At 35.4% G+C, this 72,089-nt stretch overlaps 1 long non-coding RNA gene and 1 other non-coding gene across 2 annotated transcripts; both read right to left on the bottom strand.

Moving 5' to 3' along the window:
* Positions 1-5,139: 5,139 nt before the first annotated feature.
* Positions 5,140-5,244, bottom strand: LOC144317919 (U6 spliceosomal RNA). The gene has a single exon (XR_013383803.1). It is a non-coding gene; the product is annotated as a U6 spliceosomal RNA (small nuclear RNA).
* A 39,614-nt stretch (positions 5,245-44,858) lies between these two features.
* LOC144317234 (uncharacterized) lies at positions 44,859-68,881 on the bottom strand. The gene is made up of 3 exons (XR_013383182.1): positions 68,791-68,881; positions 67,429-67,470; positions 44,859-45,333 (listed from the first exon to the last, which is right to left on the bottom strand). It is a non-coding gene; the product is annotated as an uncharacterized LOC144317234 (long non-coding RNA).
* Positions 68,882-72,089: the final 3,208 nt, after the last annotated feature.

The raw sequence follows: 72,089 nt of genomic DNA, 5'->3' as shown, positions 1-72,089 counted from the left end.
TACAAATATATAAAATAAGAAATTAATTCATAGTTAACTCGCTCATGAAGATTATTTTTTGTCATCAACTATATGTAATATTAAAATATGCATTTTTAATAAAATATTGGCAAGCATCAGCAGGTAAATATTTCTGAGGTTTCAACAAAGGCATTCTATATAAAAGTCACAATTTTGGGGCACCTGGATAGCTCAGTTGTTTGAGTCCAGTTGGTTGAGTCCACAAGAGTTGTGTCCAACTCTTGATCTCAGCTCAGGTCTTGATCTCAGGGTCATGATTTCAAGTCCTGTGTTGGGTCACACAATGGGTGTGGAGCCTACTTTAAAAAAAGTCAAAATTTCTCCTTCAGAACATGCAAAAGATAGTGATATCTTCGGAATATAAGTCAGCATGAATGCCCCAGAAATCTTTCTTGGTTTGACTGCATCTAGAGACCATTCATCTGCAATCAGGATGTTAGACTTGAAATGTAAGACAGTATAGTGTAGTGAATTGATGATATTCATTGAACATAGTTTTCAGAGTCTAATGGTGTTAGTTCAGATTCTGTCTCTAACAATAATTAGTACAATCTCTTAAAGTTCTTTATGTCCCATTTTCCTCCATTTTTTAGTATGGAGCAATGGACCATAAGGATTAAATATGATAATATATGACACATGGTAAATGCTCAATAGTTGGCTTGGTATAGACAAAGGATAGTTACTATAAACCCTCCTATTGAAAGAGAGACAATGGGAGGTTTATAGGAGTCACTGGTCCTCAGCAAATGTGAAATCCCACAAGGCACATCTTGCTAGTTCCTTCATTAAGACTAAAAGCCAGGTCTTGGTTCTTTGCTCTACCCACTGGGCCCTTAGTTCTGGCCCTTCCTATCCTTCTTTCGTTGTCAGGAAATGTAACCTGTATTTACAGCTGAGTAATTTATCAATTTGCTTCCTGTATGTAAAATGGGGATCCAACTTCCTCTTTTTATTCTGTTTCTATCCATTTCCAATCAAGCTAGCAGTGCTTCTGCTCGTATAATTCTCTTAAAATTTCCTTGGTCCCTTATGAATCATATTAGGGGTTTGCTTAATTAGATAAAAGCACACTCAGAGGCCATCTTCAAGATGTTTTTTACCTTTGGACTAAGTTGAGGCAATGAGAAACAAAACATTGTTTAACTGAGTAGTTGTCTTAGTTACAACCTTATATCTTTCTGAGGTTTCAACAAAATATTTAATAATCACATTTATTTTGTTTTTAAATAATAATTTCCTGGCTTGAGAAAATAAGCATTTATTTTCCCTCATAGCTTCTGAGACTCAAGTAGTCAGGGGCAACTCATCTGGGTGATTTTGGCTAACTCTCTTATGAGGGTGTAGTCAAATGGGGGACAGAGATAGTTACCTGAAGGCATGACTGGTTGGAAAATTTATTTTCAAGGTGTATCACTCACTTTGCTGGCAAATTTTCATTGTTGGCAGTGAGCCTCAGTTCATTCTCATATGTCCCTTCCCACAAGACTACTTGAGTGTCCTTATGATATGACAGATGGCTCTACCCAGGGTAAATGATCCAAAAGAGGGCAAAATAGGAACTGAAATATTTTTTATGACCTAGTTTTGAGAATCATACAAATCCACTTCTACAGTATTCTATTTTTCACACAGGTCATCCATGATTCTCAGTGGTTAACACACCAAGATACAAACACTAAGAGAAATGGACATAGGGGGCCATCCTGGAAGCTAGCTCCCATACTGCCTTCTAGTGATAGAAAATAGATATTAAACAATAAATATCATAAGTAAAGTATATGGTATGGTCAAAGATGTTAAGTACTATGAATGGGATGAAACAAAAAGAAGACCAGGGTTAGGTAAAGGGGAGAGCAGATAGTATAGGCCTCATTGAATAGATGATAGTTCTGTAAAGACTTGAAGAAAGTAATTTTATAATACCAATATTCTAATAATATACTTCCATATTTTATTTATTTCAAAGATTATCATATTTTCAATCAGAATCAATTTAATGTATTAAGAAAATATATTTCTTGTTATGTCTAAGGCTATATACGAAGCTTATGAAAGCTTCTTTTCAAGGATTTGGTGTTCACAGGCCTTGTATAAGAGGATTACAAGTTAGCAGTAAAAGGATTTACAGTAATCCTTAGTGATCTGTTATTTATTTGTGAATTCTTAACCATTTTTAAAAGTCATTGAGCTATTCCTCTCACTTAAAAATCAGCCTCTGATATTTGATGCATATAAAAGAATGCATATAACTAATGAAATATAATAATAGAATGAACACATATGAACCACCAACCAAATTAAAGGCTAGCATATTGTCTCTACGTTTGAAGTTCTTTATTCCTCCTTAATCATATTCTCTATTTTACCATCCCTGAGGTATTTGTTATCATTAACTTGAATTGATTATTTCATTTTTTTTAAAACACTTTTACCATATATGTGAATAGTGATAAAACATTATATATTCAGTTTGCTTATTTTGGGGCTTATAAAAATTATGTTTTGCATATAGCCCCCTGAATTTTTTTTTTTTTAATTTATGATAGGCACACAGAGAGAGAGAGAGAGGCAGAGACACAGGCAGAGGGAGAAGCAGGCTCCATGCACCGGGAGCCTGACGTGGGACTCGATCCCGGGTATCCAGGATCGCGCCCTGGGCCAAAGGCAGGCGCCAAACCGCTGCGCCACCCAGGGATCCCCTGAATTTTTTAAAATAGCATTTTCTGTCTAAAACTTACTTGTATCATTGTATATACTGTCTTTGATTAAAATTTATTTTATGTACCATATTCCATTGTATGGATAGAACACAATTTATTTATACTTTCTCTTGCCAATAAACACATAGTACCAGTCATCCTTGCAATTAAAAATAATGATCCTGAGAAAATTCTTAGACAGCCTTTTCTAAGGTTGAACTTATTGCTTCTCACTCTTTGGTTAAGATTATGTGACTAAGGTAGAAGTGAAGTTGGTCAACATACCATTTACAGTAATATCTACAGAGATATTAAAAATAGATACCTAGGAATAAATGTAACAAAAATTTTATACTTTTTTGTAGACAAATCTAAACCTTTAATGAAACAAATAGAAGTCAAATAGAGATGTATACCATGTTCATCAATTGGTGCAAAATTTCAATTCACCTTAAATTAACCTATAGATTAATTTTAATTTCAATAAAAATCTTACCTTGTTTAAAATAAATTCCATCAGCTGATTATAAAATTAATTTGAATTTACAAAATCCTAAGAACAGTTAAAACACACTTAACAAAGACAAATAAGTTTTGGGAACTTGTCCTATCCAGATATAGTAAAGTTCAAAAACATCTGATTTTCATTTTGTATAATGATCACTTTTTTTCCTTAGGCAGATGTATTCTTCTGGAAAGAACAATATCAAATGCATGTAGACATCTTAGCTTCACTGTGTAACAAATTGCAATGAAAAACTATTAAAATATATGGTTAGCATGTAAATAAATTTTCCCTTAATGAGACTAAATAACTACAAAGTAAAATTATTAAATTAGTTATATGTATGACTTTTAATGATTTTCATCAGTGATATTTGTTTAATTTACAATAATAATTGACTGATGGTATTCTGATAATGTCCCCAAAGACTCTTCAGAATCTTTTCTCTGAGGTGACTGTCAGTGCCACGCTATGTGGTCTGAGAGATCTAAATGCCTTTGATCACCAGTCCTAAAGAATGTGGGAATAAGAACAAAGTCTAAACTTTCTGTAATGTGATGCCAGGCCCAACAGAAGCTCCATCACTTCACTTGAATAAATGCTTTGATCTCTCCCACCATAATAGAATCAGAGTTTGTACTGAAATGTTTCAATTTCTCCTCTGGCCAGGCACAATTTCAGTATGGTTGCTTACTAAAATCAATAATACATACCAGTTTGTAATAAATAAAATTTTCTGTCAGAATACAGCTTTTATATATATATAAATGGACATGAATATGACACATGTTCAAATGGCTTACAAGAAGAACACAAAAACCAATGCTCCAGCTACATGCACTACACATTTTAAGTTTTGAAATTTCTGGTAGTGATATTTGCTTTTTTTCTTCAAAAACATTGCACTTTTTGTGTGATTTAATTACTTTCTCTAAGAAGCCTTAATTAACCCCATAAGGAATTCACCACTGTCTCTTTGTATGATGCTAGTATCCCATAGACACATCTAGCATAGCTTTTGAAGTTCTTTATTCCACCAAACTGTTTACATGACTGTTTTTCCTTACAGATTGTAATCTTTTGAGAACACAGATGGCATCCTACTCATCTGTGTACACCACCTACAGGAAAGTAAAGGGCATTCCACTCAAGGAATGTCAAATCTTTGAACTCATCTCCACTGCCACATCAACCATAACACATTCACTTTCTTTTTTTTTTTTTTTTTTTTTTTAAGATTTTATTTATTTTATTCAGGAGAGACAGAGAGAGAAAGGCAGAGAGGCAGGCTCCATGCAAGGAGCCAGATGTGGGACTCGATCCCAGGACTCCAGGATCACACCCTGGGCTGAAGGCAGGAGCTAACCTGCTGAGCCACCCAGGGATCCCCTATGTTCACTTTCATAATCAATTCTTTCACAGCTTCCTCTAGTTTTACTTAAAGACCTTTCGAGTGTCATTTTCCAGAAAATCATTATGTGACCTTTTGTTCACACCAATTTATGATGTCATTGATCCATGCTACATTTACTTAATTTTTCCCACATGTCGAATACAGTACTTAGTACTAGGTATATAAATATGAAGAAGACACAGCCTGCCCTTAAAGAATTCAAAGACCAGTCAGAATACAAAAACTAATAATTGCAACACAATGCAAGTGCTATAACATAGAAAGGAATGGAGTGATCTACAAACATATTTTGTGACTAGCTCTGGCTATGTAAAACTCAAAGAGCTTAATGAATTAGCAGATTTTGCCAGATAAAGATGAAGGAAGCAAATTTTTGGAAGAATGTGTGCAAAGACACATAGTCAAGAAAGGATCAAGGGATCTAGTGAATCAGGAGTTGCTCTCTATATTTGGAGCACAGGGTATATGTGGAGAGGACACAGATTGGAAAATTAGCCATAAAACTAGAATAGATCTTAGTGGCAATGTTAGCCTTGTGCAGAGGCCATGCTAATCCTCTGTATTATTCCCATTTTAGTACATTGTACTGCTGAATCGAGCACTTAAAGGCAATGTTAAGAAAAGTATACTTTATCTGTGGCAACATTAACATAGAAGAAATTGTTAAACAAGGCAGAAACATGATCAGATTTAGCTTAAGGAACATCATGCTGATGGCAGGATGAGGACAAGTTTGGAGGTGAGGAAAGTTTGTGGTAGAAGAAACAATTAAGAAGCTTTTAAATCTTCTAGGGAAAAGATGAGGTGAACTTTCAAATGGTGGAGGCATTGTGGGGTACAAAGATTAATTTATTTGATGTTAATGAAATAAACTCAACTGAGCAAAGTAGAAAAAAGAATAGGATGGAGGAGCTAAGGGTGATTCCTTGTTTCTTCTATGGTACACTGACATGAGAAGAATCTCTCTAGGTTTAAATGTTTGGGGTGCCTGGAAAAGAGGCAGGCAGACATGTCAAGTAGATAAATGTATCTGGAATTCAAGAGTAGAGTTGAGACTCATTGATTAGAAGTTATCCACTTATATTTGGTAATGAAAACCATGAAAGTAGATCAAATCATCCAAAGTTTATAGAGAAGGTAAAAATGAAGGAGAGAAAAGAGTAGACTTTGAGTCATCCACCAACACATAAACAGTGGTCAGAGGACAGAGGAAAAAAGCCTTTGAAGAATCCCAGACAAACCAATCAAAATGATAATTAAAAGCCATGAGAGAATAGGCAGCTACTGTCAAAAACTGAAAATCTATCAAGTGGGAAAAAAGCTTAATTTGTCAGATAAGAAGGAACTGCCATAAAGCTTGGAAAAGCTATTCAAGACAGAAGTCAGAGACTAGATTTTTTTTTTTTAAGTATTTTTTTTTAATGTTTATTTATGATAGTCACAGAGAGAGAGAGAGAGAGGCAGAGACACAGGCAGAGGGAGAAGCAGGCTCCATGCACCGGGAGCCCGACGTGGGATTCGATCCCGGGTCTCCAGGATCGCGCCCTGGGCCAAAGGCAGTCACCAAACCGCTGCGCCACCCAGGGATCCCGAGACTAGATTACAGAGGTTTGAGGGGCAGACACAGAAGACGTAAACTATGGGGCTAAAAAATCAAGATGTCAGTAGGGCTGTGTTCTTTTTTAGACTACAGGGACTATCCATTTGCTTTCCTTTTCAAGCTTCTAGAGGCTACCTGCATTCTTTAGTTTGTGGCCTCACCCTCCATGTGTAAAGCCAGTATCGTGGCATCTTCAAATCTCTCTCTCAATCTCTCATTCTCTTTCTCTTTTATATGTTAGCTTCCATTGTCATGTATCTTCTTATCTCCTCTCACTCTGACCTTGCATTTCCCTTTTACAAGGATCTTGTGAGTAAATTGGACCAACTCAGATAATTCAGGATAATTTCCTTATTTCAGATCCTATACTTAATCATGTCTGCAAAGTCTCTCTTGCCATTTAAAGTAAAATATTTACAAGGGCCATAGATTAAGATGTTGACATTTGGGGGGGACCATTATTCTATTTACCACACTGAGTAAGTGTAGATCGATTAAACTAGGGAAGGACAATCAACTCCTCTTCTTTTAACAGAAGGGAAGGAGACCAGAGTATATGATGTCATATGCAGGTACAGATGCAAAGTTGGCAACTGGACCTGTGTGTTGGTCATACATTCTTTTTGGAAGTATTGGGAGGGTGAAGTATGCCATTGACAAAAGGAACACATTTTTGGAAAACCCAGTGAAGTCAGTTGCAGAGAAAATAACAAGGAAAGGTGAAGAGACCATAGAGAAACATGCAGGAGCTCCAATGGAGCTAGAAAGCATAAGACCTGTGTGGAGCCTATTGACTTAGCAAAGAGATTAGTCAAGCAACATTTTGAAGGCTGGGAAAAGAATCAAAGAAAATGAATAGCTGGATTCATCAAGTGATGGATGTCTGAAGAGTGGCTATAGTTGGGAAAATAAGAAGGAATGAAAGCAAGAATCCTGGTATCATTGAAACCACTGATTCTAGCATTAGGCTTGGTCAGGTTCACTCTTCCCCAATTTTGAAATTTTGTAAAATCTGTTTAATATACAAGATGTGTGTGTGTATGTGTGCGCGCACTTGTGTATGAGAGAGAGAGTGAGCGCACGAGAGAGAGAGAGAGAGAGAGAGAGAGAGAGAGAGAGAGATATTCCCGAGCCTTGGAAATGCAAAATTCTTGTTTATAGTAAAGACAGATCAATATCCTCATGTATTCAAATTTCAAAATCATGTCAGTAACCAAAGTAACTTGGTGGAGGTTGAAAAATAAAAGTAGATTAGAATGGCTAGTAAATCCATCCTCATTCTTCTAGTACATAATATTAATTTAAATTTTTCTGAAATCTGTTTTTGACAGGCTGATTAATTTTACTGAAAGTTTATTTAACAATATTAAAGTGAATCAGCAAATAGAGTTTTCCCACTGGTAGAGATAAAAAATATAATTTACTACATAATTATCTGGTAATTACTTTGTCATCAGATACCTTTTATAAGAAATTTAACTCTATCTCCCATGTAATCTGTTCCATTTAGTTTAACTTTGGGTCTTATTATTCTCATTTTATCAGTTATAATTCATTAAAATATTATGCCAGTTTCATTAGCAGGTCAAAAACTGTTAGTCAACATTCTAGAAAGCCACAATCATTTCATTATTGAACATTTTACTCCTAAATTTCCCTAACTAGGAGTATACTGACAAGTTTTTCATCAACTATGAAATGTTCTTGTAATAATTTGTTCTTTTTGGGATGCCTGGGTGGTTCAGTGGCTGAGCATCTGCCTTCAGCTTGATCCTGGGATCTGGGATGGAGTCCCACATTGGGCTCCTTGCATGGAGCCTGCTTCTTTCTCTGCCTCTGTCTCTGCCTCTCTCTCTCCGTGTTTCTCATGAATAAATAAACAAAATCCTTAAAAAACAAGTAATAATAACTTGTTTTTTTCCTTAAAGTATTACATTATGTTTTGTTTTTTAAAATATCCTACTACTTTTCAATTATTCTTTTCTTGCCCTCATTTACACAGACAACGAAATAGATCTAATGAATTTTGAATATTTTAAACCACTTAGAAAATCAGGTGCATGTTAAAATCACATAAAGAACTTTGCAAAAAAACAGATAGGGATGAGGTTAGTAAATGTCTTGGAAGAAAAGGAATGCCATACTCAGGGCCCAGGATGAAGATTACTCGTAGAGAGTTGGCAGTGGGGATAGATCAGAGGCAGGGGCTCCAGAAAGGAACACATACCCATAGCCAGTGTGCTAAGTAATATAGTCCTGAGCCAAGATTATGGCCACAAACATGGCAAGACTATTAGAAATGGAAGAGAAACATGTAAAATATGCTTAAAAGAAGCTGACCTAACCATCTCACAGAGTTGTTCTGGAAACAATGCAAAATTTCAGAGGGAAAAATTGAGAAAATTCAGAATTCTTCATATGTCTAAGTCTTCACATTATTCATTATGTAAGAGCCCATTTCTCTCTGAGGGCTCTGTGCTTCACTTGAAAGATTTTGTGAGAAGAGTTCATGCCTGCCACCACAAACTTCTGCAGTCAGTACTCACAGCCTGCTTTTACAATGGGATATTAAAGTAGATTTTTATTAGTTACTGCTTTAAAAAACATTATCTACATATCATCTTTTAAAAATTAAAGCTGTTTAAGAAAACTATTTGTATTATTTAAATATTTACATATATAACATCCAATACTATACTCTGAGCCACTGTCTTTTTTGGAATAAAATTGCATGCCAGTACTCATAAATTTTGCTAAATGAGAAAAGTGGCATTTCTATCTAAATGAATTAATAACTAAAGTTAATAAAATTTTAAAATGTAGCACAATAATATAAGTATTCAAATTTAAATATTACATAAATTTTTACTATTAAAGAATAAATAAATTAAAATATAACACACTTAGTTGTATCTAATGTTCATTTTAGTTTTTCATCAAGTTTTCATGCCATGGAATTAGCCATCTTGTCTCGTTAGGGCCTACATCTGAGAGTAATCTACTATGACTTTAGGAGTTTGAAACTGAATGAGGGATAGTTAGAAAACAAGGCATTAAATTTTTTGAACCCTTAGTCAACAAATAGTCATATTGGCAAACTGCATTGTTAAGGTATAACTGCTGAAATAAGCATATTTCAGAGAGTGTGAGTTTTAGAGCAATCATTGTTGCTACAGTAAACAAGAAAAGTAAACTGTATCACAATAAAATGCTTCTTCCCAGAGAAAAAAATACCTTTTATATGTTGGTATGTAAATATCTGGTAGTTCAATTTCATATTTTTTCCATCAAATCCACTTTAAATGAGCACTCAAATTTAGCTTTTGATTCAGCAAGAAGGTGCCACTGCAACATTAATGTATCCCTGGGATCCCTGGGTGGTGCAGCGGTTTAGCGCCTGCCTTTGCCCCAGGGCGCAATCCTAGAGACCCGGGATCGAATCCCACGTCGGGCTCCCGGTGCATGGAGCCTGCTTCTTCCTCTGCCTATGTCTCTGCCTCTCTCTGTGTGTGTGTGTGTGTGTGTGACTATCATAAATAAATAAAAATTAAAAAAAAAAAACTTTAAAAACCCTATTCCTTGGGGCTATCCATTTCACTAGTCTTTAAAAAAAAAAAAAAAAACGAAATAAAGTAATAATACAAAATAAAGTATTTCCTCACCTGTACATACATTAATCTCTTAAAGTTTGTGGTTTTTTAAAGATTTTATTTATTTATTCATGAGAGACACAGAGAGAGAGAGAGGCAGAGAAAGAGACAGAGAGAGAAGCAGGCTCCATGCAGGGAGCCTGATGTGGGACTCGATCCCTGGGCTGTGGGATCATGCCCTGAGCCAAAGGTAGGTGCTCAACCACTGAGACACCCAGGTGTCCCAATCTTTTAAAGTTTTGATAAATTATCATAATAAGACAGTATAGCTCATTTTAAGTTAACCTAATTTATATTTAAAAATGTAAACTAGAAAAATTCAGAAAGTAATTTTCACATCTCAAATTTCTTATTTTATTGAGGGATCACCATTGGTTTCCTTTGATTACCCTCTCTATTAGTGCATTTAAAATATAATAAACAGAAAATATTAAAAAATAAAATATAATAAACAAAAATAAATAGATATAATAAAAATATGATTAATATTTCCAGAAGCATCTAAAATGAATTTGTATTCTAGTTATTGTGTGTGTCCATTTTATTTTTTTTATTTTTTTTATTTTTAAAAAGATTTTATTTATTTATTCATGAGAGACACAGAGAGAGAGAGGCAGAGACACAGGCAGAGGGAGAAGCAAACTCCATGCAGGGAGCCTGATGTGGGACTCGATCCCGGGACTCCAGGATCATGCCATGGGCCGAAGGCAGGTGCTAAACCACTGAGCCACCCAAGCATCCCTGTGTGTGTCCATTTTAAAATGTGGAAATGAAGACTATGTTTTACTAAAATATTTTTTGCTAATTTTTCCCAATCTATTTTCATTAAGATAATGTTATATTGTCAAGATGATGCCTCTTACTTCAAGATATTTCAAAGTGGATACCATAAATAATATGAGCAATACTGTTGGATTATTACATCTGCTTATACTTTTAATACCATATCATCTCTTTAAAGTTGAGGTAAACCTGTGTAATATAAACCTCACACCTAAAAATTGGTGATTCAATCATAAATGTCTTCATTTTCTTGATTTTCATTTTACTGAGTTTATTACCTAATTCACAAATAGCATTACATTAAATATTTAACATAACTACTTCTATAAAATATTTCAGCCTAAAGTAAAACAAATTTGCAATTCCAACTTCATCCCAGACTGGATATTTGTGAATCTGAATTATTTCTAAAACTTTTCCTTAAATGCTGATTGGTTTCATTGCAGATACCAAGAGAACAGAAGTTAAATTCCTTATATTTCTACTTTCCTCATTCTCTTTCTCTAGGTACAATTCTTTCTCTCTTGAGATAGTCCTAGAAATGATAGAGATGAGATAATAATAGAGTTTTCTTTCTATCTTCATAGGTAGTTATATTCTGACCCCAGAGATATAGGAGAGTTTTCACAGTAATTCTGAATTTTTCCAAAATTCTTTTAAACTCTAAAGAGAATGTCCAATAATAAACTCAACAACTATAGTAGCCAACTTAATTTACCTAATCTTCAATAGTCAACTTGACAAATAAATGGTATTTTCAATATATTTAATTGTATAATTATGATACCTTTTTTTTCCACTTACAAGTCGATGCATTCAGTGAATGTTTGCACTTTCCTTTCCAAGATGTTTACTTATTCCAAAAGGAAAAAAAAAAAAAAAAAGGTCTATTAGTGTATGAATTCCTTTTGAACGTTTTATTGCTTTTCTTGTTACTCTTTATAGTTATAGCTCAAAGTATGAAATTATATACTTATTAACATATTAGGCAAAATTCAACCTAACTGGCACATTGAAAATGATTTAAAATCTGTTGTGTTAAATAACTGAAACTTTTTGAGTACAAATAATAGTTTATTTTCTTGCTAAAAAGAGGAATGAAGCACATTCTCCATTATAAATATAATGGGAAGAATGTGGTTTTAGAGCTATACAGACTTTGGGCAGTGACTTTGGGCAGTTTACTTGATTTTTTTTGAACATCAGGTTTTTCATTTTTAAAATGGGGATAAAATGCCTACCTCATAGCACTTCATAAATAAAAATACACCCAGTGTCTGACACATAGTCATATTCAATAAATTAACACAGAGGAAGATGAGGGAAAGGAGATTATTATGATGAAGCCATTGCTATCTGAAGTCAAACAATCCCATTCCCTCCCTCCAACACTTCTTCATTCACTCCCCTATCAATAAAATGACCTACTTTCCTCAAACGAGGCCCTTCTCTCCATTACTGCAGAGTTTCTCAAAACTAGTGAAGTCTCTCTGGGTTTGTAAACTCTTGACTTAGCCTGATGGGTAGTCAAGAATTTGACAGATTCTAAAAGTCCAACTATTTTTATTTAGAGATATATATCACATTAATAGAGTCAACCTGGCTTCACCTCCTTCTTCTCCACATCTGAGTTTGGCCCAGTATTTGGGATGCAATGACTGAACCATATGAACCACATCTAGTTCCCTAGAAAAGGTCAAGATGGCTATGTACATTATAATGTCTTATTTTCTCTAGCTTCTCCCTAGACTCAGAGAAGTAGAAAGTCTTTGTTTTCAGCAAGGAGTAAATTCACTCTACAAAAGTATTTTGGTTGCTGCACTTTAGATGGATATTAATTACTTTTACATGTTTTGACTACAGATATTTGCCTCAATAAACTCAGGTAGGTACAAAATCAGCTTTACAAAGTCCATTCTTTTCCATGTTGTGGACAACATGCAGGCCTATGTGGAGGCTGAGAAAAATTAAGGCCATTCCACCTCAAGTTTAGCATTAGCACAAGTACAGCCATTTTAGGCCCCTGGGAATAAGAGCTGAACTTTACAGGAAAAACTGCAGAATGTCCAAGGCAGGGAATCCCATATCGGAAAGACAATAAAGCTCAGAATGCCCTGGGCAGAGAATCCCATATCAGATCTTAAGAAACTCCCCCACCCTTTCCCCCACATTGGAATGGAAAAAAATTCCTCCACCCCTTCTGAAAATCCCCTAGACCAGCCCATAAAAAACCTAGCTGTAACCCACTTCGGGGTCCAAGCCCCTGCTCTGCTGTGTGGAGTAAGTATACTTGGACTCAAGCTTGAGCTTGTAAATAAACCCTCGTGTGTTTGCATCGGTGTCGGCTCCTTGGTGGTTTCTCGGATTCACAACCTTGGGCACAAGAGCCTACATTTTTCTCAAAAAACTATGGCCTCAGTCAGATCCATCAGGAAACAGTGAATGAGAAACAGAGGTATATACAAGAAGGTTATTGAGCAAGGCTTTTGAGACTAATACCTTTGAGAAGAATGCAGGAAGCCACAGTGAGCAGAGGGAGAGGTTAAATCATGATGAGCTTGCAGAAAAGGATTCAACTGGATTCAAAGGCAGTTTCAGAGGTAGACTAGCTTTTTGGAGTCAGAGTGAAGGTAGAGGTCTGGCCTATTATTCCACATTACTGGTCACTTCCTTGGGTGAGGCTGCTCCCCATTGCTGAGGGCAATTGCTGGGGAGGCACTCAGCTATGCAAAGTTCATAATAAACACATCTGGCAGTTTGGAGAATGAGTGCTTCATCCTAAGTGGATATATGAGTGGCACACTGCAAAATTCACTACTTACTGCTAACAAACCATCATTTACTTTTAGTGCTTCAGAATAAAATATTTTGGGGGGAATGAAAAAAAAGCATATATATTAAGATGAAACAGTCTTTGTCATAGTGACATTTCAGTAACTTTACCAGGTGAAAATATAACAATCTTTAGAGGGAATTTGTTTCTTTATCCACATGACAAACTGGGGTTTCAGAGGCCAACCTGCACACATAACAACTGATGATCACAAGCCTTGCTATTCTATAGCATTAAGGATTTCAGAGAGAATCCTGACCATCTAACAACAGTAAGAAAGCTGAGAATGGTGGATCTTAGTGAGTTGAAGACTTGGGGAATAACTCAGGCCAAAAGTGACTGAAAAACTGCAGGTACTCTAGATTTCAGAAACCAATAAGCCTTAAGACTATAGTGTAAACTGGGTCATATCTTGGTACTTATATCTGCAATCCTAATTCACCAACAGCTGTTTCTACAGCAGTGTTTACCAGTGGACTCCTCCTGCACATCAGTCGCATAGGATGTTCATGAAAGGAGGTTCTAGGTAAAATATGTCTGGGAAACTTACCATTCCAAAATCCCCCTTAAAGACTGCAGTGTTTGTTAGGATATCAAAGTCTCAAGAAGTCAGTCTGCCTATTTTTTTTTTACCTTGTCATTTTTCACATTCACACAATTATACTATCCTTTTTCACACAACCTTTATTACCATACAAAAGAAATCCTGTCCTGGAGAAATGAAGCTGGGTTATCCTTCTCCTTGTAATATTAAAATGTTTTAAATGCTTCAATTAGTCAACAGGCTGCTTTGCCAGCACAAAATCAAAATATGCTCTTGTGGATATCCTTTACTGAAACTCCTCTGGGAAATTTAGGCAAAAAAGCAATTGCAAATTTAATGTCAACAAAATAGTTCTTCTGTCTGTGAGTCACATGTGTCTATAAACTTTTTCTTACCTATTCAAATAGTCCATTAAAACACACTTCACTTTTTCATATATACAAACACTTGAATTTTCAGAATGTTTAAGTGTCTATCACTGTAGGAAAAGCCAGAAGGAGCCTTCCTGAGTTGAGATGGGATGCAGCCATAATAAACCAACAAACCCTTCCAACATAACATGACATAGGCAGAGAAAATGTGCCATGTGGAAGAAGCAGGGCTTTGTAGTGACATGAAAAAGGGATCCAATTCCGGCTTCATTCCCTTGCTGAGTAACCTTGCCAAACTGCTTCATTCCTTTGACCTCATGTTCTACATATGTAATATAAAGATGATATCATCTATCTTGAAAGTTATGCTGGAGGTTAAATGAAATAACATTTGTATAGGGAAATAAACTCAATGGGACCTTGCTTAACAAATAGTACTGTTTCTTACCTACCCTCTTGTCTTATTCCTTCCAGATGATTCAGAGGAAATGAAGGGTAGATTTTTCCAATAATTATTTTCTTTATAATCTCCCTTTATTTCAAATTTTCCAAATTCATAATCTTATTGATAGTATAGACAAGAATCAGAAAGGACATTGAAAGGGAAAACATCAGGATAGCTTGAATCAGAAACATGATCATGAGAAGCTTAGACACTAGAAAAGACAAATGCCTGAAGATTTCCCTTATCCAAGGTTTGTCCCTTACCTTCTGTCTCTTGAAGGTTTTTGTAAAAGAAGAAAGCCCTTTGACCCTTTATAATTTTTGACATTTTGGGGGATCTCTGGGTGGCTCAGTGGTTTAGCATCTGCCTTTGGCTCAGGGCGTAATCCTGGAGTCCCAGGATCGAGTCCCACCCTGGGCTCCCTGCAGGAGCCTGCTTCTCCCTCTGCCTGTGTCACTGCCTCTCTCTGTGTGTGTGTCTCTCATGAATAAATTAATAAAATCTTTAAAAATACAATTTTTGACATATTTCCTAATATAGTTCGGACATTTCATCACTAATAGGTACTTAATCATAGCACTCTATTTCTACCTGGCAATTAATAATAAATCCATTGTAGAGTTTGAGTGTCTGTGCACTGACTGCATGAGTGCTCATAATATAAAATGCAAAATGAGAGTTAAAATCCACTACTCTTCACTTATCACATTGGCAAAAATCAGAAAGTTCGATAACATGCTATGTTTGCAAAGGCTGATGTAAACCAAAATTGGCACAACATAGGGAAGACAATTTGGTAACAGCTGACAAAATTTAAAATGCATCCTTTTGGACTCAGCAGTACCATATCTAGCAATTTATTGTGTAAATATTCTCTTGTGTGCAAAATAAAGCATGTTCTAATGTACAGTACTGTTAGTTATAGCAAACCCTAAAAATAACCTAAATTTCTATCATTTAAGAACTGATTAATTAGTTTAGTGCATCTATAAGATAGAGTAATATTTATAATTAACTGTATACCATTTACAATACTAGTCTTCAAGATATATTATAAAGTGAAAAAAGCAAGTTAAAGAATATCAAAAAAAGTAAAATGCATCTACAGTCAATAGACATAGATTATTTCTGGAAAGACATCTAAGAACCTGACCGCAGTTGCCTTCAGGGAGGGTATATGGTGACTAAGAAGGCCTTCATCTTTCCCTTAGCTTGTTTACACATAGACAGGCTACTTCCTAACTCTAGACTACTGATCACCTTTTTCTTAAAGCATTTACTTAAGCAAACTTATATCTGGAAATTCTTTCTCTATCCCTTTGAGGTATAAATCTTTTAAAAAGTCCTTTGCCTGTTTTATAACCCAAAACTATCTTTCTCAAGGACCTGGGAGTCATCTCTATGAAATGTAACCATCAAGGAAGATATACCCTATCTCCTAATTTCTATGGAAAGGCTGGAGACTAACACCTAGGGAGGTGACTTGCTCCATGTTGTAAAACTACCTCCTGTCATAAGAAGTTTAATTTTCCCTTGGGTAAGGTCAATTAGCAAACATAGGTGGCCTATGATTTCTTAAAAATTCTCCTACTCACCCTCTCCCCCTTTTTTGGTAGAGTTGAGCTCAAAGTTTTAGCATCTTTCCCTGTTGCAATAGCCTTGAATAAAGTCTTCTTTGCATGTTTAATGTATCCGATGCACTTTTTGCTTTGACATTGGGATATAATATCACATTTTCATATATACAAACATTTGAATTTTCAGAATGTTTACATGTGTATCACTGTAGGAAAAGCCAGAAGGAGCCTTCCTGAGTTGAGATGGGATGCAGCCATAATAAACCAACAAACCCATCCAACATAACATGACATAGGCAGAGAAAATGTGCCATGTGGAAGAAGCAGGGCTTTGTAGTGACGTGAAAAAGGGATCCAATTCCAGACAATTTCAAGAGAGAAACTTACTTTCCATTTAATACCTTTTTGATATTTTTACATTTTTACCATGTGCATCGATTATCTACCTATTCAAAATGTTTCAGTTAAATAATCTAGCAAAATCCTTAGTGTGGTTTACAGCCTCTGGAAATACAGGCTAAGTTATCCTGAAGAGATTCATCCAGTCACCTTCAGCTTTGAAATACTCTGCAAAATATTTTATAGGGAAAAAAACCCCTTCCAATTAAACAATGTGAACTGAAACTAAAATGGGAACATGTCCTTAATTCTCTCAAATAGTGCTGTTTAATACAAAGAAAGTGTTTTAGCTTAGTTGCATGAAAATTACAAGGAGCTCTCAATGAGAACTTCTAATATTTTCCGGAGATGCTAGGTGTACAATTATTCCATATAGCTATCTTATTTGGGTCACCCTAAGCTCAACTTCCACTTTAACTATGGAAGCCTGCGAGCTACAAGTCTGTATTCAATCAAGTCATTTACTTTGTGATGATTTATATTCAAAGCAAAATAAGAAGGGATGAACACTCATATTTACAAAGTCAGTATAATCCATTTTTTAGTGACATCTTTCAAAGACAAGTTCTGAAATCTACAGAGAGATCTAATGCTATCAATTTTTATGGTCAGTTATATTAGTCCTGGTTTTATTTTATTTTTTTTAATTTTTATTTATTTATGATAGTCACAGAGAAAGAGAGAGAGGCAGAGACATAGGTAGAGGGAGAAGCAGGCTCCATGCACCGGGAGCCCGATGTGGGATTCGATCCCGGATCTCCAGTTTCGCTCCCTGGGCCAAAGGCAGGCGCTAAACCGCTGCGCCACCCAGGGATCCCTAGTCCTGGTTTTAAAAGTCAGGTTTTTTTCTTTAAGAGGTAAATTTCAAACTCAGAGAACTTAGTAAGTAATTAGTTTGTCAATATTAAGGAAGTGTTCCCATAATTAAACTTCTAGGAGGTAGAAGAAATTTAATTTGTATGTATTATGTAGGAGCATTTTAATACTAGAGTATTTTAACACTACTCTCATAGGAAGATGGCTTTTTTTCCTTTACCCTATGTTATCATCATCTCTGTGTTGTGGGGTATCTCTCTTTCCCATCACAGTTTTTTTTTTTTTTTTTTTTTTTTTAAAGAAAGTAGATAGGATAATTGGAAAATACTTGTAAGTATATTTCAAGGTAAGGAAAGAGACAGATGCCCTTTGAATAGTCTATAACCTTTAATGTTTGATTTGTATAGCTTGGAATCCCTTCACAGTGAGAGACATTACACTACCTGGAATTGACCAAAATGGAAAGTAAAGCAAGCTGCCACCTGGAATATGCATTACCTCTGCGGCTTCATCCTCCAGGACTTCCTCAGAATCCATGCTACATAAATCATGGATTAACAGCATGCATTACCTGAGAATTTGTTAAAAAAACAAGATTCTCAGGCCCTAACCCAAACTTCTTAATCAAAATCTGCACTGGACGGGTATCTGGGTGGCTCAGTGGTTCAGCGTCTACCTTTGGCTCGGGTCGTGATCCAGGGGTCTTGGGATCCAGTCCCATGTCAGGCTCCCAGCAGGGAGCCTGTTTCTGCCTATGTCGCCTGTGTCTCTGCCTGTATCTCTGCCTTTCTCTCTGTGTCTCTCATAAATAAATTTAAAAATCTAAAAAAAAAAAAAAATTGCACTTTAAACAAAACTTCCAAGTGATTTGTATGCATATTTAAGAGTGAGAAGTAATACTCTAGATCTGAATGTCCTCTCCCCTCCTACTCAGCAAACATGAACTATGACAGAGCCTTGAAGAATTATTAGACCAAAGAGGCCTTGATCGTGGCCTCTCCCTTCCATTCTAACTGGCATGTTATTACCAAATGGTCTTCTCAAAATATTGTTTGTGATATGCTCCTCATAGCAACTATAATAACATATTCATTTGTGATATATATTTTTTTAACTTACAAAGTGCTTTCAGGTAAATTAAGTTTGTTCTCATAACAATACTGTGAAATAGGTTGTATTAGTTCCAGGTGAAATGCATTCTCGGGAATGTGCCTAAAATCAGTCATGAAGTAAGCAATGGAGTCAGGCCTCACTGTTTTAATTGCAAATATTAAATATCACACTTTCTCCCTCGTTTCATGCTGGACCATTCCCCTGTCCTAACCTTCAATGATTCCCAATTGCATATTAAGAAAAATTCAGCCTGCTGCCCCAGTCTGGCCCCACTGACCTCTTCCACCAACTATGTCAAAACCAACTTTAAGTTGGCTTCACAACCCAGATGTACTCACCTAGCCCTCCTTATTCACCCATGTCCCTTTCTAAGAAATCAACACCATTCCAATTTTTTGAAATGCAGCTAAAAGATCATTATTAAATGAGAAGGAATATAAATCATAAAGTGTTCTGAGTTACCATAAACATTTTCAGGTCATCAACATTTAGGAAATCTGGATATGCATTAAGAAAACCTAAAATAGCACATTATAGTTCCTTTGGACCTAGAGAAGTCTCAGGTCCTCCTTTCCTTAAGAGGTAAACTTCAAATTCAGAGAACTTAATAGGTAATTAGTTTGTTAATACTAATACGTAATTAATTTGTTTATATTAAGATTAAAGATGTCTTTGTCTCTTCAAGCTGCTATAACAAAATACCACAGACTAAGTGGCTTATAAACAACAGAAATTTATTTACCATAGTGTTGGAGGCTGGAAGTCCAAGAACAGAGTGTCAACGTGGTTGAGTCAGGGTCATAGACTTCTTGTTGTATTCCCATATAGTGGAAGGGGTTAGGGAGCTTAGTGGAGTCTTCATTCGTAAGGGTATTAATCTCATTCATGAGGGCTCTGCCTTCATCACCTAATCAACTCTCAAAGACGCCCCACCTCTTAATGCCATCACCTTTGGGGGTTAGGATTCCAACATATAAATTTTGGAGGAACACAAACATTCAGAGCATAAAAGATACCAAATAAATTAATTATCAATTATTTGAAAAGACATTTACCATTCTCTGTAAACATGACTGTTGTCTGCTACTTATATACCAACTGTAAAAATGACAGAATTAATCTTTCTTGTTGGATAGACTTCTTTATTATGATATAGTGTCCTACTATATCATTATAGTCTTTCATTTAAATCTAGTTTGTCTGATATAAGGATGGCTATTCTACCTTTTTAAAAAATGTCCATTAGCATGATAAATGGTTCTCCACCCCCTCACATTCAATGTGGAAGTGTTTTTGCATCTAAAATTGGTTTTTTATAAGCAGTATATTGATAGGTCCTCGTTTTTATCCATTCTGATACCCTCTTTTGACTGGGGCACTAAGTCCATTTACATTCAGAGTAATTACTGAAAGATAATGAATTTAGTGACATTGTATTACTTTAAGTTGCCGTTCCTATAGATTGTCGCTTCCCTTCTGGTCTTTGTCACTTTTGGGCTCTCTCTCTCCACTCAAAAGATCCCTTTTAATATTTCTTGCAGGGCTGGTTTAGTGTTTATAAATTTCTCTTATTCTGTTGTTAGGAATGCAAACTGGCACAGCCACTCTGGAAAACAGTATGGAGGTTCCTCAAAAAGTTAAAAATATAACTACCCTATGACCCAGCAAATGCACTACTAGTTATCTATCCAAAGCATATAAAAATAGTCATTTGATGGGGCACATGCACCCCAATGTTTATAGCAGCAATGTCCACAATAGCCAAACTATGGAAAAAGCCCAGAAGTCCATGAACAGATGAATGGATAAAGAAGATGTGATATATATATATATATATATATATATATATATATATATATACACACACACACACACACACACACACACAAACACACAATGGAATATACTCAACCATCAAAAAGAATGAAATCTTGCCATTTGCAATGACATAGAGGGAACTAGAGGGTATAATGCTAAGTAAGTCAGTCAAAGAAAGACAAATACCAAATGATTTCACCCATATGTGGAATTTAAGAAATAAAACAGATGAACATAGGGAAAGGGATGGAAAAATAAAATAAGATAAAAACAGAGAGGAAGGCAAACCATAAGAGACTCTTAACTATAGGAAACTAACTGAAGTTTGCTAGAGGGGAGATGGTGGGGATGGGGTATTTGGGTGATGAGAATTAAGGAGCACACTTGATATAATGAGCACTTGGTGTTATATGCAACTAATGAATCACTAAACTCTACCCCTGAAAACAATAACATACTCTATGTTAACTAGATTGAATTTAAATTAATTTCTTTTAATTAAAAAAAAAGACAGAGCTAAAACACTACAATATAAATAGAGAAGAAAATTCAAAATTATTAAAATAGTAAAAAATAGATAAAAGGCATTTCTCTAGCTATGACAGAGTAATATATTCTGGACTATCTTACTTCCCCATCGTAAACAACTACACAACTGGATACACTATATAAAACAACTGACTTTAGACAAAGGACAGCATAGAACAGTGATCCATGAATAAGAGGGGAAAAGAGATATAGTCTACAACCATCCCACCTTTCTTCCTTAAGGCACAGTCTGATCTCCAGCACAAGGAAGAGGACCTGAAGAGAGCATAGTCTGAGTTGAGGAGACAGAAAAAAATATTAAAAGAAATAATGGCTAAAAAGTTTTTGGTTTGATGAAAAGTACATTCATAGATTTGAGAATCTCAATGAATCCTAGGCAGAAAGATACAAAGAAAATCATACTGAAACATATAATTATCAAACTGATGAAAACCGGTGAAGCAGCTAAAGAAAAGAACCATTATATACAGAAATATAAAATTAAGAAAGGCTAGGAGGAGCTAAGATGACAGTGTAGTAGGATTCTAGGTTCATCTCATCCTTTGAACACAACTAGATAACTTTAAAATTATTCTGAATACCTTAGAAATCAAGGTAGTTCTGAAGACTAACAGAACAAATTCCGCAACTAAAGGGAGAAAAGAAGCCACATCAAAGAAGGTAGGAAATGCAAAGATATGGTTTGGGAGAGAAGCAATCATGGGTGCTGCAGAGAGGAGGAAGCTGTGTCAAGGAGAAAATCCAAAGACAGAGGATCACACAGGTGAATGGATAAGGAGAAGCCAGGAGAAGTTTTCCCAAAGCCACTGGCTGGGACGATGAGAGGGACTGCAACCAGAGGGGTTAAAGACTAGAGTTTTACTGGAGGTGGGCTTCGCTGGGATAGAGCACTAAAGGCACTAGCCTGCTCCTGGAGAGAAGGCAGGCAAACAATTAGGGGGCAGATGGTGTAGAAACTGTGATCTGGAGAACACCCGGAGCACATGGGGAAGAGACTGATCCCTCTCTTTGGAGTGCGTCCTTGAGAGGTAGCATTCACAGAGACACTTCTCTAAGAACAAAGGAGCCAGCAGTCACCATTTCCCTTCCCCACCTCTCAGGATAAATGCAGAGCCACCACAGGAAGCAGCTCAGCCCCAACACTGGCTGCCTAACCTACTTATATCAAGTCCCACACTGGCATGAATGCCCTTCTATGTTAAACTTACCTCAGTCCCAGCATGGTGAGGCCCTCCCCCGCCTTCTTTCTCAAGTTTACCTCAGTCCCATCATAATGGGCACCTTCCCAGAAGACTAGCAGAAACCCCTGCCCACACCATGACTTCTGACCAGAGACTTCTGCAGGGCTTCAATTGTATTGGAAGTAGTAGCAGGTTTCATTTAACCTAGTTAAAACTTGCCATATTCTGGTCAAGGACTAAACATTGCCCACTGCAGGCAAGCAGAGCCTCTGCAGATGACGGGCCTGAAGAATAGAGCAGCCAAAACACAACAGCAGAGTGGATGCAGCACACACCAGAGACACTATCTGAAGTGCCAGACCCTGAAAATATATGACCTCTTCTTCATAAAGCCATTACTCTCAGGAGCAGGGAACATAACTGGCTTTTTTAATACAGAGAGGAAGACAAAGACAGACAAAATGCGAAGATGGAGGAATTCCTCCCAAATGAAAGAATAGCATAAGGTCATAGCCAGAGATAGCAAAACAGATATAAGTCTGTTTTAACAAGTCTGATGGTGAATTTAAAGCAACAATCATAAGGATATTCACCAGGCTTGAGAAAATAATAGAAGACTTCAGGGAACACCTCACTGCAGATAAGAGTTAAAATAAGAAAAACGAATCAGTCAGAAATGAAAAATAAAAACTGAAATTCGAAAAAGACTTGATGCAATGAACACAAGGATGGAAGAAGCAGAGGGATGAATAAGTGATTTAGAAGATAAAATAATAGAAGTTGATGAAGCTGAACAAGAGGGGAAGAACAATTATGGAATACAACATAGACTTAACTAACTCAGTGACTCCATCAAACATAATAACATCCGTATTATAGGAGTCCCAGAAAAAGAAGGGAGAAAAAGGGGGAGAAAATTTGTTTTAGGAAATAATAGCTGAAAACTTACCTAATCTGAGGAAGGAAACAGACATCCAGATCCAGGAGACACAGAGAACTCCCATCAAAATCAGCAAAAGCAGGCCAACACCAAGACATATTGTAATTAAATTTGCAAAATGTAGTGATAAATAAAAAACCTTAAAGTCAACAAGACAAAAGAAGTCCATAACTTATAAGAGAAGACCCATAAGGCTAGCTGCATATCTCTCAATGGAAACTTGGCATGTTAGAAGAGAGTGGCATGATATATATAAAGTAATGAATGGGAAAAATGTGCAGCCAAGAATACTCTATCCAGAGAGGCTATCACTCAGAATAGGAGAGACAAAGAGTTTTCCAGGCAAATAAAAAAATCTTTAAGAAAAAAAAGAAATCAATATCTGGGCCCTGGGTATACATATTGTTAATGAGGTGTCATTTGTTTTAGGCCCTCTCAGCAGACAGAACTAGGAATTATATGTACATATACCAAACAATGAGTATACACATATTTAATATTACTTCTCTTTATCTGTATCTATATTAACCTAATCAAAGGTTCATATCAATGTCTCTGACTAAACTAATATCACATTGTTCATATTAGTTTTTTTCCTTTCCTTGTTTTCAACCTTCTCCAACAGTCAAAAATTTTGTTCTCATTTTTGAAAGAATTTTTTAAAGATTATAAGAATCTAGGTTGACAGGTTTTTATTTTTTTATTTTTTTTGGTTGACAGGTTTTTAAAAATATTTTATTTATTTATTCATGAGAGAAACAGAGAGAGAGAGGCAAAGACACAGCAGAGGGAGAGGCAGGTTCCCCGCAGGGAGTCTGATGTGGTACTCGATCCCAGGACTCCAAGATCATGCCCTGACCCCAAGGCAGAGACATTCAGCCACTGAGCCACTCACTTGGGTTGACAATTTTTTCATTCAATATTAAAGCTGTTGTTACACTGTGTTCCATCAGACACATTTTCTCATGAGAAGTCTTCTGCAATTCTTAACATTAAAAAATTAAATTTTTTTTATTTTTATTTTTTTCAAGTTTTTATTTAAATTCCAGTTAGTTGGGGCACTTGGTTAGCTCAGTTGACTAAGAATTTGCCTTTGACTCAGGTCACGACCCAGGATCTTGGGATCAGGCCTTGTGTCAGGCTCCCCACTCATTGAGAAACCTGCTTCTCCCTCTGTCTCTCTGCCTGCTGCTCCCTTCCGCTTGCGCTCCCTGTCAAAAAAAAAAAAAAAATCTTTTAAAAAAATAAAAAGTAAATTCTAGTTAGTTAACAAACAGTGTAATATTAGTTTCAGGTGTAGAATTTAGTGATTCAACGCTTACATACAACAGCCAGTGCTCATCCCCACAAGTACCCTCCTCCGTCCCCATCACCAATTTAACCCATCTGCCCACCCATCTTCCCTCTGGTAACCATCAGTTTGTTCTCTATAGTTAAGAGTCTATTTTTTTGTCTTCCTCTATCTCTCTTTCCCCCTATGTTCATTTGTTTTGTTTCTTAAATTCCACATATGAGTGAAATCATATGATAATGATCTTACTCTAATTATTTCACTTAGCATATTCTTTAGCTCTATCTACGTTGATTATTATTTATTTATTTGAGAAATAGTGGGGAAGGGGCAGAAGGAGAAGGAAAGAAAGTCTTAAGCAGACTCTGTGCAGAGCACGGAGCCCAACATAAGCCTGGCTCTCATGACCCTGAGCTCATGACCTGAGCCAAAACCAAGAGACAGACATGTAACCAACTGCTCCACCAAAGCATCCCTGAGATATTTATTTCTAATACTATTCTCCAGTTTAAAAAATTAAGCAGAGCTCCTTTAAGTCATGAACATCAGTGCTGAAGAGGAATGGGAAAATAAAATATGAATTTGCCTAAGAGGTACCAGGAAGTAAGGAAATGATAGTGGTATATCGAAAGGACATAGACACTACAGTGTTTGACCTGGAACATTTTGAACACTGAGAGGGGGAAAATAGATCAATCTCTCATGCGCAAGAATTCCAAATAACTTACATGGATATTCTGCTTAAGAAGATGGAGTTTAATTTCCTTTCACACATTCTTGCATGTGGTTATGCTTAGTGACTTGCTTCCAAAGAGTAGTACATGGAAAAGAGCCCAAAATATAACTTTGTGGTGGAGAAACCTGGTAAACACTACCTAAGCCATATTATCAAGGTTAACATAATCAGTGATCATTCATGTTGGTAGCATGTACCCTTAATATATAAAGAAATGAGCATGGCACTTCACCTTTGTGGTCTTCCTTTCCAAATCACATAACCTCAGTCTAACCATGAGACAATCAGATGAAGCCAAAATCAAAGCACAATCTACAAAATACCTGGTCAGTAGTTTTCAAATTGTCAAGGTCATCAAGCCCAAGGAAAGCTAGAGAAAATATCAGTGACCAGAGGACTCTAGGGAAGTATCACAATTAAATGTTATATGGTGTTCTAGATAGCCACTTGAAACAGAAAAATGACATTAGGTAAAAATTAATGAAATCTAAATAAAGTGTGAAGTTTAGGTAATAGTTATGCATGATTGTTTCTTTGTGACAAAGGCACTGTAGTAATTCAGATACTGATAATAGAGGAACCTGGATGAGGAGTATGTAGGAACTCTATTATCTTTGCAATATTTATGTAAACCTAAAATTATTTTAAAAGATTTATATAATTTTTTAAAAGATGGGAAAATAAATACTCTTTTAGACAATCTAAAGCTGAAAGAATTTACCAAGAGACCTGTAAAAATATTAGATAAAGTTCTTTAGACAAAAAGAAAATGATGCCAGATAGAAATGCAAAACTACATAAAGAAGTGAAAAATATTGAAAATGATAAACATGTGAATGAGGATTTTAAAATGTAGTTTTTACCTATCTAAAATTATTTAAACAATAATTTATTGTGTAACATAATTTACTATGGATTTCAAGAAGGGTAGAAGTAAAAATTTCCCAAATCTTGGGGAAGATATAGACATTCAGGTACATGAAGCTCAAAATCTCAAAGCAGGATAAACCCAAAGATAACCCAGAGAAACATCATAATCAAAGTCTCAACCCAAAGAAAAGAAGAGAATTTTAAAAGCGGCATAAGAAAAGAGACTCATCATATGTAAGGAAATGTATATGGATATGAGTGAACTCAGCAGAAATGTTGCAGAACAAGAGGGAGTGAATAATATATTCAAAACATTCAAAATGAAACACTGCAACCAAGAATACTATACCTGGCAAATCTGTCCTTCAGATACTAAGATACATTTCAAACAAATACAAAGAGAGTTCATCACCACTAGATTTGCCTTAAAAGGAATGCTAAAGGGAGTTCTTTTTTTTTCATATATATTTTTTATTGGAGTTCGATTTGCCAACATATACCATAACACCTAGTGCTCATCCTGACAAGTGCCCCCCTCAGTGCCCATCACCAAGTCACCCCATCCACCACCCACCTTCCTTTCTACCACCCCTTGTCCGTTTCCTGAGTTAGGAGTCTCTCATGTTCTGTCACCCTCACTGATATTCCCACTCATTTACTCTCCTTTCCTCTTTAATCCCTTTCATTATTTTTAATATTCCCCAAATGAATGAGACCATATAACATTTGTCCTTCTCCGATTGACTTACTTCACTCAGCATAATACCCTCCAGTTCCATCCACGTTGAAGCAAATGGTGGGTATTTGTCATTTCTAATAGCTGAGGAATATTCCATTGTAGAAATATACCACAGTTTCTTTATCCATTCATCTTTTGATGCACACTGAGGCTCCTTCCCCAGTTTGGCTATTGTGGATGGATTGCTGCTATAAACATTGGGGTGCAGGAGTCCTGCTGTTTCACTGAATCTGTATCTTTGGGGTAAGTCCCCAGCAGTGCAATTGCTGGGTGGTAGGGCAGTCTATTTTTAACTCTTTGAGGAACCTCCACGTGGTTTTCCAGAGTGGCTGTACCAGTTCACATTCCCACCAACAGTGCAATAGGGTTCCCCTTTCACCACATCCTCTCCAATATTTGCTGTTTCCTGTCTTGTTAATTTTCACCATTCTCACTAGTGTGAGGTGGTATCTCATTGCAGTTTTGATTTGTATTTCCCTGATGGCAAGTGATGCAGAGCATTTTCTCATGTGCTTGTTGGCCATGTGTATGTTTTCCTTGGTGAAGTTTCTGTTCATGTCTTTGGCCCATTTCATGATTGGATTGATTGTTTCTTGGGTGTTGAGTTTCATAAGCTTTTATAGATCTTGGATACTAGCCCTTTATCTGATAGGTCATTTGCAAATATCTTCTCCCATTCTGTAGGTTGTCTTTTAATTTTGCTGATTGTTTCTTTTGCTGTGCAGCAGCTTTTGATCTTGATGAAGTCCCAATAATTCATTTTTGTTTTTGTTTCTCTTGCCTTTATGGATGTATCTTGCAAGGAGTTGCTGTGGTCAAGTTCAAAAAGGGTGTTGCCTGTGTTCCTCTCTAGGATTTTGATGGATCCTTGTCTCACATTTAGATCTTTCATCCATTTTGAGTTTATCTTTGTGTATGGTGTAAGAGAATGGTCTGGTTTCATTCTTCTGCATGTGGCTCTCCAATTTTCCCAGCACCATTTAGTGAAGTGACTGTCCTTTTTCCAGTGGATAGTCTTTCCTGCTTTGTGGAATATTAGTTGACCATAGAGTTGAGGGCCCATTTCTGGGTTCTCTATTCTGTTCCATTGATCTATGTGCCTGTCTTTGTGTCAGTACCACACTGTCTTGATGACCACAGCTTTATAGTATAACTTGAAATCTGGCATTGGATGCTCCCAGCTCTGGTTTTCTTTTTCAATATTCCCCTAGCTATTCAGGGCCTTTTCTGATTCCACACAAATTGTAAGATGATTTGGTCCAACTATGTGAAGAAAGTCCATGGTATTTTGATAGGGGTTGCATTAAAAGTGTAAATTGCCCTAGGTAGCATTGACATTTTCACACTATTGATTCTTCCAATCCATGAGCTTGGAATATTTTTCCATCTCTTTATATCTTCCTCAAATTCTCTCAGAAGTGTTCTGTAGTTTGTATGGTATAGATCCTTTACCTCTTTGGTTACGTTTATTCCTAGGTATCTTATGCTTTGGGGTGAAATTGTAAATGGGATTGATTCCTTAATTTCTCTTTCTTCAGGTTCATTGTTAGTGTACAGAAAAGCTACTGATTTCTCGGCATTGATTTTGTATCCTGCCACACTGCCTAATTGCAATCTGAGTTCTAGCAATCTTGGGGTGGAGTCTTTTGGGTTTTCTACATACAGCATCATGTCATCTGTGAAGAGGGTGAGTTTGACCTCTTCTTTGCCAATTTGAATGCCTTTTATTTCTTTTTGTTGCCTGATTGCTGAAGCTAGGACTTCTAGTACTATGTTGAATAGCAGTGGTGAGAGTGGACATCCTTATCTGTTCCTGATCTTAGGGGAAAGGCTCCCAGTGTTTCCCCATTGAGAATGATATTTGCTGTGGGCTTTTCGTAGACGGCTTTTAAGATGCTGAGAAATGTTCCCTCTATCCCTACACTCTGAAGAGTTTCGATAAGGAATGGATGCTCTATTTTGTCAAATGCTTTCTCTGCATTTATTGAGAGGATCATATGGTTCTTGTTTTTTGTCTTGTTGATATGATCCATCACGTTGATTGCTTTATGAGTGTTGAACCAGCCTTGCATCCCAGGGATAAATCCCACTTGGTCATGGTGAATAATCTCCTTAATGTATGGTTGGATCCTATTGGCTAGTATCTTGTTGAGAATTTTTGCATCTGTGTTCATCAGGGATATTGGTCTATAATTCTCCTTTTTGGTGGGGTCTTTGTCTGGTTTTGGAATCAAGGTGATGCTGGCCTCGTGAAACAGTTTGGAAGTATTCCATCCCTTTCTATCTTTCAGAACACCTTTAGTAGCATAGGTATTGTTTCTTCTTTAAACGTTTGATAGAATTCCCCTGGGAAGCCATCTGGCCTTTGGGAGGTTTTTGATGCCTGCTTCAATTTCCTCCCTTGTTATTGGCCTGTTCAGGTTTTCTATTTCTTCCTGTTCCAGTTTTGGTAATTTGTAGTTTTCTAGAAATGTGTCCATTTCCTCTAGATTGTCTAATTTATTGTCGTATAGCTGCTCATAACACATTTTTAAAATCGTTTTTATTTCCTTGTTATTGGTGTGATCTCCCCTTTTTCATTCATGATTTTATTAATTTGAATCTTTTCTCCTCTCTTGTTAATAAGGCTGGCTAATGGTTTATCTATCTTATAATTCTTAAAAGAGCCAACTCCTGGTTTTGTTGATCTGTTCTACAGTCCTACTGGTCTCTATTTCATTGAATTCTGCTTGAATCTTTATTAACTCTCCTCTTCTGTTTGGTGTAGGTTTTATTGGCTGCTTTTTCTCCAAGTTCCTTTCGGTGTCAGCTTAGCCTGTGTATTTGAGTTCTACAATTTTTTGAGGGATGCTTGTATTGCGATGCATTTCCCTCTTAGGCTGCTTTTGTGGTATCCAAAAGATTTTGAATGGTTGTATCTTCATTTTCATTAGTTTCCTTGAATCTTTTTAATTCTTGTCTAATTTCCTTGTTGGCCCATTCATCTTTTAGCAGGATGCTCTTTAACCTCCATGTGTTTGAGTTTCTTCCAAATATCTTTTTGTGATTGAGTTCAAGTTTCAAAGCATTATGGTCTGAAAATATGCAGGGGACAATCCCAATCTTTTGGTATCAGTTAAGACCTGATTTGTGACCCAGGATGTGGTCTATTCTGGAGAAAGTTCCATGTGCACTTGAGAAGAATGTGTATTCAGTTGTGTTCGGATGCAAAGTTCTGTAAATATCTGTGAAACCCATCTGGTGCAGTGTTATCATTTAAAGCTCTTGTTTCTTTGGTGATGTTGTGGTTAGACGATCTGCCATTTACAGAAAGTGCCGTGCAGAAGTCTCTCAGTTTTAATGTATTATTATCTAAGTATATCTTTACTTTGGTTATTAATTGATTGATATACTTGCCAGCTCCCACATAGGGGCATAAATATTCATAATTTTTAGGTCTTCTTGTGGAGAGACTCTTTAAATATGATATAGTGTCCCTCTTCATCTCTTACTACAGTCTTTGGGATAAACCTTATCTGATATGAGGATCTGCTTTCTTTTGAGGACCATTTGAATGGTAAATGGTTCTCCAACCTTTCATTTTTAGGCAGAAGGTGTCCTTAGGTCTAAAATGAGTCTCTTGTAGACAACAAATAGATGGGTCTTGCTTTTTTATTCTGTCTGAAACCCTGAGTTTTTGGATGAGACCATTTAGCCCATTCATGTTCAGAGTTACTATTGAAAGATATGAATTTAGTGTCATCATAATACCTATTCAGTCCCTGTTTTTGTGGACTTTGAGCTTCCTCTTTCTTTTACAGAGTTCCTCTTAATATTTCTTGCAGAGCTGGTTTGGTGGTCACATGTTCTTTCAGTTCCTGCCTGTCTTGGAAGCTCTTTATCTCTCCTTCTATTTCGAATGAGAGCCTTGCTGGATAAAGTATTCTTGGCTGCATATTCTTCTCATTTAGGACCCTGAATATATCCTGCTAGTCCTTTCTGGCCTGCCAGGTCTCTGTGGAGAGGTCTGCTGTTAATCTAATATTTCTCTCCTTGTAAGTTAGGGATCCCTTGTCTGTTGCTGCTTTAAGGATCTTCTCTTTGTCTTTGGAATTTGCAAGTTTCACTATTAAATGTCAAGGTGTTGACAGTTTTTATTGATTTTAGGGGGGAGCCTCTCTATCTCCTGGATCTGAATGCCTGTTTCCCTCCCCAAATTAGGGAAGTTCTCAGCTATTATTTGTTCAAATATGATTTTTGGTCCTCTGTCCCCCTAGGTGCCCTCTGGAACCCCAATTATATGTAGATTTTTCCTTCTGAGGCTGTCATTTATTTCCCTTAACTTTTCCTTATGGTTTTTTGTTTTTCTCTTATATCCTCAGCTATCTTCCTTGCCATCAACTTGTCTTCTGTGTCACTCACTCTTTTTCTACCTCATTAACCCTTGTTGTTAGGACCTCCAGTTTGGATTGCATCTCATTTAGTTGATTTTTAATTTCGGCTTGATTAGATCTAAATTCTGCAGTCATGAAGTCTCCTGATTCCTTTATGCTTTTTTCCCGAGTCACCAGTAGCTTTATAATTGTGCCTCTGAATTGGCTTTCTGACACTGAATTTTAATCCAAATTCTGTAACTCTGTGGGAGAGGTACTGTTTCTGATTCTTTCTTTTGTGGTGAGTTCTTCTTTCTAGTCATTTTGTTCAGTGCAAAGTGGCTATAGGAGTGGGCTGAGTCAAGAATATCAACCACGACCTAAGTAAATTTCACCCTAGATGACTCTGCCAAGGTTGAAACCAGAAATTGAAAACAAATATCTGAATGAATTAAAACAAAAGGACCACTAATGTGAAAAAAACAATTTTAAGACAAAGTAGTAAAAAATAAAAGGCCAGGATTCCTAAAGAAGAAGAGAAAATAAAGAAGAAAAAAAAAGAAAAGAAAAAGAAAAAAAAGGAGAAGTAAAAGAAGGGGGCCTGGGGGATGGTGGTGGTGACAAAGTTGTAGTGGAAGGAGAATGTAGTCTACCTGAGGGGTTCTAAAGGGTGATCCTGTTGTTTCTGAGTGTATTAAGTTCTGTATGTTAGAAGATGCTCAGTCCCAAATTTATATAAACCAGAAATACCTGTAGAGGGCCCCAACATTGACCACCAAAACATAAGTGAGATAAAAGAGGGGGGCAGATTGGGAATGAGGAATCTCACAGAACGAACCAGCATGGTATACCACTTGGTTCTGGGTTCATGCTGGTCATTTTTTAGAAGGTATTAACTTCCATCATTGTATAACAAAATGAGGCAGAGAAAACAAGAAACACAAAACAAACAAACAAACAAAAAAACATATCTTGTATATTTCTACAAATTAAGTTGAGTATATTGAAGGGAATCAGAAATGGAAAATATATCTAGGACCTGTAATTGTAGAAATATGAAAGTCAAAAAGGAAGAATCTTAAAAATGAAGAAGTGGTAAAATATTGTAGTTAAGGTGGGAAAAGAGAAAAAACTTGCCCCTCCTGTGGTTCTGCCCAGTTTCCCTGCTAAGAACCTCTCTGTCCGGGAAGAATCTGGTTTGGATTTTTAAAGTTCCCACATCTTTGGGGCTGGGTTTTCCTGTCCTGGAGGCTTTTGCTGCCCGGCCTTAGCCCGGCTCCTTGTGGGGCCCATCCCCCACTGGATTCTTTTTAATTTTTTTCCCCCTTCCTACCTTGTTAGAAGCGCAAACTCTTCTCTCTGTAGTGTTCTGGCTGTTCTCTCTTTAAATCCCATGTTGGATTCATAGGTGTTCAGGATGATTGAAAGTTATTTAGATCTAGGTCAGTTGGTGGGGAAAGGTGACTTGGGGACCCTACTCCTCTGCCATCTTTCCCCGCCCCTAAAGGGAGTACTTTAAATTGAAATAAAAGAAGGCTAAATAACATTAAAACATATAAAAATATAAAGAATACTACTAAAGATACTTATGTAGTCAAATTCAGAGTACTCTAAAACTCTGTGAGTATAAATCACTTTTAACTCTAGTATAAAAATTCAAAGATAAAGATATTAGAGACAGCTGTAACTACAATAATTGCTAATGTATACACAATATGAAAAGATGTATGGTGTGACACCACTAGTTTAAATGTTGGAGAAAAGTGAAAGTATAAAGTTTTTGTATGCAATTGAAGTTAAATTGCTAACGATAGATTTAAAATAGACTGTTACAACTATAAGATTTTTTTAAAGATTTTATTTATTTATTCATGAGAGACACAGAGAGAGAGAGAGACAGAGACAGAGACACAGGCAGAGGGAGAAGCAGGCTCCATGCAGGGACCCCGACATGGGACTCGATCCCGGGTCTCCAGGATTGTGCCCTGGGCCGAAGGCAGGCAGGGAACCACTGAGCCACCCAGGGATCCCCTATAAGATATTTTATGTAAGCCTTATGATAAGTACCTTGAATAGATACACAACAATAACAAGAAAGGAATTAAAGCATACCACTATCAAAAAAAAATCAAGAAAGAAATCACAAAGGAAGATAGCAAGAGAGAAAAAAAATTACAAACAGAAGACAATTAACAAAATGGCGGTAGTAAGTCTTTACCTATAAATAATGTCTTTAAACATAAATGGATTGAATTCTCCAGTCAAGGTAAAGAGTGGCTAAATGGATTAAAAAACAGAATACAGAGACACCTGGGTGGCTCAGTGGTTGAGCATCTGCCTTTGGTCCTGGAGTCCTAGGATTGAGTCCCACTTTGGGCTACCCATGAGGAGCCTGCTTCTCCCTCTGCCTGTGTCTCTGCCTCTCATTCTGTGTCTCTCGTGAATACATGAATTAAAAAGAATAAAAAAGAATACAACATGATATCTACAAGAGACTAACTTTAAGAACATTCATAGGCTGAAAGTGTGAGGATGGAGAAAGAGATTCCATACAAAAGGTAACCAAAATAGAATGGGGTGGAGGGATACTTAAATCAGACAAAATAGACTTTCAGTCAAAATTGAACAAAAGAGGGAAAAAGAAAATCACTATATACTTATAAAGGGATTAATTCATCAAGATGCTGTAACAGTTGTAAATATACATACACCCAACAATGGAACATGTAAATATAATAAGCAAATACTATCAGAACTAAAGGGGAAAACAGCAATAACATAAGGGGGCTTTCATACCCACCTGTATCAATGGATAGATCATCCAGACAGAAACACACACACACACACACACACACACACACACACACACAAATAAAAAACAAAAACAAAAAAACTCCAGCCAGCTGGAATAGCACTATAAACCATATAGGCCTGGCAGATGTACACAAAACATTCCATCCAAAAGTAATAGAATATACATTCTTCTCAAGCATACATAGAATATTCTCCAGGATAAATCACATCTTTGGTCACAAAACAAGTCTTAATAATTTAAGAAAATTGAAATCATATCAAGTATCTTTTCTGATCACAATGGTATATAAAACTACAAATCACTACAAGGAGAAAACTGAAAAAAAAAAAAAAAGCAAATATGTGGAGATTAGACATGCTACTGAACAACCAATGGATCAAAGAAGATATCAAAAGCAAAATCCAAATGAAAATAGAAAAACAATACACCAAAATTTATGGGATGTAGCAAAAACAGTTCTAAGAGTGCTGTTCATAGCCATAACTGCCTATGTTAAGAAAAAAAGAGAGTTCAAATCCCTATGAAGAAGGAGTTGGTCACTTCCTTCTTCCCTCCCTCCTTTCTTTCTTTTCTTCTTTCTTTCTTTCTTTCTTTCTTTCTTTCCTTTCTTTCTTTCTTTCTTTCTTTCTTTTTCTTTCCTTTGTCTTTCTTTTCCTTTTTCCTTCCTTCTTTTTTATCTTTTTTTAAAGATTTATTTATTTATTCATGAGAGACAGACAGAGAGAGAGAGAGAGAGAGAAAGAGAGAGAGAGAGAGAGAGGCAGAGACACAGGCAGAGGGAAAAGCAGGTCCCATGCAGGGAGCCTGACGTGGGACTCGATCCCGGGTCTCCAGGATCACACCCTGGGTTGAAGGCGGCGCTCAACTGCTGAGCCACCCGAGGCCATCCTCTTCTTTTTTATCTTTTTCCTTCCTTTCTTTTTCTCCTTCCTTCTTTCCTTCCTTCCTTCCCTCACTTCCCTACCCATCCCCTCCCCTCTCCTTTCTCTCCCTTTTTTTTTTTTTCTTTCTTCTCTTGGAGTTTATAATCTCTTGCTTCCTCCTGTGTCTGTCTATGGTACTTCAGGTTCCCTGTAGCTGCCTCAAGCTGTCTTGCTCTCTTCTGTTCTCTGTAGGCTAAAGATTTCTAGAGTATGTCATATTCCATCAGTACTCCAAATCAGGCAAGACAAAAACCAGTCCCTTAGAAGTCCCCACAAAGCTGGAATGTTTGATGCATGCATCACTGTTCCCTTTCCCCTGAGAAAGAGGGCACCAAACTATATCATCTTTTGTCTATCACATGGGTTCTCTGGAATCACAGCAAAATGCCCAGCTATCTTTTGTTCTCATGGGTTACTAGGCATCTAGCATTTAGTTTCCAAAAGCATTCCAAGATAGGTGAGGCAGAAATCAGTACCCCAGTCAGCCCCCAAAAGCTGGAATGTTGGACACATGACGCAACTCTTTCCCTCCCCAGGGAGAAGCCATGAGTTGGAGGCTTTCTCCCACTTGTTCCATACTGAGTTGGGGAGGACTACCGTAACTGAGTATGTGCTGGTACAAACCTTAGCTTTTGTTTTCAATGACCCTCACTTTGCCCTTTCCTGTCAGCACTTAGATTTAGGCAGAATAAAAATTAGTCCCTTGAGCAGCCCCCTGAAAACTCTGTAAGTTTGGTACACGTTTCAGTCTTGAAGGAGATGCCAGAAGCTGAGACGGGTCCCACGGTAACACCCCGCTGAACTGAGGACAATGATTGTGGCTACTAATTGCCAGGGTTTTCCTACTGGCTTTGATGTAACTAGTTTTGTGTTTACATGGGGTGTAAGAGCCTCTTTACTGGTATCTGTATTTCTCACAAAGGGAATTTGTCTACGTATTGTTGCTGGATACTGGTTTCCATGGGAGGAAGGAGAAACTGGAGCATCCTGCTGACATTGTTACCCAATATATACTGTTATTTTTCTTCCCTTTCAACGTGTAAACTGTGAGGAGATGGGACACTTTCTGCGGGCCACTTGGCCTAATGGGCTAAATAGTAGAGCAGAGATTAAACCTAGGTGTCTAATTCCTAAGCTTAGGCTCTCAAACCACTATGAACTACCGTCATCATATACAGGGATGTATTAGAGGGAAAGACATGATTATGATATTTGTTTTAAAAAATAATGATTCAAAGTATATCAAGGATGGAAAGGAAGGAAACGTTTGAGATTTTTTTTAAGATTTTATTTATTTATTCATGAGAGACATAGAGGCAGAGACATAGGCAGAGGGAGAAGCAGGATCCCTGCAGGGAGCCTGATGCGGGACTTGATCCCAGGACTCCAGGATCACGATCTGAGCCAAAGGCGAATGCTCAACCACTGAACCACCCAGGTATCCCAATGTTTGAGATTTCTCTAGCCCTCCTACATGACTTAGTATTCTCTTGCCTAGACTTGCCAATTACTAACATTACGATAATTACTGGTCTATTTTTCAAATGTTTCTTATAAGCACAGTTCCAAGAAAAGTAATGGCTTCAGTTATTTTCAGATAGGAGGCCAAGGTTATTTTAAAATTATATTATTCACATATTCTTAATAAAGGCTTCTTGCTTTGGAAATTATGGCCGGAAAATATGAACCAAAATGTATCTGCCATCTGTTACTGCTAAGAAAAGATAGAACTACACCTCATTTCTCTCTGAGAAGTGTCTTCATGACTGACAGGAAGCTCTATTGTTTATATACTACAACTCAAATTCATTTTTCAAAAGACTGCCTGATGACCCATTTGGAACAGAAAAATCTGAAAAACATAGTACTTGCTGCAACAGATCATTAGATTCAGAGTGATCTCTTGATATAAGCTTTTTGTTTCACTTTACCTAATTCCAGACAATGATTCTATTTTCTTTCCATATGTTATCTTTTGGAGCAAAATAAGGATAAATTATCTTATTTCAAATATCTCTAACAATTTAGAGATATTTAAATGTAGCAACATCACCACATGGTCAAAATCATAGTGAAATCATAAAAAAATTAAGATATGTCAGGTGGCACCTGAGTGATGCTATTGGTTAAGCATCTGACACTTGGTTTCAGCTTAGGTTGTAATCTCAGGGTCTGGGATCCAGCCCTCTTCACACTCTGAGGAGAATCTGCTAGGATTCTCTCTCCATCTCCCTCTGCCTCTACTGTCCATGCTCTCTCTCTCTCTCTCTCTCTCTCAGTTTCTCTCAAATAAATACATAAATAAGTAAGTAAATAAAATAAATAAATCTTAAAAGCGAGGTCAGAATATACAGATGAGATGATTTTCTAACATATACAATACTTTAAAATCATTTCAAATAATTTTTAAACACTAAATTTTGATATTTTCTTTTAAAATATTTTACCAGTGAATTTACTCAGTGGTTTTTCCTACAGTAACAGAAAATTTATAGAAGATCAAGATACTTAGTCTAAAGACAATAAATACCCATATATTTATACAAGATACATCTCAAATTTCTTTGACATTTTGAGTGGAATACAAGGGTAGAAAATATTTCCTACAAACTAAAAATTATAAGCCTGATAATAATTAAGAATGCAACTTAACCTCAACTATCCATACAGTACACATTCTACTGCTGCATATAGTTAGTTCCAAGTTCTTTTTTAAAGTTCTGATACCTATTATATCATTTTAATTCTGCTACACATAATAACTATTTTAAAATCCAGAGCAGTAATTGTCATACTAAAAGGCCTTGTTAACAATGTAGATCCCTGAGGTACTCTGTCAGTCTTAAAGGACAAACCAGGCACCAATTTTAATTAATTCAACATATACTTATTGAGCATTTTGTTATATACCAGGCACAATTCCAGGCTATGAGGGACACAGCAGTGAACAAAAAGACCAAAATAATACTCTCATGGAGTTTACCTTCTAAAAGGGGAAGGTATACAATAAACAACACAAGAACAAAAAACTTGATAGAGAATATGTCAATAATAAATCCTATAAAGAGAATTAAATCAGGGTAAAGGGATTGAGGGGGTCAGAGGGAATACTTCTTGATAAGGAAACATGGGAGTAGAGTTCTAAAGTTTATGATGGAGTGAGCCACACAGACATCCAAAGTAAGACAGAAAATGAAAAAAGTCCATAGACCCTGGGATGAGGCATGATGACCTTTTCACAGGGAATGGGAATGAGTTAGAAAAGATTTTAGCAGGCTGCATCATGTGCATTTTTGAGATCATAGTAAGGACTTCAGATTTTAATCTAAGTTAATAAGAAGCAGATGGAAAATTTCACCTGACATGAATTTTGAAAAATTCCCTTCCTTTGCAAGAGTGATGACAAGGACACCATTGGAAACTACTGCAATAATCCAGGCAAATGTTAATGGTGATAAAGCAGAAAGGATTTGCAAGAATGCCAGAAAAAGAGGGGAGTTAAAGACTATACCAAGGTTTCTAGTAAAGGCCTCTGGTAAATATAAAGTGCCAGGTGGTGACACTGGTAGGCTATAGGAAGAGCTGCTGTATGTTTTAAAGGAGGAAAGGGATGGAATCAAGTATAATTTTTCAGTTTAAGTGTAAGGGGACACTTTTAAATGTTCACATAGAAATGACAAATAGGCATTTCATGAGCCCGACTGATATTCAAAGAAGTGATCAAGATTAAAGATAAATACAAGGGAGTCATCAACATGTTATTGGTGTTTAAAGCACTGTGAGATTAAGAGGTCAGGAAGATAAGAAAGTAGCCAGGGAGGTAAGAAAGTGTATGCTGTGGAATTCAAGTGAAGAAAGAGTTTCAAGAAGTTGTGATTGCTGATAGGTAATCTAGGATACACCCTGAGAAAGGATGAGCAGACTTGGAGGCCACTGAAACTCAACAAGAGCAGCTTCCATGGAATGGTTGAGATGATATTCTGGGGAGAATAGGTTCAAAAGAAGGGAGGAAGTAGAGGCAACAAGTATGGACAACAAGAGTGGTTTCAATTTAAAGGAACCTGAGAAATGAGATATGTACTTGGGGTAAGACATGAGATCAAAGAGGATTTGTGGATTTCTAAATGACTTTTAGTATGTTTTGTAAATATTTCACAGGGGATGATCTGTAAGGGTAAGGGAAATGAAAGACAAAAGGAGCAAGGTAGTAGGTTGTAGCAGATGGGCACCAGTGCTCAGAGAAGGGATGAGCCTTAGATAGAACAAAGCTTCTTCATATTGAAAAGACTGAAGGCAGAATTTGGGAGCACAAATGTATGTACATGCATGTAGTTTCAGTGATAGGAGATGAGATTTCTTTCTTTATTTTCCTGATTTTTTTTTCTCAGTAAAATAACAAAGTTATTAACTAACAGTGAGGAGGTGGAGGTGGGGTTGGACATTTGATGAAAGAGGAGAAGGTGCAAACTAATTGTCTACAAAAGTGGAAAAAGTGAGTGGATTAGGGGAAAATGGTAGGATTGCTCGGCAGCACTAAGAACCTCTTTATAATTAGTCATGAATTTTATGAAATTTTTTCCCAGCCAGGTGAGTTTGTGTGAAGGCAAACATTCTCTGTTTGCCAGAATGTGAATGCCAGGTGGTGACAGAGGCAGAGATTGTAATGATTCACTTACAAGCCAAAGAATGCCAAAGGTTGCCAGCCCTCACTAGACGCTGAGAGAGGCATGTAATGGATTCTTCCTCAAAGTCCTCAGAAGAAACCAACTCTGCTGGCACCTTGATTTTGGATTTCTAGCTTTCAGAATTGGGAGAAAATTAATTTCTGTTCTTGTAGATCACCTAGTTTGTGTTTCTTTGTTTTGGCAGCATTGTGAAATACAGGTGGCAAGGACAAGCATTAGTGAATTCATTATAAATTAGGGATGGATTTTTCTCTGAACATAGGAATTTTCACTTGCAGGTATAAAATTTTGTCCATCAAGTGCTTATCCTAAATGCAGCCTGAAATATGCCCCAATCATCTTAAGAGAATTGTTATTTGTTAATTCAATTTTTATATGCTTTCTTTTTTGGATCTTTTTATAATGAGGTATTATAAAACATCATTCCTATCCCTGAAGTATCTCACTGCAAACACTTTTTAATTCTTCTTATCCTTATTGTTTGCTTCCTGTCTTTAAATCTGTTCTCTATAGTTGACCAAGCATTTCCTTACATGACTTTTAAAAGCTAAAATTATTTAATTAATAAAAAAATATGAGCATGCATTAACACAAGAGCATTAAACATATGTATGCATTACCAGTGCAATTTATATGTTATTAAAATAAAGTTACCGAGGCTAATAATCTAATAGAGATGGAAAATTTGTATTAACAATACATAATTTGAAGTAATACTCTAAAATCCAGAGTGCAAATTCTAATTAGCATCCTGTAATTCTGCTACAAAATCATTGGCTTATAAAATTCAGATATCAGCTTCATCTTGCTAACAATTCGTGCAATAAATTTTCAGAAGCAAGATGTATAAATTCAAGCTTATATATCCTCCATTTTTCTAGCATATATGTATAGCACAAAATTAATATATGTAAAAGCCTCACTTAACTGATAACAATTTTCATGTTGCAAACATTCATCAAAGAGGTATGAAGGTCTTGCATCTAAAACTTTTTGATGATTGTGTTCCACATTTAATAATCATCAAATTTAAGTGAAGCAAATTATTATTCAACACAATGTAAACAGCCTGACTTCTGATATGCTGTAATGACTATATTAGTAAGTAGTATTTTCTGTTTGTAAATACTAAGATCTCTTCTTTTTTTCTGCAAGACTTTTAGATCTAATTATTTTCTTAAAAGTTAATACTATTTTATAATGGTATTTTTAAAATCTTATGGAGTTAGTCAATGACCTCCAACTTAATCATCTGGTTTTAGCAAAGGATGAGAAAATTGCCTTTAATTTTAATTCTAACTAAGCACATTTTAACAATGATAGCAAAGTCTCTTTACATGAAGTGAAAATTTAGCAACTTAACATGGTAATTAGTATTTATAACTTAACTTCCCTATCCAGCTTCTATTAAAAAGGACTTTATGAGCGCAGGGTAGTGGGTGAAGAAGAGAAAGAATTAATTTTAACGATTTATATTTCACTGAAGAGTAGACTGAGCAACCCAAACTAATAACCAGTTAAAATTACTTCTCTAGTTGTATTTAGTAAACAGGTGCAACTGAAATCTTAATTTACAACTTCCTTTCATCAAATTCTTCCTGGAAGATTTGTCTTAAATACTCTTTTCTGTATATAATTAGCAACAGGGACACTATTCAGAAGATTTGTCAGCATAGTCTGCATCATAACCCTGCAAAATATATAGCAGAAGTTTAGATAGGAATGCTTTGCATTAATGCCAGGAGTTACTGGAAGAGAGAGAATCTCCTCTTCAGGGGACAGTTTAAGACAGTGCATGTTCTATTTAACTGAAGAGTGAAATTTTAAAAGGTTCTAGATAACTTCTGAAGATTTTTTTCAACTTTGTAATAATATCCAATAATTTTTACTTATAGTCACATATAAAAGACAGAGAATGTTATATCATTTAATAGCTATATTGAAACTAAAATTTGAGTACTTAGGCTTACATAGACAGGAAGTATACCAACTTTCAAAACAATGAATTATAGTAAACCACATACTTAGGCAAATAACACTTCCCCTCCAAGTATATGACCTCTCACCCTTTTATTCCCCAGCTTTTTGAGGAATACCTTGCAAACAAAAAATTGCACATAATTAGTGTATACAATTTGGTGGGTTTGAGCATATATTATGTTACATTATTATATTACACTTATATTACCATCACCATAATAAAAGTAATAAATATATCCATTAACTCTAAGTTTCCTTGTGTCCTTTTGTTTTCTTTTGGAAGGGACACTTAGTATGATAGCTAATCTTTTAAAATTTTAAGTGTACGATACCTTATTGTTAACTATTGGCACCTTATTATACAGTAGATCTCTGGAACTTACCCATCTTATATAACCATAATTTTATACACATTGAACAACAATTCCTCAATACCTCTCCCCCCATCCTCTATAAACTACCATTGTATTGTTTACTTCTATATGCTTGACCATTGTAATTACCTCATTTAAGGAGAAGCATGCAACATTTGCCCTTCTGTGACTGATTTAATTCTTTTGGCATAATGTCTTCCAGGTCCGTCAATGTTATTTTAAATGGTAGGGTTTCTTTCTTTTTAAAGGCTGAATGAATTCCAGTGTATGTCTATACCACATTTTCTTTATTCATGTGTCTTGTCGATTGATAAAATTTGAGTTGTTTTCATAACTTGGCTCTTGTGGATAATGATGTAATGAAAACAGAATGCAGATACCTCTCTAAGATCCCAATTTCAATTATTTTAGGGATTTACCCAGAAATGGGACTGCTGGATTATACGGTAGTTCTATTTTTAATTTTTTTGACAAACTGCCATACTGTTTTCCATAATGGCTGCAGCATTTTACATTTTACATTGGAACCCTGCACAGGGGTTCTAGTTTCTACACAACATCATCAATACTTTCTTTTGCTCTTTGACAATAATCAACCTAACAGTTGTGTGGTGATATCTCATTGTGGTATTGTTTTGCATTGCCCTCATCATGAGTGATGTTGAGCATCTTTTCTATTTCTGTTAGCCATCTGTATGTCTTCTATGGAGAAATGTCTGTCCATGCCTTCTGCCCATTTTAAATTGGATTATTTGGGAAAGAGGGTTTGGTGTTGAGTTGTATGAGTTCTTTACATATTTTGGAGACTCTTTATTGGGTATATGCCTTGCAAATATCTTCTCCCATTCCATAAGTTGTCTTTTAGTTCTGTTTTATGTTTCTTTTGTGGTGCATAAGCTTTTTATTTTGATGTAGTCCCAATAGTTTATTTTTGCTTTTGTTTTCCTGGCCTCAGGAAATATACCTAGAAAGATGTTTCTATGGCCAATGCCAGAGAAATTACTGCCTGGACTTTCTTCTAGTATTTTTATGGCTTGAGTGAATGGACTCTCATTTAAGTCCTTAATACATTTTGAGTTTATTTTTGTGTATAGTGTAAGAAAGTGGTCCAGTTTCATTCTTTTGCATGTAGCAGTCCAGTTTTCCTAACACCATTTATTGAAGTTACTGTCTTTTTCCCATCACATGTGCTTGCCTCCTTTGTCAAAGATTACCCTTATGTCTTCCAGAAATTTTATGGTTTCACGTCTCATGTTTAAGTGTTTAATTCATTTAAAGTTCATTTTCCCTTGATGCTTGACCAGATCCTTTAGCTAGGACATCAAATAAATTTGCTTCTTTTGCCAGGTCAACCAAATTGCCATTTGCCAAAACACGGTAGACAGACAGAAATCTAATCTTTTCTTCATTTCTTATTTGTTGTATTAACTAGTAAATATGTTCTTGCTATATTAACTACTAAATATGCAGCATTTGAAGATAAATAACAAAGGATTAAGTTATTTGTTTAATAAATAGTAAATAAGGCCTTTGTCTTCAGGGTAGGGTTAAATCATTTCCATTAAAGAGGCCCATTAACTTTTCAAGCTATCAAGCCTCCATATCCAGTTTCCACAGCAACAAAAATCTATTTTCTACTCTTGTTGATCTTCCAACCAGTTTAAAAATATAGCAAGTGTACATAACACCAAAATACTCCAGAATTTTCCGCTACAATTTAACCAACCTTTAGTTAACAAGGATATCAACTATTCTATGTTTAGATTTTCTTGTATTTACTTCCTTTAATTGAGAAATTATATTTATTGTTCAATTAATCTTTGTACAAATTATGTTAAAAGTTGGTTACAGAAATATATGGAAATAAATAGCAATTCTAAATTTCATAAAGACTACTTGTAATACATCTTGGAAATAGTTTAGTGAGCTCACCATGCTCTATTGAGCCATATCATCAATTGAAATTGGTAGGATGAAGGCTTAGAATTTGAGTTGGAAAGTTTTTATCTTGAGCCCACGGGGTGTATTTATGTAAATATTTTTCTCATTCCAGTTGTTCAGTTTTCATATTCTACACATAATTTTGCACTTATATTTTAGGTAAAACCATGCTTTTAAATCTCAGAAATTTAGTTGTAGTTGCCATTATCTCATTCAGATAAGAATTCTTATTGTCTGGAGAGGAGGATTTATTTGTTGGTTGGGTAGGGCTTGAGAAAGCTGAATTTCAGAGCTCTAGCATTTACATTATTTATGAGAGGAGTTAAAAATAAAACTGGTCATCTAAAATCTGTACCCACTGAATATGTCATATTTAGTGCTTCAAAAACTGTTCTCTTTGTACTGGGTGATTGTAAAGAGACCAAAATGAAGTAAGCGGGAATGAGTGCCTCAGGTAAAGCATGCAAATAATGAGGACCATGTAGAGGGTTGAAGGCAGTAATAGGTCACTAAACTTAGATAAACAATCATCTCCATCAGCCCCAATTAGAATACCAAAATGGAAGCGAGTGATATAAGGTAGAATCCTTTTACTCCTAGCTTCAACAACTTTTCTTTGCCCAAAAGAAACTAAACAATGTTTAATAACAAATTGATAAACTAAATTATAATTGAACAAACATACAGCAAAAGATGTTGGAAAATGTGACCACAAAAAACATTTTACAGGAAGAAAAGGTATGTAGGCTTTTGAAAAATAATAGTTATCAGAGAGATGATGCATTTAAGACGAATGGCACACTAACACTTCTTGTCTTTTAAGTAAAAATGATGCCTTTAGTGACACATAGTCAGCGTTATTTTAAAAGTTTTATTTATTTATTCACGAGAGACACACAGAGAGGCAGAGACACAGGCAGAGGAAGAAGCAGGCTCCCTGAGAGGAGCCTGATGTGGGACTCGATCCCAGGACCCCAGGATCACGCCCTGAGCTGAAGGCAGACGCTCAACTGCTGAGCCACCCAGGCGTCTCAGTGAGCGTTATTTTAAAAGATGTCTTACACAGCATTGCTTCTTGCCAAAAACCCTGGAAAACTCCATCTGTTTTGCATTTGTTTTCATATCTGGTACCAAATCCTGGCCTGTTGACTTTAGCTTCATTTAGAGTGGGTTTTTTTGTTTTGTTTTGTTTTGTTTTTTATGTCTTAAACACTCCCCTGTTGGCTTTCTTTATCTTAGCTTTCCTGTAGAATGATAGCTATAGTTTCTTCATTTTCACTTCACTGGTTGCTTTGGCTGAAAACTTTCCAATTCAACTCTCAGGTGTGAGAAATCCCAACTTTAGTGTGAATCTGGCCTCAAGCTCCTGACAAGGAGATAAGAAATTTTAAAACATTACTTTTTGAGAAGGGAACGTGAGGGACATGTGCATTTGGAAAGAAGTGAATTCAGCAAGGGTTTTCATACCAATAGGGGGGTGACCATTTATTTTATCACCCAAACCGGGACACTGTTGTGAGTAAAATGAAGCACTAACTAAACAGGATGCCAGATAGAGTGTATAAACAGAAACTTCTAGGACAAACTGGGAGTGAATGGTTACTTTAGCACTAAATGAATCTAAGACCACACCAATTCTTTCAGAAAGAAAAACCGAGGCAGGGAAGAGACTGCAGAGAGTAACCCACTGTCCTTGTCAAGGAAGCCAGACATGACTTCACTTACAATTTGATAGAATCTTAGGCATTAAAACATCCTTGGTAGTTTAGTCTTCAAAAACTTGTAAGGAGGAAGCACACTCAAAGGTTAAGGCTCAAGTTAGAAAAATGTAATAACTTCCAAGAATGTAATCCAAGTCACCTGAAACACAGATCTTTGACAGATGAATTCAACCATAGGTGATACATTATAAAAATACATTTTTATAACAGGATAACAATATCCCACATAAATCCATTATGTTTCATATAATAAAACATAAATGGAAATTTGATTTTAGAAGTTATGAGAGGCATTATTGAAAGTGGACGACTTGTGATATTTCAAAATTTCTCCTTCACTAGCTTTAAATTACTGATGGGCTGTGTCTACTGGCAAGACAGACAAATCATAATGTTTCCTGTAAGCCAGATGTTGTAGTAATATAGAGAAATGGATATGTCAGTAATAATTCCTAAAGCTGCAATAATAAGAGGAACTGTGTTCTTGTGATTGAAGCTTCCTGCCATTGCTACTGATTCTATAATATCAGTAGACTGTTTTTCACTTTTCTTTTGACATTCAACTAAATCTTAAACTCGATTATAACAGTCCTAAAGAAAAGGCACTTCAAATTCTATCAAAATGGTTTTGTTTTTAAGTTTTTCTTCTAAAATAAAGCTCACATGTAGAAAAACAATTTTGCAGGATAAACCACATGGTATTATTGCATTATTAAAGATACATGGGAGGTAGAGCCTCCTCATATTCCATGTCACCATAAATGCAATTTTAATCTTAGGTATTTAAGTGCTAAGTGTCTTTTGACAATAAGTAAAGCTGTCAAATGTTTGTTGATCTCTTAAATAGAGGTCTGGACTGAAGATAGAAATTTAGAACACATTAGCATATTAATATTACCTAAAAGAAGTGGAAATGGATAAGATTTGACCAGGGACTGTATATAGAGAGTGAATAGCAGCTCAAAAACCAGAACACTGGGGAACTAAGCAACAAAGAACTTTAACACTTAGATATCAGATACAGGAAGATAAGCTAGGAAAGGAATAGATAAGAAATTTTCAGAGAGGAAAAAAAGAGCCAACAGAAAAAAAAAAAGCACTTGCTTCAAGAACAGAGTAGTGAACTGTGTCAAAGGCTATTAAATCATCAAGAAAGATAAGGACAAAAATACGTTCTCTGGATTTGGCAACAGGGGATTAGTTTGTAACCATGGCAAAAGCTCTTTCAAAGAATGACGGTAACAGAGATTGGAAGGAAGTGAATTGAGAGGTGAATGAAGGTTGGGGAAGTAGAAACAGATGAGTACACAACACTTTTAAGAAGCATGACTGTGAAACTTACTGGAAAAATGGAGAGGAGAAGTGGAGAAACGGAGAAAAGAGCTGGAGGGGGTTGAAGGGGCTGAGATTAAGATGATAGCTTTTGGTCGTACGTGTATAATAAAAATCCAGTAGAGAAAAGACGATAATAAAAAAGCAAGAGGAAGTATATGAAAGAGAAGTCTTTCTGAGGGCAAGAAAAGATCAGATTGACCCAGGACACAAATGGAAGAGTGTGTCTTGGGTAGGAGAAAGGACTTCCCTATAATTTTAGGGGAACATAAAGGAACTGATAGCACCATTACATTTGTGAGTTTACTGATAGAGCATCTTTAGGAGCTCCTATAGAATGGTTTCTACTTTCTTAACAGTAATAATAAAATAAAATAACAGTAATAACAAAGTCACCTGCTGAGATTGGTAAAAGTGAGAGGGAGTATGAGGAGTAAAGAAAAAATAGAAAATCACCATGATAGCCAATGAAGATTAGTATTTCAACAAAAAAAGAAAACAATAATTATATAAACTATTTTTTTCCCTTCATTGTTGTTGTTTGAGAAAAAAATAGCTTTGAATAGTACCCATGGAAAATCCAGAATGAAGTAAATCATGTTTGTTCAAAATCAATTAAGGGGTAAAGGGAGTATTTCTGTAAGTCTACAGTATAAGAACCAGGATATCCATAATCTTTACTCCTTTGGTCCAGAGTAAGTATTTACATTAAAGGATCATAGTGAGGGGGCACCTGGGTGACTCAGTGGTTGAACGTCTGCCTTTAGCTCAGGGTATAATTGTAGGGTCCTGGGGTGGAGTTCCGCATCAGGCTCCCCGAGGGAAGCCTGCTTCTCCCTCTGCCTATGTCTCTGCCTCTCTCTGTGTCTCTCATGAATAAATAATTTTTTAAAAATCTAAAAATAAATAAATACATAAATAAATAAATAAATAAATAAATAAATAACATAATGAGAATGGAAGTGTATTGCTGCCCTGTCTTGCTCATCTGAAAAGAAAATGTAATGACACTCCCTTTCAACAGTCTTTCCTTTTTTCTTTTTTTTTTTTTTAATTGCAGTACAATTTTTGTTGAGTTATATAACATTATATTAGTTTCAGGTGTATAATATAATTCAACATGTGCCTACATTACAAAATGATCACCACAATAAGTGTAGGACACTTTATATGCTTCCTACCTTAAGAATTCATTTTGGGTACCTATGTCCCTGACTTCCTCTCACTTTTTCTTTCTACTATATTAGTTTAAAGCATACAGCATGATTCTGTGATTTACATATTTGTGACATGATAACTACAATAGGCTCCAATAACATCCATCTCATCACATATATACAATAAAAAGAAAGAAAAAAAACAATAAAAAGAATAACATTTTTCCTTATATTGAGAATTCTTGGGATTTACTCTCTTAACTTTCCTACATATCGTACAGCAGTGTTAGCTATACTTATAATGTTGTACATTACATCCTTAGTATTTATTTATCTTAAAACTGAAAGTTTGTACATTTTGACTACTTTTCCTCTAATTCCCCATCCCTTCACCCTCCACTTCTGGTAACCACAAAGTCTGATCTTGTTTTCTATGAGTTTGGTGTTATGTTTTGCTTTTAAAGATCCACATACAAGTGAGAAAACAGTATTGTCTTTTTCTGATTTCTTCTACTTAGCATAATGCCTTCAAGGTCAATCCCAACCTTGTTGTTCCAAGTGGTAGGACTTCATTTTTTATGGCCAAGTAATATTCCATTATACATAAACCACAACTTTTTTATCCATTCATTTATCACTAGAGACTTACACTATTTGAATGTCCTGGCTATTATAAATAATACTGCAATAACACGGAGGTGCAGACCTCTTTTTGAATTAGTGTTTTCATTTCCTTTTGCTATATCATATAATAGGTCTTATTTGAGGATCCTACATACTGTTTTCCACAGGGCTGTATCAATTTATAATCTCACCAATATTTCACAAAGTTTCCCTTTTCTTCACATCCACACCAACATTTATTATCTCTTCTTTTTGATGCTGGCCATTCTAACAGATATGAGGTGATAACTCATTGTGGTTTTAATTTGTATTTCCCTAATGACTAGTGATATTGAGTATCTTTTCATGTATATGTTGGCCTTTCATATATCTTCTTTAGAGAAATGGCTATTCAGGCCCTTTGCCCATTTTTTAATTAATTATCTAGGTTTCTGCTGTTACATTTTTATATACTTTGGATATTACCCCTTATCAGATATATGGTTTGTAAATATTTTTCCCATTCCATATGTTCTTTTTTCCTTTTTTGTTCCTGTGCAGAAGCTTTTTAGATTGATGTAATCCCACTGGTTTATTTTTTATTTTGTTGCTGTGCTTTAGGTGTCATATCCTAAAATTCATGACCAAGACCCATGTCAAAAAACTTTATTACTATGTTTTCTCCCAGGAGTTTTATGATTTCAGGTCTCACACCTAAATCTTTAATGCATTCTGAGTTATTTTTTGTGAGTGGTATAAGATATGGGTCCAGTTCTGTTCTTTCTTTCTTTTTTTTTAAGGTTTTTATTTATTTGAGAGAGTGAGAGAGAACATGTGCAGGGGGAAAGGGCAGAGAAAGAAACGGACTCCCCACTAAGTAGGGAGCCTGATGTAGGACTTGATCCCAGGACCTAGAGATCATGGCCCAAGTTGAAGGCAGATGCCTAACCAACTGAGCCCCCCAAGTACCCCAGTTTCATTCTTTTACACATGAATATCTGAATACCCCAACACCACTTATTAAAGACTGTCTTCTCCATTAAACATTCTTGACTCCCTCATCAAATATTAGTTGACAGTATATACTTGGGTTTATTTCTGATCTCTCAATTATGTTTCATTGGTCTGTCTGTTTTATGCCAGTAACACACTGTTGTGATGACAAAAGCTTTATAGTATGGCTTAAAATCAGGAAGTGTGATGCCTCCTGCTTTATTCTTTTTTCTCATGATTTCTTTGGCTTTTTGATCTTTTGGGGTTCCACATAAATTTTAGGACTTTTTCCTACTTCTGTAAAAATAGATCATTGGAATCTTGAGAGGAATTGCATTGAATCTGTAGATGGCTTTTGGTAGTGTTAACATTTTAACAATATTAGTTCTTCCAATCCAAAAACATGAGATAACTTTCCATTTATTTGTGTTCTTCAATTGCTTTCATCAATGTTTTATAGTTTTTCTTTTTTTTTTAATTTTTATTTATTTATGATAGTCACAGAGAGAGAGAGAGAGAGAGAGAGGCAGAGACACAGGCAGAGGGAGAAGCAGGCTCCATGCACCGGGAGCCTGACGTGGGACTCGATCCCGGGTCTTCAGGATCGTGCCCTGGGCCAAAGGCAGGCGCTAAACCGAGGCGCCACCCAGGGATCCCCTTATAGTTTTTCAAGTAGAGCTCTTACATCTTCTTAAATTTTTTACTAAGTATTTTATTGTTTTCGATGGTATTGAAAATGGGATTATCTTATTTATTTCCTTTTCAGAAAATTCATTGTTTGTGTATAGAAATGCTACTTATTTTGCACATTAATTTTGCATCTTACAACTTTACTAGATCTACTGATTATTTCTAATAGGCTTTTTTGTGTGCTGTGTAGGATTTTCTATATATAAAGTCACTCATTTGTAGATGTAGACAATTACTTCTTCTTTTCCAATTTTGATGCTTTTTATTTATTTTTCTTGCCTGATTGCTCTAGCTAGGACTTCTAGTTCTATGTTGAATACAAGTAGTGAGAATGGGCACCCATGTCTTATTCCTGATTTTAGGGGGAAAGATTTCAACCTTTCACCATTGAGTATGATGTTAGATGTGGGCTTGTCATCTATGGCCTTTATTTTGTTGAAGTATCTTCATTCTATGCCTAATTTGTTAACAGTTTTTATCATGAACATTTGCTGAATTTTTTCAAATGTAGTTATTTATCTATTGAGACGATCATATGATCTTTTTTGTCTTTCTATTTATGTGATGTATCATACTGATTGATTTGCACTGTTATATAATCCATGCATCCCATGGATAAATCCCACTTGATCAAATGAATGTGCTTTTAATGTGCTGCAGAATTAAGCTGGCTAGTATTTCACTGAGAATTCTTACATCTATAGTCATCAGGGATATTGATCTGTAGTCAGTGGCATCTTTTTTGTTTTTGGTATCAGGATAATGCTAACCCCTAAATATGAGTTTGCAATTACTCCTTCCTCTTTGATGTTTTGGAAGAGTTTGAGAAATATTCCCGTTAATTCTTCTTCAAATGCTTAGTAAAATTCATTAGGGAAGCAATCTCATCCTGGGCTTTTCTTTTTTTGGGAGATCTTTGACTATGATTCAATCTCCTATTAGGAATTGATATATTCAGTTTCTTTCTCTTCTTGATTCAGTCTTGGTAAATTGTATGCTTCTAGGAATTTTTCCATCTAGAGTGTCCAGTTTACTGGTGTAGGGTTGTGCCTAGCAGCCTCTTATGATCCTTTGAATTTCTGTGGTATCCATTGTAATGTTTTCTTTTTCATTTTAATTTTATGGATTTGGATTCTTTTTCTTTTATTCTTTGTTAGTCTAGCTAAGGGTTTGTAATATTTTTTATCTTTTTACAGAACCAACTCTTAGTTTGATTAATCTTCTCTCTTGTTTTTCCCGTCTTTATTTCACTTATTTTTGCTCTAATCTTTTTTTTTAAAGTTTATTTTTGCTCTAATCTTTATTATTTCATTTCTTCTGCTAACTTTGGGCTCAGTTTTGTTTTCTAGTCCCTTAAGTAAAAAGTTAGTTCATTTATTTAGGATCTTTATTGCTTCTTAATACAGGCATTTACTGCTATAAACTTCCATTTTAGAACTGCTTGCGCTGCATCCCATAAAATCTAGTATGTTGGCTTCTATTGTTGTTTGTCTTCAAAAACTTATTTCCCTTTTAACCTCTTTGATCCACTGGTTGTCCAAGAGAGTGTTGTCTAATTTCCATGTGTTTGTAATTTTTTTCCAGTTTTTCTCTTAATAATTTCTAGTTTCATGCCACTATGGTGAGAGAAGATACTTGGTATGATTTCAATCTTCTTGTTAAGACTTGTTTTATGGCTTGACATATGGTCCACTCTAGAAAACATCCTATATGTGCTTAAGAAGAATGTGTATTCTGCTATTAGTGAATAGAATGTTCTGTATATGTCTGTTAGGTTCATTTGGTCTATAGCATTGCTCAAATCTGTTTCCTCATGATTCTCTGAATGATCTATTCATATTAAGAGTGGGGTGTTAAACTAGAGTCTTACGTAAATTATGTACCACTGTTACCCTAATGCAGAATCTAACTTTGACTATATATTTACCATCATCAGTGAGATTTACACTACCTTTTTATGTTTATATGATGTTAATTGAGATTCTTTTACTTCTACTCAAAGAACTCCCTTTAGAATTTCTTGTAAGGCAGGTATGGTAATAATGAACTCCTTCAGCTTTTGTTTGTTTGTGAAGTCTTTGTCCCTTATTCATTTCTGAAGGTCAGCTACATTGGGTATGAAATGTTTGGTTGAAAGTTATACTCTTCCAAGACTTCCAATATTGAATATGTCATCCTATTGTCTCCTGGATTGAAAAATTTTTAGAACCTTTTAACAATCTTGTGTGGGCTCCCTTATATGTAACTTCTCTTTTCTCTACGTGCTCTTAAAATTCTTTCTTTGTCTTTTACTTATAACAACTTAATTATAATATGTCTTGGTGTAGTTCTATTTAAATTCAACCTATTTTGAATGCTTTGGGCCTCATGGATCTGTATGTCTATTTCTCTTCTCAGGTTTAAGAAGTTTGCAGTCATTATTGCCTTAAATATAATTTCTGTCTCTTTCTCTCTCTTTGCCTTCTGGAATTCTTATAATGTGAATATTATTTCTTTTCATTATGCCCCATAATTCCCATAGGATTTCTTTTACATTTTTTTTTAGAGAGACCGTATGCTTGAGTGTGTGTGTGTGGGGTGGGGGTTGGGCTGGTCTCTCTGTTCAAGTATCACTATACATAGGGCCGTGCAGCTTCTCAAATGTTCTGGTTATATTCCCTGGTTGGACAGGCTGAAGGTTGTACTCAGTGATGAGCAGAGCTATGAAGTAGATTCCTTACCTAGGTGCAGTGGGAAAAGAAGTTCTAAAGATGGTAAAGCTCTTTGGTTACTGTCTTAAGCCAACCCACAACCCAAGTTCCATGACTAAACAGGGTGACTGCCTGCAGTCTGCAAACTATCAACTCTGTCTGACTACTTCTTGGCTCAAGTACTACTGGGCTGCACTGCTTCCAGGAGTGGCCTTGTATTCTTACATGTGGACACTCTAGTCATAACATTCATTCCATCTTCCCTCTTCTTACAGCCTTCAGTTGGCCTCTCCTTGTGCCTAGAGGCACGGAGAGAAAACAACTGGGGAAAAAGCACATTCAGAACCTGAAAAATGAATTGGGTAATTTGGCAGAGAATTCAGAATCCTGAATATACGGAATGTGACCCAGGACGGAGGTGAGAGATCACAGGTTTCAGGATGACATGACTGCTTGATTCTAGCTCATAGGAAAAGGTAATCAGACAGAGCTCTGAAGAAGAGGGCCAGGAGAAGAGCCTGCAGTCATCCAGATCTAAGGATAGTACTGATTGCATAGTCATGCATTTATTCCTGTCATGGATATCCCTCAAAGTGGATGGTTAAAAGATATGATCATTTTTTATTTGGAAAAAAATCCTATTTGATACACTAAGCATTGCTAGCTATTTATATTCTGCTGAAATGTATAAGAGTTTTTCCTTTCAATCTTATAAAAATATGATAAATTTCTTACTAATATTTTGCTGAACTAATGTTTGAAAAACAATACTTCATTGTTTGTGTTCATATTTCCCTAAGTAGTGGTGAACTTTATATTTACATTTATAATATATTCTCTTATGAACTGCCTTTTCACATTCTTTGTCTTTCTTGGGAGAATTATTATTTTTATTTTTCAGCCAATAATTTTCATTCTTTTATTCTATTGTCCATTAATTTCAGCATTTACCTTTACTGATTTTGTTCTCCAAATTTATTTTAGTTGTATTACATTTAATATGTTTCTAGTTCTTTAAGGTGATCACTGGTTTGTTTTAAATTTTGGTTTTTAATTAAAGATTTTAAAGTCTAAATTAGCCTAAGTTTTTATTAGCCTAATTTGTTTTAGCCTAAATACAAGCATTAGCTATGTTATATTGGTAGTCACCAAGTTATTCATATTTTCATTAATTTCTATATAATATGAAATTCAATTTTCAGTCCATTTTTGATCCAGGAATTTAATTTTAAAGGGGTTAATGTTTTCTAACTTGTACATCCTTTGTATTAACTGAATTATTGTGAGCAGAGACCATGGCTTTCAAAAGCACTATTTTCAGGAATTTATCATGATGCTTTTTGTGACATAATATCCGATTAATCTTAGTAAATACTCCATTGGCAAAAGATCCAATGTAGAATATGGATAGGAGAATATGTGTTTGTGCACATAACTAATGTACATACTGCAAAAAAATAAGTGTTAAAGACTGCTGTTCCAAAGAAAGGCCACTAAAGGTATAAATATAAAAATTGAGTTTGTGCCAGGTTAGCTTAAAAGAATAGAAAAAGATAAGAAAAAATAAGCAGAGATCAAAGGACCATCTAAGATTTTAACATATATATCCATCAGGAAAGAAATCTATAATTATTAAACACAAACAACAGTGTTCCAGCATTGGACAAACTGGGCTTAGGGATTAAGGATTCTCCCAATGGGAAAATTAGATTTCAGGGACAGGAAAAACCTCTGACAAAATACAGAGTGTAGGGGATCCCTGGGTGGTGCAGCGGTTTAGCACCTGCCTTTGGCCCAGGGCACGATCCTGGAGACCCGGGATCGAATCCCACGTCGGGCTCCCGGTGCATGGAGGCTGCTTCTCCCTCTGCCTGTGTCTCTGCCTCTCTCTCTCTCTCTCTCTCTCACGGTGTGCCTATCATAAAAAAAAAAAAAATACAGAGTGTAAGTCAGCACAGCTCAAAGCATAAAGATAGACTTGATTTTGAGTTAGTAATTGGAAGCTTCTTGTAGTTTCCCCATTTATGGCACAATTATTTCTAGAAAAATTAGCAGAAATAATAATATGATCTTTCCTCATTTCCTTGTTTGAAACTATTTTTAACATTTTTATCTTTTTGTTTAACAGAACACTACTAAACTTGAATTGTACTTTTATTTTATGTGAAACAAGAAGGACAAGGAAAATTGTTCAGTCACCATAAGGAACAGTCTTAAATGGAAACACTCAAAGAACAGATTATAGCAACAAGAAGTTGCAAAGTACATAGCCTTAGGTCCAGACAGACCTAGATTTCAATATAATTCTGCCACTTTGAATGTTTATAAGTAGCAATCTCCTGTAAATATTTGGTTAGTGAGAGGGAACCATCTGCTATGGCACTAATGATGAAAACATACTTCCTGCCCCTCCTCCCTATACTACATTGAGAACTCATTAAAGTATACTTCTATTGGTTGGCTTCTTAGTTCAATATAGTAAGCTCTACTTAAAGCAACTGAGCTTATAAAGAGCCTTATGTAGTTCAATGGTCTTCAATCCACTCAACATAATGCTGAAGAACCTGAAGCAGAATTTTTCAACCTCAACACTAATTGTATGTAGTCACCAACTGTCCTGTACCTTACAGAATGTTTAGCAGCATCCTCTGTTTCTACTCTGGTTTCTAAGTAGCAAATCACTTTGCTGTGACACCAAAATGTCTTCTGACATTGTAAATTGTGCCCTAGGTGGTACAAAATTGCCTATGGTTGAACCACTGACATAGTTAAACAGAAATAGCTATTCAGTTTTCCTCCATTAATGGAGAAGAATTAAGATATTATGCTCTTGTGAAGTGGACATTTTATACTGATATTTATAGTGTGTGTGTGTGTGTGTGTGTGTGTGTATTTGAACTGTGTTGTCCAAAAAAAAAAACAAAAAACAAAAAACAGTAGCCAAACTATGGAAGGAGCCTCAGTGTCCATCGAAAGATGAATGGATAAAGAAGATGTGGTCTATGTATACAATGGAATATTACTCAGCCATTAGAAATGACAAATACTCACCATTTGCTTTGACGTGGATGGAACTGGAGGGTATTATGCTGAGTGAAATAAGTCAATCGGAGAAGGACAAACATTATATGGTCTCATCCATTTGGGGAATATAAAAAATAGTCAAAGAGAATAAAGGGGAAAGGAGAGAAAATGAGTGAAAATATCAGTGAGGGTGACAGAACATGAGAGACTTCTAACTGGGAAACGAATAAGGGGTAATGGAAGGGGAGGTGGGTGGGGGTTGGGGAGACTGGGTGATGGGCACTGAGGGGGCACTTGACAGGATGAGCACTAGGTGATATGCTATATATATGTTAGCAAATTGAACTCCAATAAAAAAAAAAGTAGAGTCACCATAGGAAAAAAATATATATATATATACACAGTTTATATACACAATAAGTCTCAAAGAAGACATGCCCCATTATAATTCCATACATCTTTAATATAGGATGCAGAAACACACTGAATTTAAGGAAGTATAATAAATAGCCACCATAAGTTGATCTCTTCTAAAATAATCATAGAGCACCCAGATAAAATAGCTTAATAAATTAACCAAAATTTTTAATTTCACATGTTCATCTATTGAAATTTATTGAAATTAATTCAAATCTTGGAATTGGGAGGAGATATTTTGATGCTTCTTTGAATAACCTAACTTCTTGGATACTATTATCACCATTACAGGAAATTGCTACCCCCATTTTGTCACAATTCCTGTAGATGGAAATTATAAAGGATCCATTGAGGATTCAGAAAAGATACTTACCTATAATCAGTATGTACCTTGAGGAAATTTAGGAATTTCAATTCATTCATGATTTCAGGTAACTTTTTCCACGTGTTGGGCACAGAAATTCATTTGGATGCAAATGTCAATGACAACAAATCAGCTTTAGTTCATTTATGTTGAAAATTCAGCTAAAGCTGGTGGAATTTCAATCATAAATAGGCAAATTGTGCTATAATTTGGTATCTTAGTAAGTACTAAATAAAATAATAAAATTATTTTACTGTCATTAGAGGTAGTAAAACAGAAATTTAAGTACTGGAATTTTCCAAAAAATTCCAAGAAGGGATATCTTTTGTTAGACAATTAAAAATTAAGTTAATTACATTAGGCAATAGAACTGAGGGACTAAAAGAAGCATAATAAATAATCGATGGTAGTGGGTAGTGGTATCCAATACTGCATGCTTGTGATATTATATACAAAACTATTTCTTCTAGGAGATGATTCAATCAAACAATCTTTCAAACAAGAAAAACTCTTCTCTGAAGGTTTTTTTTTTTTTTGTAATACATATTAATCTTTAGATGAAAAGTTCTCTTTCTCTACAGAGAGGATGTTATTACTTTTAATTCAGAAGCTTCAGTAAAGGATCACAGCTAGTCCATCATCTTTCATAATGTCAATGAGTAGTCTGATTTGAGAATGGATCAATAACAAGTCAAAGAAAGGACATGTCAGAGGTCATTGCTAACTTAAGAATTACTTTCTGGATTTATCACAACATGAGAACTAATGGATAGCTTTGACAAATGTTTTTAATGCTAGCTGTGGAGACCTGAAAGGTAATAGTAAGTTAACTGGATTTGCATTTTTTTTAGTACTTCATGAAGAAACACACCATATTCTTTAATAGATACTAATCAAAATTAAATTTTCTTATGTATTTCTTGATAATGCATTACTCTCTCTAAAAATCCAATTTCTTAAGATAATTCAAAGGTGTCAGAGTATGATGAAATGACATTTGTGGGATTGCTGATATATTTCAGGAAATAAACTAAAGGTCAAAAATATGTCATAATTAAAAAGTATCAATATTAAATGTAAGTGAAACATAGGGAATAAAGGGTTGATATAGAAGCAATATGAAATCCTATTGAGCTATGTATTACAAAGCTGTGATCATCAAGACAATATGGTACTGGCACAAAAACAGACACATAGATCAATAGAAGAAAATAGAGAACCCAGAAATGGATCCTCAACTCTATGGTCAACTAATATTCAACAAAGCAGAAAAGAATATCCACTGGAAAAAAAGACTATCTCTACAATAAATGGTGTTAGGAAAACTGGACAGCCACATGCAGAAAAATGAAACTGGACCATTGTCTTACACCACATGCAAAGATAAACTCAAAATGGTTGAAATATCTAAATATGAGACAAGAATCCATCAAAATGCTAGAGGAGAACATAGACAACACCCTTTCTGAACTTGGCCACAGCAACTTCTTGCAAGACATATCAAAACCACAATGAGATACCACCTCACACTAGTGAGAATGGTGAAAGTTAACAAGACAGGAAACAACAAATGTTGGAGAGGATGAGGAAAAAGGGGAACTCTCTTGCACTGTTGGTGGGAATGCAAGCTGATACAATCACTCTGGAAGACAATGTGGAAGTCCCTCAAGAAGTTAAAAATAGAGCTACCCTATGACCCAGCAATTGCACTACCAAGTAATTACCCCAAAGGTGCAGACAGGACACCTGTACATCAATGTTTATAGCAGCAAGGTCCACAATAGCCAGACTGTGGAAGGAGCCAAAATATCCTTAGATGAATGCATAAATAAGATGTGATACACACACACACACACACACACACACACACACACAAAATGGAATATTACTTAGCCATCAGAAAGGATGAATACCTACCATTTGCTTCGACATGGATGGATGAACTGGAGGGTATTATGATGAGTGAAATAAGTTAGTCAGAGAAAGACAATCATCATATGGTATCATTCATATGTGGAATATAAGACATAGTGAAAGGGACTATAAGGGAAAGGAGGGAAACTAAGTGGGGAAAAATTAGAGAGGATGACAAACCATGAGAGACTTCTAACTCTGGGAAACAAAGAAAGGGTTGCAGAAGGAGAGGTGTGTGGGGGGATAGGGTGACTGACAGGCATTAAAGAGGGCACTTGATGGGATGATCACTAGGTGTTATACTGTATATTAGTAAATTGAATTTAAATAAAATATTTTTTAAAAATTCTATTGGGCTTTTTCTACTAATAGATATGGACACATCTGTGACATTATTATGCTCCATGGTAGTTCAAAATATATTTACAATAGTCTCAATTGTTGGTATTTAGTAGATATAATGGTATTACTGAATTCAAGAGTTAATTGATACCATGAAGATTAAGAGATTAGGAAGAGACAGATGGAAAGAGAATAAGTTAAAGTCTAGTAAAATAGGAGAGCATAATATTCTATTAAAAACACATATTTTACTGAATAAAAAAAAATAGAACTTGAGCAGGTTAATAGAGTGATGATACTTTATGCCACCCCCAACTAGAATAGAACTGGAATTTCTGGATAAAATTAAGTCATCAAGCATTTACAATTCAAAAAAAAGAATGTGCGTAATTAAAATATCAGAAACTTAATTTCCAGTTAAGGCAAACTAGGTCATTCAAATTAACGCTACCAATAAAAACAATAGCAAAAGATAAGCTGTTCTTACTTTTTAAATAGCATCAGTAGTATTAAAGAACTGAACAGTTAGGTAAACAATCTGAATTAATTGAAGAGCTTTTGATGTTCCTTTAAGTTTTCATTTGAAGAACTTAAAAGTTCAATAATCTATCTCTGTATATCAGTTACAAATCAAAAAAATAAAAAAATAAAAAAATAAAAAAAAACAAATCAAAAAAATAGATACTTAAAATTTCATCAAAAAATAAAATAAAATTGCATCAAAATTTTAAAGTACATAAAAGTAAGCTACAGGAAAAATTACAAAATTTTACTGAGAAATAGATAACTTAATAGATAAACTTAATAACTTAAACAGATATAGAGATAAACTTAAACAGATATAGAGATTCATTATTGTCCTCATTTTGCTTCTCTGAGACACCCCTCCTTCTTCCTTGTACTTCTTCAGTTGTTTCAACATTTTTCTAATAAATTTTCTAAATAAATGCTCTAATGAAACACCTGGAGTGATTTCTACTTTCCAGAATGGACACTGACACAGCATTTTGCAAATAAAATGAAAATTATAGGTGGATTAATTTCAAAAATGTGAAAGGCAAACCAATAAAACTTTTAGAGTAAAATATAGAATAATGTTTTTAGTACCTCAAGAAGGGGGGAATTTTCCAAACAAGACAAAAAGACCATTAAACATAAACCAAAAAATGATAAACTCTACTTCAATTAAATCAAAACTTTTATCAGAAGACACTGAAAGGAGCTAAATGAGAGTAAGGGATTTGAAACTCCTAAGTAAGAAAAAGCTAGCATGAAGAATATATGAAGAACTTCTATCCTTCTGTAAGTCAATACAAAAAGACCAGGAACCCATCAGAAAAATGGGCAAATTATTTGAATGGCATTTTACATTTACATAAAGGAAATCCAAATGATAAATGAAATTATGAAAAGATACTCATTGGCAGCTTCTAATCTCTGAGGATTTCTCTTCCTCCTCCTCTGCTCCTCCTCCCTTTCTCTTTCCTTTCGTTTTTTTCTCCTGCCTTCTTCTCTTTCCCCTTTCTTCTCCTTATCTTCTCTCTTCTATCCCTTCTCCAATTCATTCCTCCTCCTCCCTCTTTCCTCCTCTATCTCCTTTACCTCCTTCTCCTCACCTTCTCCTCCAGGTCACCCTCTTTTTCTTTTTTCTCTCTTACACCCTTTAACTCTTCTGTAACCAATCCCCTATCTGAAATCCTGAGAGAAATTTTGTTTTCAAAAATTCTCATAAGTTTTGGCATGAATTCTAATCATGCTGGGGCCAATATTAAATTACATAAATTTTCGTTTAAATTACAAATAAAGGAAAACCCCTTTGTTTCCTTGACCAATGCATTTATTCAACAAACATTTACTGAGTAATGATGGTAGAGTTGGATCCCTGATGGGTTTTATATAGTTCATAAGGAAAAAAAGAACTAAAAGAAAGGTAAGAAACAGAATTGAACAACTGGTAATGACTTCAAATTTCCAAGTCTTAGATCTTTCATCAACAATATGAGGATAAATACAAAAACTCACAGGATTGATATGAGGATTTAGTTTATTATAATGCATCATTTTAGAAAACTCTCATTTGTCCTTGTCTCTCACGCTTCTCCACAATCTGTTTCATCTGTCTCAGATGCTGGTCCTTTATTATCTTTTATTTGCTACATACCAAACTTCTGTTCATTTTTTAAAAAGATTTATATTTATTTATTCATGATAGACACAGAGAGGGAGAGAGAGGCAGAGACACAGGAAGAGCGAAAAGCAGGCTGCACGCAGGGAGCCTCTCGTGGGACTCGATCCCGGGACTCCAGGATCGTGCCCTGGGCCAAAGGCAGGCGCCAAACCACTGAGCCACCCAGGGATCCCCTTCTGTTCATTTTTTAAGGCTCAACTGAGAAATTATCTATTCAAGTAAGGGTTTTCCAATTTTTTCCAACTTCTCTAAGTAGGCTTAGGTGTTCTTTGGGTTTAACACTCTTATCTACTGCTCTTATACAACTTAGTTGCACTTTCAATACCTGTCATGTTCCTATCACAGGAAATGTGCCTTCTTTATCTATTTTTTAAATTTTATTTATTCATTCCTGAGAGACACAGGGAGAGAGAGAGGCAGAGACACAGGCAGAGGGAGAAGCAGGCCCCATGCAGGGAGCCCGACGTGGGATTCGATCCCGAGACTCCAGGATCACACCCTGAGCGGAAGGTAGGCGCTAAATCGCTGAGCCACCCAGGGATCTCCCCTAGCTCTCTATTTCTTACCATGTCTTTCATATTGCCTGATGGGTTACCAATAAATGTTACTGGAATAAATCAATAAATAGAGTTTTAGCACTATCCACCTAAATTTTTAATAAAATATTAGACCTACTAAAAATTCAGTGAGTTTCATATCCTGGAAGAATTAAGAAATAGTATTAAAAGGACAACTGACAATAGTGAAAATGTAAAGAATCCAGAGGTTATCATCAGAATTAGTTTGGCTTTTTTTCCACAGATTTCCCAAGGGGTTATAAATGATATCTGTTTTGGAATAAGAAATTGTTTCCTGGGAACTTTTGTATGAATGTTTACTTAGAAGAGACTCTTCATTAATATTAGCACATAGTAATAGATTTTTCATCCATGGATTTCAGGAAACAAGTTTCAAAGGAATGATAAGCAAATAAAAAATATTGAGTGCTAAAAGCAATTAACCTAAACAAACTCTGATTCTTAGTTTACTGTTATTACCCATTCAAACAAAATTTAAATTTTAAGAAAAACTAAGCAGACGTATTTTGCTCTGGAAGACAATTTTTAACCTCTGCAGTCTTTTTAGTTTCTAAGTAGCAGATAGAAATTGGATAGCTTAAAAGATGTATTTTCTAGGTGACCACTATATCACCGTGTTTGGTTTTGAGGTTTCTTTCATCTATGCTTCCGCAATCATTCTAGACATTTCCTTTATATCATATTTTCCGAATCAATAATGTTGTACATATACATTTAAGCATCATTTTGTTCTCTAATTCAAATACCTGTAGGCAATGACAAAACTAGACATTTTGAGTAATTAAGCGTATATTTACATCCAGGAAAGGTTGGAAATTGAGGATTACATGGAGAGAAACTAAAGACTTATTTTGTATTTTGTTCTAGATACAATATGTGAATTTTAAAAGGGTGTTCTCTCAAATCAGACCAAAATGAGTTCTGTGAAAATGCAGTCTAGGGATACAAAGCTTGAAATCTAGAGTCTAACAAACATGGATTAACATTCTATACCAACCCCCTTGATTACTATGTATCCTGTGAAATATCCTTAACTTTTACATTTGCGAGCTGGCAACAATAACACCGACCTAGTAAGGCTAGGGGATCTAGTATATGTAAAACCACAGGGACTGAACACAGTGTCAGGGAATAATACTGTTGTTGCTATTGTTATAACTGATTACAGAAAGCATCATTACAGGTGACTTACAAGGTTCTGATTGGTAAAATGACTGGTTCTAAACCTCAGTCTCCTGTTTCCAGATTCTGGAATCCAGACTTAATCTGTTAGGAAGTGCTCAGCTACAAAAATGGCGTTTCTGACTCAACTCAGATAAAATAAAACATTCTGCTGCATCATAATTAAGTTCAGAGGTAGAACTGCCTTCAGGTTTGATTAATTAAGAAGCTCAACTTTGTCATCGAGAATTCAGGTTTTACTGAGATGATCATTTAATTTTTTCTGTCATTCTATTAATATATCATATTGATTTATTTGAATATGTTGCACCATCCCACTTGGTATAAATCCCAGATCATGGTGAATGATTCTTTTAACGTCCTCCTGAATTTGGTTGGCTGGTATTTGATTGAGAATTTTTGCAAGTGTATTCATCAGGGATATTGGCCTATAGTTTTTGTTTTTCTGGTAATGTCCTTTCTGACATCAGGGTGATGCTGACTCGAAATGTTTTCTCCTCTTCTATTTTTGAAAGGGTTTGAGAAGGATTGGCATTAATTCTTCTTTAAATGTTTATTAAAATTCACCATGTGGTTCAGGAATTTTCTTCATTAAGAGATTTTTCACTACTGATTCAATCTCCTTACTGGTAATTGGTCTATTCAGACTTTCTATTTCTTCCTGATTAAATCTTAGTACATTGTATGTTTCTAAAAAACATATTCAGAAAATACATTTGACAAAATTCAGTATACATTCACGATGAAAGCCCTCAACAAATTAGGCATAGAATGGATGTACCTCAAACATAATAAAGGCCACTTATGATAAGCCCATGGCTAACATCATACCAAAGGTGAAAGGTTGAAATCTTTTCAACCACCCAAGACAAGGGTGTTCATTCTTACCACATCTATTCCACATAGTACTAGAAGTCTGTCCCAGAGCAATCAGATAAGAAAAATAAATAAAAGGCATCAGAATTGGAAAGAAAGAAGTAAAATTGTCTCTAGAATTACAGAAAATCCATAACACTTCACACACACACAAAAACAAATCATTTAGATCTAATCAACAAATTCAGTAAAGCTGCAGGATACAAAATTAACATAAAAAAGCAGTAGAATTTTTATGTATTAATAATGAATTATCTGAGAAAGAAAAAAAGAAAAAATTCCATTTACAATAGTATCAAACACATTAAACACTTAGGAATAAACTTAACCAAGGAGATGAAGATCTCTACTTGGAAAACTACAAAACTATGAAAGAAAGACACAAAAAATGGAGAGGTAACTCCCTGGTTTAGTGTTTAGACATAAGGAAGTAACTGAATTTGCTGATATTTGTCTTGTCACCAGGTGTGTCACTTACTTTTCTTTTAAAGATATTATTTATTTATTTGAGAGAGAGAGAGACAGAGGAGGCAGAGACATAGGCAGAGGAGAAGCAGGCTCCATGCAGGGAGCCTGATGTGGGACTTGATCCCAGGACTCCAGGATCACACCCTGGGGCAAAGGCAGGCGCTAAACTGCAGAGCCACCCAGGCTCATGTTTATGGATTGGAAGAATTAATATTGTTAAAATGTTAATACTATCAAAAGCTATCTAAAATTCAATGCAATCCTTTTTTAACAGAAGTAGGAAAAAAAAACAAAATGTATATGGAACCACAAAATATCCTGAACAGCCAAAGCAATCCTGAAAGAAAAAAAAGCGGGAAGCGTCATGCTTCCTGACTTCAAGCTATACTATAAATCTATAGTATTTAAAACAGTATTGTACATGCACAAACACAACAAATACATCAATGGAGAATAATTGAGAGCCCAGAAATAAACCCATGCATATACTGCCAACTAATATTTGACAAGGGAGCCAAGACTACTCAGTGGAGAAAAGTCAATCCCTTCAATAAATGATATTGGAAAAAATGGATATTCACATGTAAAAGAATGAAACTAAACATTTATTTTCCACCACTTACAAAAATTGACTCAAAATAGATTAAAGATTTATCCATCAATAGATGAACATCTTTATATTATATATACATATATATAATGGTATATTTATCAGCCATGAAAAAGAATGAAATCTTGCCATTTGAAACAACATGGATATACCTAGAGGATATTATGCTAAGTGAAATAAGGCAAATATCATATGATTTCACTAATATGCAGGATCAAAAAAACAAATGAACCTACAAAACAAAACAGAAACTGGCTCATAGCCACAGGAAATGAACCACTGGTTATGAGAGCAGAGGTATCATGCTAAATGAAGTAAGAAAGACAAATACTGGTATGATCTCACTTATGGGTGGAATTGAAGGGGAAATAACACCAGAAACCAGACTAATAAAAAAGAGAGAGAGAGAGGTCAGATTTGTGGTTACCAGAGGTGAAGGAGGGGTAATTGGCAGTGGAGGAGGGGTAACTAGAAGAAGGTGGTCAAAAGGCACAAACTTTCAGTTATAAGATTAATAAGTATTAGGGATGTAATGTACAATATGATGCGTATAGCTAACACTGCTGTGTGATATATAGGAAAGTTGTAAGAGAATGTTTCTTAAGAGTTCTCAACATAAGAAATTTTTTTTCTTTTTCTGCTTTTTTTTGTATCTATTATGTTAACTAAATGTAATTGCAGTAATTATTTCACAATATATGTAACTCAAACCATTATGCTGTACACCTTACACTTATACAGTAAGAGGTGTCAGTTATATCCCAGTAAAACTGGGAGAAAAGAAAGAACTCATATTCTTTCTATCTCTCTACCATACATGGGATAAATTCCATCCTATGGCTGCTTATTTTTATGGTTTTAGAATGGCTGCCAGAAACAATAGGGCAAAATGATCTTACTCAAGTAGGGAAAGAAACAGAGAGAGATCAATTTATTGATTCCAGGAACCCAAGAAATACTCTCCCTTTGTGTCACTCTCTGCTCTTATTTCCTTTCCTCCTTTTCTTTCTTTTTTCTATCTATTCTGTCCACCCTTCTTATTCCCTCTCTCCTTTCTCTCCTCCCTTTTTTCCTTCCTTCCTTCCTTCCTTCCTTCCTTCCTTCCTTCCTTCCTTCCTTCCTCTTTTCTCTTTTTTCCTCTTTCTTTCATTCTTTTTTCAACAATTATTACTAGGTATCTACCATAGGCCTGTCACTGTTCTAAGTTATGGGGATACATCAGTGCACACAACTGTCAAAAATATTTTCCTCATATAGCTAATATTCTAGTAGAATCAAGTTGTTCCCGTAACTAAACAAACCACTGGCCAGAAGAATGAGATGACAATGACTAGAGACTAACCAGTTAGAGTGGGATAGATGTTGGAGAGTCTACCACATTGGCTCAATATATCTTGAAACATAACCTTGGGATCTCTTGTAGACATCAAATCTTCAAGCACCCCACAGTCTATGGAACTTTTTCTAAATATATGCCTTATTTTCTGCTTCTCAGACAAAAAAAAAAAATAGTTCTTCAATGGTGTGTACTACATAGTCATTACCAAACATATTAGTTTGTTTTATGTGACAATATGTTGTTAATAAAATTTAAGCTCATTTGCTTTCTTTGGTTGTCATTTTAAAATCCCAGACCTTGCATTTATCTTGGTTTATTATGTAAAAATAATTTAATGTTTTAATCATAGACTACATGATATACTGTAATGGTAATCTTTAAATGCCCATTTCATTAAAATTTTATGTTGCACACAAGACCTATAAGTCCCTGCTGCTACAGCAAATCATTTCATAACTTTATCTAATAACAATGTCTGGTGGTGATTTTCAATTAAATTGAGTTACTCATAATGCATCTGATTAAGTGGATCTGAGCCAAATGTTGTTGATCCCACTTACAATGTGGTTTTGCAATCACGCCAAAGTAGTTTAGTCTCAGTTCCTACCAAATTCTAATTCCTACTAGAGAAAAGCAACATGTGAATAGCTCAGACCTAAACTGTAAGTTTTTTTAAAGGCTCGTATTTCATTTATTCATTTTCAATCCTTCACTGAGGCGATTAAAATTCTGAGTTTGCTATCTTTTCTAATGTTTTGAATTTTTTAAATTTAGTTTCATTTATACCCACTAGAAATTAACCAGAATAAAATTGTCTAGAGCAGCTACCACCTTTTTTAAAGATATTATGTGGAAAGGGAGAAAATTATTATCATTAAAATAAGTGCACAGGGAGAGGCGGGATTTGCACAGGATGGTTTCCATGGGCTTTTCCAATTCTCACTTTCCCATAAGCTGCAGGACTCTAACATACCTGAATGTTGTAGGTGGTGGGACCTTCTGATTTAAACTTCACCTAACAAAAAAAGTCATATGATTATGTAAAAGTTGTTAAGTATAACTACAATTTACAAAGTCAAAAGTCAATCCTACAAAAGCAATTAGTCTCTACTCCAGAGGCAGGGAAGTAATACAAAAAAGAAAACTCTAAAATTAAGAGATAACACATGTGGCCAATAATATGAGAGGGATTTTAGCATTTAACTTAATGATAATGAAACAGATTTCTTCAAGAGGCACCTAATTTCAAACTTATCTTAGTTGTAACTCCTATGCCACAATATGTTCTACAAACAAGTCAGGTTTTCACAGAAACTATTTACAACAGAAGCTAAAGAATTATAAAATTATTTCAAAGAAATATCTCAGTATATCCACTACCTCAACTATTATTGGTACTATCACTCATTTAAAGATCATACTGATGTATGGGTAGGCAGATCTGCCACTCAACACCTAAGCTTAACAAAGCAGCTATTTTCTTTTGTCATTGGTTGGACATCCATTTTAACTGACTAATGCACATGCCATACAGGTTGATAAATATTTCAAATATTATCTCTGTACATTCTGTACTATTGTAAATAATGTACATTGTTTGCAGTGACTAAAGTAGCAATTTATTGAAATGCATCACTTAAATATAACTCAGGCATAAAAATCTATGATAAGATCAATAATCCAAATTGCTGAGAGATTTCAAAATTGAAAGACTATTTTCATTCTATTTTATTTCAATCTGTGTCAACTAGATAATACAAATCACCAACTTTACCCTACAGAACCCTGCACTATTGGGTATAAATCATGTATTAGTCTGCTAAGACCACCATAACAAAGTATCATGGGCTGGGTGGCATAGAAAAAAAAAAAAACAGAAATTTATTTCTCACAATTCTGGAGGTTAAAAGTTCCAGATCATGGTCTGGCGGGGGTTAGTTTTGGTGAGAACTCTTTCTGACTTACAGACATCTGCCTTCTTCCTACAATACTCACATAGCCTTTGCTCTGAGCATGTGGATATGGAGAGAGATCGCTCTTTTCCTCTTATAATGCCATCAATCTTACCAAATTAGGGCCTCACCTTTATGACTTCATTGAACCTTAATTATCTCCTAAAGGCTTTATCTTCAAAGGCAGACAACTAGAGATTAGGGCTTTAACACTTGAATTCAGTTGGGGATGGGGAAGTACAAAATTCAGTCCACAGCAGGTCAATAGACTCTATCCTATCATTCCAACTACTTTGGAATCCACAGATATTTTGTGGGAACTATTTTATTAACTTGGCTAAATTCAAGTAAAATACTATATGCAATTCATAGTAAAAACCTACCAAGTAGTTGATCTTGTATGACAAATTATTGACATAGGGTAAGATGGGTATCTAGATGTTGAGTGATGGGACTTTGTGTCTACAGCATCTAGTAAAATGATAGAAACAAATCAAAGTTCACACTCCACTTCTGTGGATTACTTTATCAGATATGATAATCATCCTAAAGTTTCACACAATAGTGAGCCTTCTAATGTGGATTGACAGAGAAATATTATGTAGAAACTTAATGTACTTTAAGTATAAGAAACACAGGGATAGAGTTATAATTTAGCAATAAATCTGTGGGCTTAAAACAGACACTTGGTTATTTTAACAAACATAAAGATGACACAGTAATTTATAGTAGAAACATCTCATAAAACAAATAAAATGAGTACCACTTTCTAGAAGAATTGCCAAAAAATGTGGAAAAAATGAACATATATATGGAACTATTCACCTTAGCGATTGAATAATTTCTCATAGATTCATTAGGTAAGCCACTACCATATTTTCTAATTAACTCATAAAACATGCTCTTCTGGACATTTTTCCCACTTAGTAAAGACTTTTGTCTTTACTAAAGACATTTATTAAACATTGAATTGTATTAACATACTTATATTGATGCTATATTTGTTATATTAATCATATAATATTTTCCTCTTCTTGCCTTTAGATCTATAGACTTGGTTACCTCAGAGGAGGAATGGAAATAAATTTGAAAGTATTGGTTTATTTTATTATGTGGTTTTATATTTTTGGAGATTACATACAATTTGGAGATTACATACAATTTGCTAATGATTATGGGCTATTAAAATTATGGATCCAAACAGAGGTAACCAATGCAAGGCAGAGGAGGTATAGGTATTTACACCTACACTTTGATGGAATGTTAATAGCACCATAAATATATGTGCTTACTCTTTTGACAAGGATGACTAGGAAAGCCTTATAATACTTTAGGGGATACCTGGGTTTAACATGAGTATGGAACTGCATCACAGCAGAACTGCTGCTGTTATGAGCACACATAGGAAATCCTTATTATAAAAAATAAAATAAAATAAAATAATAAAAATAAAAAGTAGTTAAGTATTTTCATCCTGAGGGCCCAACTTACAATTGGGGTCCAGAGTCACAGTTTCTGTAGAGGGAAAGCTAGAGCTAAAATTTTTCTACTGACTAGGACATTTGAGTTTCAGCAACAAATTACTATTATGAATGAATCAATAAGGCATATATTATCAAAAGACAGTTTACACCATATTTTTCAATAATAAATAAAATCATTATAAGAAGGCTTATGCATAGAGAAAACAACAAATGATGTTGCAAATTGAATTCTTAAGTATAATTTCATAAATATAAGTGAAAAGAAAGTTTTCTTAAAGAAGTTTATTAGAAGATATTTCCATTTCAGTAGCACAATTACCCTTTGCACATCATGAAATTCCACAGCTGTCTGAACACAGACCCACACCTCCACATAGGACCCTGTTTGAATCTGTAAGTATGTGGCCATGTATCCACGGGAGTCTTACTACTCACTCACCTACACCTAGACTGCATATTCTCTCTCAGGACATTGATGTTTTTGCTCTCAGTCCATAAATAATCATCTCATAATCTTATCATCACTTTTCCTTGCCCTGCTCCTATCCTTTCATTTTTCTCCTATGAATACCAATATCTTGCCACTCATAACTCAGTCCAAATTTTCTCACTCATTACACTCTTGCCTGGTTTTCTCCACCATTTTCCTCCTTTTGTCCTTACTAGTAGCCTTCATCCTCAGAGTCTGTGTCTCCTTCACCTCTTTTAATAAATGCCTCTTTTTTCTAAAGTTTTTACTTACCTTTATTTAAGTGCACTTGAACTAAAATCTAATGATGTATCACCTCACTGTCCTCTTCTCTGATGATTACTTTCTTCCATTGTCCTCCATTCAGTAGGCTAATAACCACTTTAGATCATTTAATCAATCCATTGTCTGCTACTCTTCTAAACTCCTGGTCATCATTTTATATATCTACTGCCTGCAGGTCCATTTCCAGCTTCTCAGCTGATGGGCATCTCTGCAGAGTACTTTGTCATCATCACAGTGATTTCAGTGGCCATATCAATAATTCCCCAGACTCTTTAACTGTCTTCAGACATCAGATATCTCCTAGATATGACAGACACCTACTTAAGTAGGCAGTTCCTGTGCTATTCCCATATTTTAATATATTTTGGGCAAATTAGGAAGCTTCAGCTGTACATTTGTTTTCTGTTGCTACTGTGCCAAATGACCACAAACTTGATAGCTTAAACAACTGACACATATTCTCTGCAGTTCTGAAGGCCATAAGTGTAAAATGGCTTCCTGGGTCTAAAATCAAGGTATCTTGATTTTTTCTAGAAGCTACGGAAAGAATCTGTTCCTTGCCTCTTCTGGCTTCTTGTGGAAGCTATCACTACTTAGCTAGGGCTGTACAACATTGTCATCACATTGCCTTCTCCTCTTCTATCATCAAATCTACATTTGCCTCCAATTTATAAAGACCCTGTGATTACAGGTATGGCCCACCCAGATAATTCAATATAATCTCCCTTTCTCAGAGTGCTTAACATAATCACATCTACAAAGTTACCTTGCCATATAAGGTAACATTCACATCACAATCCTTAAGGTAAGGATTAAGATGTGGATATTTTTAGGGGCAACTATTCAGCCTACCCCAAGCTAACTGGCGCCAAGCACACCATGCTAACCATCAGGAAATATCTTCAGTGTCGATGGCAGTAACAGCACAGACAAGGAGGCACTTTTCCAAATAATGTTGGCATAGTAGGGCATCATTAGGCACTAAAGGGGAAGGAGGAGACAGTGGCAGTGGCAGGGGCATTAGCAATGTGTCTATCCATCCATATCGTGATCATTCTGTATGATCTGGCTGTCCTGGTAAACACAGGATTAACAACTTTATTTTCACTTCATTTTTCTTTGTCCTGGTGTCCCACAATGGCCAATTTCTCACACTGTCCTTCCTGCATTTCTTCTCTCCACCTAAAATATCTTTCTTTTCAATCTTCTACCTATTCCTGTGCTAGCCATCTAAATTCCCAAAGCTTCATTGAATCCCTCTCTACCCTTTCCCTCATATGCTGGTCTAATTTCTCCCTTCTCTAAATTTCTGGAATCATAAGCACATAGTTTAACATTTCTTACCAGTTGTGATTATATATATTCATATAATTATATATATCTCAGTTGTATGTTTCTTTCTATAGAAACAAGTAGAATGCTGTACACATAAGAGGGACACTTA

This window comes from Canis aureus, chromosome 7 (assembly GCF_053574225.1).
Source record: "Canis aureus isolate CA01 chromosome 7, VMU_Caureus_v.1.0, whole genome shotgun sequence".
Lineage (NCBI taxonomy): Eukaryota > Metazoa > Chordata > Mammalia > Carnivora > Canidae > Canis > Canis aureus.
This window is presented reverse-complemented; position numbering and strand designations above follow the sequence as displayed.